A 72,089-nucleotide genomic window follows, 5' to 3' on the forward strand; every position below is an offset into this window, starting at 1 on the left:
AACCCAGCACCTGATGGCGCGAGTCAAGAAATCTGCAACCTACACCGTCACAGAACCTCCTGAGCCACTGATTCAGAGCCTCCACTCGGCTCTGCACCAAAGGACCACAGTCCATTCTATCGATGATGCTGCAGGTCACTATTGGAGAACAAATATTGTACCATGTAGTGGATCTGATCAGACAAAACTGACACACAATCCTTGGCAGCAATATGACCTTGTAGAGTAACCATGGTGTCCAAGGAATACCAGGGTATGGCTGACCAAATTAATATCGAACCCTCGCCATGTTTCGCTCTTTGCAGCAAGCAGTCTGTAACATAGGCCTGGAACATGCATATGCCAGACATTAACTCGTGCAGCAATTGGAAACAATGTAAAACAAGACTGACCCAACCAAATGACTTTCTTCCATTGCTCCGTATTTAAAGTTTTATGGCTTCAGCACCGCATTTTCGTTTTCCACCCATTGCAGTCACTAATGCTTGGTTTTGAAATTCCATATCGGCCTGCAGTTCTCTGCTTATGAAGACCCCCTTCCTGGCTTTTGGTGCTGACAGGATACTCGAGTGCGACATTGAGTTCTGCAGTGACTGTTATAGCTGTGGTCCACTTCTTTTCGTCACAGTCCTCTTCAGTGATCATTTGCGACAGTTACTCAACACACACTTTCGTTCGCATTGTGACTAAGAGGGCGCGTTTCCGCTCTCTTTGTATTCGGTATAAATCTTTGATACGGTGCCTCATGAAACACGAACCACTTCAGCTTCTTGGTAACAGAAGCAAATACCATAAAAACACCGTTCTTTACAAGCGACTTCTAATCAAGCTGCGGGCCTATGGGGTATCGTCTCAGTTGTGCGACTGGATTCGTGATTTACTGTCAGGAAGGTCGCAGTTCGTAGTAATAGATGGCAAATCATCGAGTAAAACTGAAGTGATATCAGGTGTTCCCCAGGGAAGCGTCCTGGGATCTCTGCTGTTTCTGATCTATATAAATGACCTGGGTGACAATCTGAGCAGTTGTCGTAGGTTTTTCGCAGATGATGCTGTAATTTACCGTGTAGTAAGGTCATCCGAAGACCAGTATCAGTTGCAAAGCGATTTAGAAAAGATTGCTGTATGGTGTGGCAGGTGGCAGTTGACGCTAAATAACGAAAAGTGTGAGGTGATCCACATGAGTTCCAAAAGAAATCCGTTGGAATTCGATTACTCGATAAATAGTACAATTCTCAAGGCTGTCAATTCAACTAAGTACCTGGGTGTAAAAATTACGAACAACTTCAGTTGGAAAGACCACATAGACAATATTGTGGGGAAGGCGAGCCAAAGGTTGCGTTTCATTGGCAGGACACTTAGAAGATGCAACAGGTCCACTAAAGAGACAGCTTACAGCACACTTGTTCGTCCACTCTTAGAATATTGCTGCGCGGTGTGGAATCTTTACCAGGTGGGATTGACGGAGGACATCGAAAGGGTGCAAAAAAGGGCGCGCGGTGTGGAATCCTTACCAGGTGGGATTGACGGAGGACATCGAAAGGGTGCAAAAAAGGGCAGCTCGTTTTGTATTATTACGTAATAGGGGAGAGAGTGTGGCAGATATGATACGCGAGTTGGGATGGAAGTCATTAAAGCAAAGACGTTTTTCGTCGCGGCGAGATCTATTTACGAAATTTCAGTCACAAACTTTCTCTTCCGAATGCGAAAACATTTTGTTGAGCCCAACCTACATAGGTAGGAATGATCATCAAAATAAAATAAGAGAAATCAGAGCTCGAACAGAAAGGTTTAGGTGTTCGTTTTTCCCGCACGCTGTTCGGGAGTGGAATGGTAGACAGATAGTATTATTGTGCTTCGATGAACTCTCTGCCAAGCACTTAAATGTGAATTGCAGAGTAATCATGTAGATGTAGATGTAGATGTAGATCGCCATTTATGAATTCACTTACCTCTCAAATAACACACTTACAGCTGCACAGAACACTCTCCTGACCACGACTGATACTTGCAACGTATTGAGGGCATTGCACAGGTGCCGTTCGTGATCAAATACAACAGCGCACCCAGCAGGTTTGATAGCATTCGCATTTATGTTCAAGCATGCTTTGTATTTCTCTCAGTGCTTCCAAGTTTTTGTCCAACACCTGTATATCTACATCCATTGTCGAACCCCTGTGTATCTACATACAGATTATGCAAACCACTATGAAATGTGTGGTAGAGGGTACATCCAACTGAACTAATTAGGGTTTCTTCTCCTTCCATTCACGTACGGGTTTCATGAAAAATTGCCATTTGTATGCCTTTATACTCGCTGGAGTTAACTTAATCCTGTCCTCTCGATTGCTGTAGAGGAGTTGTAGTATATTCTAAAATTCGTCTACTAAAACTGGTTCCTGACACTTTGTATGTAGATGTCTGCCAGTCCAGTTTCTCCAGAATTTCCGTGACACTGTCCTGTAGATCAGACAAACCTGTGATCGTTGCTGTGTCATTTCTCTGTATACGTTCAGTGCTCTTTTTCGTCCTATTTGGGACGGATCACACACACTAGTGCAATATTCTAGGAAGGGTCGTGTGAGTGTTTTGTAAGCAGTCTCCTTTGAAGACTGAGTACTTCCTAGTACCCCGACAATGAAATGTATTCTGCGATCTTCTTTCCATACTGATCAGCAAATGATATGGAATTATTCAGTTTACAGGGTACGTATATATGACGACTGTTTACATTAATGAACACATTTTTTTGTCCTATTCGCTCAACTACATTTAAAAATATTTTCTTTCTCAGGTTACCGGCATTTAAAGAGAAGTTCGTGCATGAAGTAGAACTGCGTTGTCCACGGAAAATGATTCTAATATATATATAAATCTTGCTGCGCTACCTGTCAGACATAGTACGTTATTGTGCAAATGATTGTTGTAACTGCGACGGGAAAGGTCGTGGGGTTGAAGTGACGGAAAGTGCGGCGGGACCCGTGGAGCAGTTCGCGAACAACAACACAACGGGAGAGGATGGACACGACCAACGAAGGACAGAACGAACAACAACAAGATCGAAACAACGGAGCCACAAGGAAACCTTACAACCACGTCCACTCGTACACGGAACAAGAAAGTAAGTAAGCTGTCTGACGTGAAGTGATGTGTCCACAGACGTACGAAAGATTAGACTCGTTGGCTGAGTGAGAGGCAGGCGCTTAAATACTCTATCAGGGCAACACCGACTCTAAAGGAAGGCCTCGGCGCTTGTTCGTGATGTGACGTCAGCTAGGCACGGCGAACGCCAGGTCTGTTGCAGGCATATTCATAATGGTGGTGTCTCCCTGTCTGACACAGGAAAATGTGAAACTATTGGCGGTGGTTGACCAACACACATTGTTCTGAGAGATTGCTGCAATCAATTAATTCCGCAATTCATTATACACTTCTTAACAAATAGTGAACTACTGAACTTAAATTTCCACCTGTTTTAAGGATTGACATACAAAAACAACTTCATGGTCTAGCAGCAACAGAAATGGTGCTTCTTTACCTTATTTGTAAATCTGAGGAAGTTACGTTTGTACTGGGTTGCTTTTACAACAAACTGTGAACATATTGGTGCTCTTCTTTAGGTATCTTGGTTGAATATGGGATGGGGAGCACTGAATGTTAATGAAATATCTTGCGATTGTACACGTTGGGAGAGGGGGTGGGGGACAGAAGAAGAGGCAAAAGAAAGATACTTGTTATATCAAATAATTCTTTTTATTTTATAAAGTTTCTCCTTTCAGATGCAGGAGGGGAATATTTATCTTTTCTAATGTGCATGTTTAAAAAAGTTTAAGCTCAGCAGTATTTTCGATGTATGAAGTTATTTTGTTTCCTGTTTAGAATCCCTTTCGTTGAAAACGACTGTAATCTAATGACTGGCAACAGTTGGACATTTACTCATGTAAATTATTTTACATTTCCAGTGACGATGTCAAACTAAAATAAATAAATAAAAGAAACGAGGTAATTGCAAGGGGTTTGGGGTACGTTTCGATAACAAAATGGATCAAGTAAATATAGTTACTTGAATGTAAAATTTCCGAAGCTTGCAGTGGGGCAAAGCATCTTCTCATATTGACCTACGTTTGTTTCGACAAGATTCAGTAACACAAAACTATGGTCTTCATTTGTAGCTTTGCGATAGTAAGAAAATATTTCATCTAAATAAAACTGCAGAATCCAAAACAATACCAAACATTTTGTCCAAAAATAAGAGATTTATTGAATTCGGTAGCAGGAAAAGGGAGACAAGGAAACGTAGTAGATGAATATGGATTGGGGGGAAGAAGTGAAACAGGAAGCCGCCTAGTACAATTTTGCACAGATCACAACTTAATCATAGCTAACACTAGGTTCAAGAATCATAACAGAAGGTTGTATACATGGAAGAAGCCTGGAGGTACTGACAGGTTTCAGATAGATTATATAATGGTAAGACAGAGATTTAGGAACAAGGTTTTAAATTGTAAGACATTTCCAGTGGCAGATGTGGACTCTGATCACAATCTATTGGTTATGAACTGTAGATTAAAACTGAAGAAACTGCAAAAAGCTGGGAATTTAAGGGGATGGAACCTGGATAAACTGAAAGAACCAGAAATTATACAGAGTTTCAACGAGAGCATAAGGGAACAATTGACAGGAATGGGGGAAAGAAATACAGTAGAAGAAGAATGGGTAGCTTTGAGGGATGAAGTAATGAAGGCAGCAGAGGATACAGTAGGTAAAAAGACAAGGGCTGCTAGAAATCCTTGGGTAACAGAAGAAATGTTTAACTTAATTGATTAACGGAGAAAATATAAAAATGCAGTAAATGAAGCTGGCAAAAAGGAAAACAAACGTCTCAAAAATGAGATCGACAGGAAGTGCAAAATGGTTAAGCAGGGATGGCTAGAGGACAAATTTAAGGATGTAGAGGCTTGTCTGACCAGGGGTAAGATAGATACAGCCTACAGAAAAATTAAAGAGACCTTTGGAGAAAAGAGAACCAATTGTATGAATATCAAGAGCTCAGATGGAAACCCAGTTCTAAGCAAAGAATGGTAAGCAGAAAGGTGGAAGGAGCATATAGAGGGTCTATACAAGAGCGATGTACTTGAGGACAATATTATGGAAATGGAAGAGGATGTAGATGAAGATGAAATGGGAGATATGATACTGCGTGAAGAGTTTGACAGAGCACTGAAAGACGTAAGTCGAAACAAGGCCCCGGGAGTCGACAACATTCCATTAGAACTACTGACAGCCTTGGGAGAGCCAGTCCTGACAGAACTCTACCATATGGTGAGCAAGATGTATGAGACAGGCAAAATACCCTCAGACTTAAAGAAGAATATAATAATTCCATTCCCAAAGAAAGCAGGTGTTAACAGATGTGTAAATTACCAAACTATCAGTTTAATTAGTCACAGTTGCAAAATACTAACGCGAATTCTTTACAGATGAATGGAAAAACTAGTAGAAGTCGACCTCGGGGAAGATCAGTTTGGATTCCGTAGAAATGTTGGAACATGTGAGGCAATACTGACCCTACGACTTATCTTAGAAGCTAGATTAAGGAAAGGCAAACCTACGTTTCTGACATTTGTAGACTTAGAGAAAGCTTTTGACAATGTTGACTGGAATACTCTCTTTCAAATTCTGAAGGTGGCAGGGGTAAAATACAGGGAGCGATGGCTATTTACAATTTGTACATAAACCAGTTATGGCACTTATAAGAGTCGAGGGACATGAAAGGGAATCAGTGTTGGGAAGGGAAAGATACAGGGCTGTAGCCTCTCCCCAATGTTATTCAATCTGTATATTGAGCAAGCAGTGAAGGAAACAAAAGAAAAATTCGGAGTAGGTATTAAAATCCATGGAGAAGAAATAAAAACGTTGAGGTTCGCCGATGACATTGTAATTCTGTCAGAGACAGCAAAGGACTTGGAAGAGCAGTTGAACGGAATGGATAGTGTCTTGAACGGAATGGATAGTGTCTTGAAAGGAGGATATAAGATGAACATCAACAAAAGCAAAACGAGGATAATGGAATGTAGTCGAATTATGTCGGGTGATGCGGAGGGAATTAGATTAGGAAATGAGACACTTAAAGTAGTAAAGGAGTTTTGATATTTGGGGAGCAAAATAACTGATGATGGTCAAAGTAGAGAGGATATCAAATGTAGACTGGCAATGGCAAGGAAAGCGTTTCTGAAGACGAGAAATTTGTTAACATCGATTATAGATTTAAGTGTCAGGAAGTCGTTTCTGAAAGTATTTGTATGGAGTGTAGCCATGTATGGAAGTGAAACATGGACGATAAATAGTTTGGACAAGAGGAGAATAGAAACTTTTGAAATGTGGTGCTATAGAAGAATGCTGAAGATTAGATGGGTAGATCACATAACTAATGAGGAGGTATTGAATAGGATTGGGGAGAAGAGAAATTTGTGGCACAACTTGACTAGAAGAAGGGATCGGTTGGTAGGACATGTTCTGAGGCATCAAGGGATCACCAATTTAGTATTGGAGGGCAGCGTGGAGGGTAAAAATCGTAGAGGGAGACCAAGAGATGAATACACTAAGCAGATTCAGAAGGATGTACGTTGCAGTAGGTACTGGGAGATGAAGAAGCTTGCACAGGATAGAGTAGCATGGAGAGCTGCATCAAACCAGTCTCAGGACTGAAGACCACTACAACAACAACAGTGATAAACACGCCCAGGCGTTTCTGCCTGCAGCAGACCTGGCGTTAATCGTGCCTAGTTGACGTGACGTCACCAACAATCGCCGAGGCCTTGCTTTGAGTCTGTGTTGATTAGGGCGCCGCTATTGGGCGCTGGAACCACGTGGCGCCCTCACTCTAAATGCAGGCCATGAGGCGCGCGCCACCACAACTTACAGCGCGATGGAGAACAAAAGTAGGTGAACTTAACTGTTTGAGAAACTCAGCAATTCGCTTCTTCCAGTTCAAGTTTTCATCAGTATGTAGACCCAAAAATTTGAAGCATTCTACCCTGTTTACTGACTCCTGTTCTTGTGCCACGTCTATTGTTGATATTATTCTGTTTATTGTACAGTACTAAATATAGTGTATTTCCCCAACAATTTAACGTGAGTCCAATTTCAGAGAACCAGTTAATAAGCCTTATAGAAACATCATTAACAATGTCTTCTACTGCTTTCCCTTTAATGGCATTTCTTAAAACACGAGCATCATCTGCAAAAACATACCAGTTTTGCGACCAACTTTGATTCCACAAGGAACTGATGTGCACAGGAACCGTAGACTAAAAGGCAGGAGAGAAACACAGCATTCAGTCGCATTTCCATTACTTTTATAACCCTTGCATATGTGGAGACGGCTACTTAGAGCCGAAATCCAGACAGGCAAGAGCAGTAAAACTAATGGGTTGCGAATGATTGCCGTGTGTCTCTCCTTCCTTAAATTCTGCGATCATCCCGTTTGATACCTACAAAAACTGTTACATCGAAGTATTTTTATGTGTTTACAGATTCCAATTAAGATGCGTTGATAGTGTAGTTATAAAATACTACATTGTTTTCTTTTTGCGAAGTGCGTAATTTTGCATTCTTACCATTTCAAGCAAGTGTACACAATCTACAAAACGTCTGAGGTTACCGTTAATATATTCTATACTGTCATTAATATTCAACATGAACAGCAAGGGCCCCAACACACTTCCATGGGGCACAGGGTGTCCCAGAAGGAATGGTCAACATTGATGAAGGTCACAGGAACGATCGTTTGAAGCAAAAAACTTCATACAGACATATGCTCTATTCCGAATGACTTTCGAGACAGAACACATTTAATGTACATCGTTATTTATTTTCTGTATTCTTCAATAAATTGCCAGTTTCACTCATTTACAACAGTTAGTAAATATAACATTATTAGTTTAACAAAATATCAGCTAAAATTTGTTTTTTAGCACATTCATCTCCAAGTATTATCGTACACGTCACATCACAGCTGATGTTCGGTGTACAATCAGTGTTCGAGTATCCCAGCGACAACTTCAGTGCATTTGGGCACTCTTGGAGAACATTTTGTGTTGCCTGTCTGAGTGCCCCAGCACTTTCCCTAATGAGGGCAGCGGTGTCCATGATGCGACCGTGCGGTTCATCTCTCGTACATATCTTTCGCTTGTAAACCACTGGCTGATTCTGATTTCTATTCCAAACCAATGTTTGCATATATCTCCACGGCTGTCCGGTGTTGCAAGTATGAAGCAAGTAATGGTTTCCCACGATATAGCATTACAGCACATAACGTGTCATCTAGCACTGGAACTGTTTCCAAGCTAGTGGATGTGGAGCGTACTGGTTTTGCACATATATTAATTATACAACGAAACTAACTTTTGTTGAGAGAAGAGCAGTAGAAAGTAAGAAGGAAAGTTCTGTTTTGAACAGCGTGCTCACCAAAGATATTAACTAAACAACGAAACTAGTCTTCCTACAACGAAGACGATGGAGACGAAATGCAACGTTGGGGCTCAAATACTCAACGACGACGGTATGATTATGTACAGAATACTTCCTCAGTGGGAGAAGGATGGGGAAGAAATTCGTCTGCATCTCATTCAAAGAATCGTCCTGGAAATTGCTTGAATCGAATCAAATGAACCATTGAAAACCTTAATCTGAGTGGCCAGATCATTTACTCGAACTCTATTTCTAATGGAAACAAGTCTACTTTCTAAGCAGAAATAAATTATTGTTCATTTAATGCATCAGACTGAGGAAGTCAAACCTATATTGGCGCCTTGCACACCTACTATCACCATTAATAACTGTTACGCCATTATAAGATACACAGGGAAACTAGCAAGGAAGTAATTACACAGGCCAAGAACAAACTGTTTTTTTTTTTTATATCTAGGATTTTGAATTGATTTTAGCCACGGTTGGGGCGTTGAATCAAAAAGTGAAATCAGTCTTCCTCTTTCCGCTCTTATTTTTTTGGTCATTGTTCTTTAACATGCACTTCTACATGAAATGTGCAGTTGTAACTCTGGTTTGTGCACTTCTAAATCACATGTACAAGGATTGGTTCCTGTTGGTTTGCCCTATTGCCGGTCTGCTTTCTAATTAGTTCCAGGAATATCCAACAGATGGTGTTGGAGGTTACTGTGTGAGCTCTGGCCGTACAGGGCTGAGCGAGAATGACGTCGCATGATAAATCAGTTAGGAAACATCTATGCTGTAGTATTTTGCACTTCTGTTGTTGAACAGAAATAATATAAGTTAAAGTAGGAGAAGTTGCGTAAATCACCTTGATGGTTTTTGCTACATATGCAAAGAATAAACGCTGAAAGGAAACCAAATACCTATTATTGACTTTGTAAAGACTTTCGCAATAAATTTGTAAAACGTGTACAAAACATTTACGATTGCGGACTATCGGGAAACGAAAACGTCTCAAACAAAAGCCACTCCTTTACCTGTTGTTTGTGAGGACTGGTGTTGTCCCTTTGATACTAATGATGATGACAGTGATTAAGCCGGTATGGCATTAATTCCTCAGGTTTTAAACTGGGATTAGTTAATAACCCACCAGGGATCTCAAGCTGTCAAAAGAAGCTTCTGTATTACTGGCTTCCAACAAAAATGTACTGGATCAATCAACCAAAGTTACCTTTCACCATAGAACAGAAAAAGTATGCTACCCTTCTTGCTCTTGAAATGGTTCATCTGAGGCAAAATATCCCAGATGAGCCATTCCAATTATAATAAATCTCTGCTGTAACTATGTAATAGGTTTAGTTCAACGGAACGTAATGAGGAAATGACTCTTTCAAGATATGATTAAACAATTTGTAGAATAAAAGTAAACACTTATTTTGTTTCAATGAGAAGCGGCAGCATTCACCTAATTTGGGTATGAATGGGTTCTCAGATTGTTTACTACCTAGTGAAGATACCATTTCTTAATATTTCGTCTTGATTTACTTCGCAATTAGTTTCTCACCCATAGTAAAACATAATACACAGTTTTTTCTTAGTGTCAAATTTTTACCCATCAATAAGACAAAAAAACGTAGTCTCATCACCAAAACCTCTTTTTACTCAGAAAGAGCTCATTTTCAATAGATTGGTGATAACAAAAACGTTACACAAGTGTCTCACATACAAAATCTTAAAAGTCAACTCAGGTAACAACTATGTCCAATCTGATTTGGGATGCATACAGTTCTATATAACACAAAATGTTTGTCCAAAATGTTCTACAATTTCCTTTGTCAAAATAATTATTAGTATGACATCTGTTTTTACAAACAGTGGCGATTTATGCAAAAATTATACCTTTTTATGGTTACAAAAATGCGATTTGTAAAAGAAATTTTATATATTCCTGTAGTAAAATTTAGAGATATAAAAATCCACCATGTCCCAAATTCGTTTACATATTGCAGTATTACATTATTTTGTCAAGCAGAAATTTTCTTGTAAAGTTAACTGTGGTTTTTTAATACACTGAAGTCTATTGTCTGATAAACAATCAATTACATTTTTCTACAGCTCATATGACATTTGGAATTTTGGTGAGTAACTGTTGTATACGGGAAAAATTGTATATATTTCGAATGAAATCCAATAAAAACCTTTAAGGTTAACAATACTTCTTAAATATAGACTTCTGTAAAATTAAATCTGTAGGATGACCAGTTTTCATAATTTTATGTATTCATGGTTTAACTCACACTAAAGAGGTAAATTTGGGAAAGAACACTATTTCGTAAATACTTCAAAGTATCGTGTACCTATATAAGAGTCGTAAATCTCATACTTTACGATCTAAATCGTAATAAATGTTAAACAAATGGATGTGGAATCGTATCTTTCGGTTTTGCCCAGGCTGGTGTCGTAACGACCTGCTGATCCAGGAAGCCCTTCATTTTTATTTTTTATACTCCCAAGAAGACAATCTCGTGATTTGCACGATATTAGTGGACCCCTGAGGAAATGGGTCTTCCTGATTGTTTTCTAGTTGATTTTCTTCTATTTGTGCACAGCTCAAGGCAAATTTGGAATTTGTACTAATACACAATGGTAACAAATTTAATTCAATGTCAGCTGCTCCCTCAAGGGAAATGAAAGGAGAACATAAACGCATAGTTTTGATCTTTGAGAAGATTAAAACTCGTAATCATCAATGGATGGTTTGTCTATACTTATGAATGGTAAATTTTCTCCTTGGTTTGCAAAGTGATTCTTGTGATTCTGGAATAGCAGAGACAAAACACACCACAGTGTTGGAAAAGAACGGCCAAAGAGAGAAAACATGTGCAGAGGGAGGAAGAATGTCATTAACGACCCCTTAGTTGAACGAGAGAAAATCATTTGTCGTCCACTGCATATAAAGTAGGGCCTTTTGAAGCAGTTTGTAAAGGTTTAGGTAAGAACGGGTCACGCTTTGCATATATAGGGAAAAATGCCTGAGCTAAAAACGGAAAAACTCAAGCAGGTATATTTGACTATCCACAAATAAGGCAACTCTGCATATGACAACTGTCGAGGAATGCTACCAAGGAAGATCGGATATGCATGTGCTGGCAGTTTACGGCCCGAATTTAAAAATGGACTGCTCCATAATACACTCAAGAATGTCATGGAAAAGAAGCTTCCTAAATGTTCAGGGACTGGATGTTATCATCAATGACCTTTTTATTTAGTATATAATAATATTTATATAATACAATAGTAAAATAATTGTTTCTTTTTTTGTCCATGGACTTATATTAAAACAGTATAACGTATTTTTCACTAAAATCTTGTATTTTAGAATTTAGAGCTCCTTGGCAAATATTAATGAATTGTTTGAATTCATCCATTGTCGAATTATATATCTACAAACCCTGTATATCTGCAAACCACTATGAAATGTATGGCAGGGGGTACTTCCAACTGAACTAAATACCGTTTCTTCTCCTTCCATTCACGTACGGATTTCGTGAAAAATGACTGTTTGTACGCCTTTATACGAGCTGCAGTCAACCTAATCCTGTCGTCTCGATCCCTGTAGGGGCGTTGTAGTCTATTCCAAAATTCGTCTACTAAAACTCTCCTGCAAATCAGACGAACCTGTGATCATTGCTGTGTCATTTCTCTCTATACATTCAGTACTCTTGTTCATCCTATTTGGAAAGGATCACACACACTAGAGCAATATTCTAGGAAGTGTCGTATGAGTGTTGTGTAAGCAGTCTCCTTTGAAGGCGGAGTACTTCCTAGTATTCTACCAATGAAACGAATTCTGAAATCTTCTTTGCCTATGGCTGAGCAAATGATATGGAATTATTCAGTTAACAGGGTACGTATATATGACGACTGTTTACATTAATAAACACATTATTTTTTGTCCTACTCACTCAACTACACTTAAAAATATTTTCTATCTGAGGCTACCGGCATTTAAAGAGAAGCTCGCCCTTGAAGCAGATGTGGGTTGTCCAGGGAAAATGATTCTAATTTATATTTAAATCTTGCTGTGCTACCTGTCAGACGCAGTACGTTATTGTGCAAATGATCAAAAAATTCTTTGCAGCGTATTGAACTCCTTTGTGAGTCACTGAAAGCTACAATAACGGGTAATAAAGTTCACTTTTTCCTCTAGTGTTACATGTGAGTAAATCACTTTTCTTCTCAAATTGTGGTGGATTATTTATGACGAATTTGTGACATCACAGTTAAAATCCACAGCTCCTTGAAGAACTACCTACATGACGACCGCGGGTGAACATGACTTATTATTACGTATTATTCTTACTGCTCGCCATTGGGCAATCAGTACCTTATTTCTTACTGGTAATGTCCAAAGAAAGTTACTACATGAGTCATTATTCAGAGTAAATACGCAAAATATGTTAGTATGTTGTTTCCAAGACTAGCAATTATAGGAAGAACAAAAGGAGCTGAACTTAACTGTTTGAAAATCTCAGCAACACGCTCCTTCCAGTTCAAGTTTTCATCAGTATGTAGACCCAAAAATCTGAAGCATTCTACCCTGTTAACTGACACCTGTTCTTGTGCCACGTCTATTGTTGATATTACTATGTTTATTGTACAGAACTCGATATAGTGTATTTTCCCAAAAATTTAGGGAGAGTCCAGTTTCAGAGAACCAGTTAAAACCCTTTGAAAAACATCATTAACAATGTCTTCTGTTGCTTTCCCTTTAATGGCATTACTTAAAACACAAGCATCATCTGCAAAAACGTACAAGTTTTGGGTTCAATTTTGATTCCACAAGGAACTGTTGTGCACAGGGACCGTAGAGGAAAAGGAAGGAGAGAAACACAGCATTCAGTCGCATTTCCATTTCTTTTCGTACTCTTGCATATACTAAGAGCCGGCCGTGGTGACCGAGCGGTTCTAGGCGCTTAAATCCGGAACCGCGTGACTGTTACGGTCGCTGGTTCGAATCCTACTTCGGGCATTGTTGTGTGTGATGTCCTTAGGTTAGTTAGGTTTAAGTCGTTCTACGTTGTAAAAGACTGATGATATCAGATGTTTAAGTCCCATAGCGCTCAGGGCCATTTGAACCATATGTGAAGACGGCTACTTAGAGCCGAAATCTAGATATGCATTTAGTAAAAGTAATTGGTCGCAAATGATTGCCGTGTGTCTCTTCTTCCTGAAATACTGCGATAATCCCGTTTGATACCTACAGAAACTGTTACATCGAAGTATTTTTATGTGTTTACAGATTCCAATTAAGACTCGCTGATATTGTAGTTACAAAATACTGTATTGTTTTCTTTTTGCTAAGTACGTAATTATACATGCTTAGGATTAGAAGCAAGTGTCCAGGTGTTGCATCACTCTGAAATTCTATCAAAATTAGACTAAATATCTGTGGACCGTGTTTCAGGCAGCTCTTAATTGTAAATAACTACACCATCTACAAAAAGTCTGTGGTTACCGTCTATATTTTCTGCTCTGTCATTAATTTTCAACATGAACAGCAAGGGCAGCATCACACTTTGCTGGGGAACAGGGTCTCCCAGGAGGAAAGGTCAATATTCAGGGATGTTACAGGAACGATCGTTTGAAGCAAATACTTCATACAGGCATATGCCCAATTCCGAATGACTTTCGAGACAGAACACATTTAATGTACATCGTAATTTATTTTCTGTGTTCTTCAATAAATTGCCAGCATCACCCATGTACAACAGTTAGTAAATATAACATTATCAGTTTAACAAAGTATCAGCTCAAAAATATGCTTTTTAGCACATTCATCCCCACACGTCACATCACAGCTGATGTACGGTCCACAATCAGTGTTCGAGTATCGCAGCGCCACCTTCAATGCATTTGTTCACTCTTGGAGAACATGACGTTTTGCCTGTCAGTGCCTCAGCACGTTCCCTAATGAGGGTAGCAGTGTCCATGATGCGACCATGCGGTTCATCTCTCGTACATATCTTTCGCTTGTACATCTGAGACTTCATCCAACCTCACAGTCAAAAATCTAATGACGTAATACCTGGCGATCTTAGTGGCCAGTTAATCGGAGTACTACGACCAAACCAGCGACTAGGGAAGTGCAGCTGAGAAGTCTTCTCATACGTCTGGTATAATGTACAGGGTCTCTATAACGCTGGAAGTACATTGCAGTTCCTGAGGCCAAGAGAACGTTCTCAAGCTTTCAAGATGCAAATCATTCTGTCTTGCTATTCGCTCTTCTACACTGATTGAACCTATCAGCATTTTACCGATCGTGTCACACCAGACAGTGATCGTAAAAAGAACTTGTAAATTGGTTTTCACTGTAGCGTGCAGATTTTCCAGTGGCCACCGATAATTATTGAGTGTGTTGTTCTTTAAGTTCCATATAAACGCGTCTACATGAGCAAAAAGTATTAGTGGAAGCAAATGACGATTGTCATGTAACCAGTGACATAATTTGATTACGATGCTATTGTCGCTATTATGAAGATTGTGAAAAGGTAGTATGTAGAATGGGTAAGAGTAGCCAGCGAGGGCGAGGCCACAGGCAGTTGCGACAGGAGATAGACGGGGACTGACGGTGTGACGTCGAGTCCCTGGGTCTCATCATTTGCGGCAGCAGACAGGAACAGCAAGCCAGCAGGGCTATGACGCCAAGTCTCACAGATGACCCAGTGTCGCGGCAGACACAGCATGGTCTCGAGCCATAGGCTGCTCCTGGCGCTGCCCAGCCGTCTGATTGGCCAGTGGTGCTCCAGCATTGTAGTGCGGCTACGCAGCAATTACCAAGTCCCTGACTCGAATAACGTCCTATCCTCAAATTTAGCCTCATTTATACACCGGTACTGCCCATTTGTTCCTCTAAAACCTGGTATCTAGTCACACTGCCCATAACAGGGAGAACTGCTTCAGTGCACTGGCGCCGATCCAACTGTTACATCATTATGAATTACCTCTAAGGAAACTGTCTATTGACACACAGTCAACATGGGTTTAGAAAAGGTCGTTCCTGTGAAACACAACTAGCTCTTTATTCACATGAAGTGCTTAGTACTATTGAGAAGGGATTTCAGATCGATTCCATATTTCTGGTTTTCCGGAAAGTTTTAGACACTGTACCGCACAAGCTACTTGTAGTGAAATTGCGTGTTTATGGAATATCGGCTCAGTTATGTGAATGGATTTGTGATTTCCTGTCAGAGAGGTCACAGTTCGTAGTAACTGACGGAAAGTCACCGAGTAAAACAAATGTGATTCCTCGCGTTCCCCAAGGTAGTGTTATAGGCCCATTGCTGTTCCTTATCTACATAAACGATTTGGGATCCAACCTGAGCACCCGTCTTAAGTTGTTTGCAGATGACGCTGTCGTTTATCGAATAATAAAGTCACCAGAAGATAAAAACAAATTGCAAAACGATTTAGAAAAAATATGTGAATGATGCGAAAATTGGCAGTTGACCCTAAATAACGAAAAGCGTGAGGTAAACCACATGAGTGCTAAAAGGAATTCGTTAAACTTCGGTTACACAATAAATCCGTCTAATCTAAAAGCCGTAAATTCAACTAAAAGTCTAGGTATCACAATTACGAACAATTTAAACTGGAAGGAACACATAGAAAATATTGTGGGGAAGGCTACCAAAAGACTGCGCCTTATTGGCAGGACACTTAGAAAACGTAACAGAACTACTAACGAGACTGCCTACACTACGCTTGTCCGTCCTCTCTTACAATACTGCTGCATGGTGTGGGATCCTTACCAGATAGGACTGACGGAGTACATCGAAAAAGTTCAAAGAAGGGCAGCACGTTTTGAACTATCGCAAAATGTGGGAGAGAGTGTCACAGAAATTATACAGAATTTTGGCTGGACAAAATTAAAAGAAAGGCGTTTTTCGTAGCGACGGAATCTTCTCACGAAATTCCAGTCACCAACTTTCTCCTCCGAATGTGAAAATATTTTGTTGACCCTGACCTACATAGGGAGAAACGATTACATCCATAAATTGGGGAAATCAGAGCTCGTACGGAAAGATATAGGTGTTTGTTCTTTCCACACGCTACATGAGATTGGAATAATAGAGTTGTGATGGTGGTTCGATTAACACTCTGCCAGGCACTAAAATGTGATCTGCAGAGTATCCTTGTAGATGTAGCTGTAGATGTAGATTCTTTGCTGCATGGGGCAATTTACCATTGCGTTAAGCTATACTTCCTTCACAAGTCACTTTCGCATCTGTTATTCTGCCGTACTTGTCGCTGTAGCATGGCTGATAGCCAGCGCTGTCACTGCAGTACTCCGTGGTGCCGTCCATGCTACTTCAAGCGCTTACAATAAAGATTTAATACTTTTACCAGAATTCTGGGTAGTGTCACTGCGCAGTGTAGTAGGAGTAATACCACCTACATTTTGTATATATGGGTTTCTCATTCAGAATGTTGTTAGCTTGTGAGATGATCGTGTTACGCCTCACATACGAGCAGAAACGTCTACCAGCACATGTCAGAATTCGACAGTGGCAGCACTGTGAACATTCGAAACAGTGGTTTATCGTTCCGCGATATCACTACATGCGTTGGTTTGCATCCCACGCTTGTCACACAGATATGGAATTAATGCATTCAGTAGATTCCTATTCAGCGACATGAGGGATCACATCAATCACATATGTCTGGAGCCCGAGGGACATGCATGTTCATTCAGCTGTGCAGGATCACAAAGTAAAGTTACATGCCAAGTACCAGGAAATGGGTTTGCTTACTACACGACAAGTATCCACGTGGAGAATGAGGTGACGTCTCAAGCACTACGGACTATCAGTGCAGAAACCATTGCTGCTGCAAACCTTGACACAGTAGCAGAGGGAGGTGTGGTGACAACGCTGGACACTGCAGTATACCATCATGGTTTTTCAGCTTTCCAATCATTGTCATACATGCCCCAATACCTGGCATCATGCTATTGAGGGCCAATGCGTACAGGAAATGTCTACTTCTTGTTCTCATAGCCGGTAATTTGGACAGCGGCCGTTACATTTCCGACTCCTTAAGGCCAGTGATACTGCCTTATATATGAGGTCTCCAAAAAAGTTATGTTTCACCAAGACGATGCAAGACCGCATGTAACCACACTGTCCAAACCTACCTCTATACAGAGGGTGTACAACTGTAGTCCTCGCCAACACGTTCTCCAGATCTCTCGCCCATTGAATACATTTGGTCACGGGTTGCCAAGAGACTGGGATGCTTGCACTTGACACTACGATTGGCATGTAACTGAAGAAGCATAGTGTGCTGCACCCATACCACTCATACAAACTCAGTTCAATCAATGCCCAGCCAAATTAGAGTCATCGTTGCTACCAGAACTGGCAATTCTGTGTACAGCTTTGGCCACTAATATTAGTGTGACCACCTGAAAAAAGCCTGAATGTCCACCTTTTGCAGCGAGAGATGTGTAGAAAGAGTCAGTGAGGTTCTAGGGCTACAGAGAGGGATGTGGAGTCATGCCGACTCCAGCACCATAGCCAGCTGAGCTACGTTTCTCGGTTGAGGCTCCATGGTGGGATCGAGCTGGTCCCACAGATTCTCAACTAGGTTCAATCCAGGGAGGTTGGAGGACAGGGGAGAACAGTATACTCATCCTGGTGCTCCTCGAAACATGCACATACACTGCAAGCTGCCGGTAGGTGGCATCGAGTCAAGGAAAAACTAAATTCATGTAGGGGACAGATGGATATAAGTATTTTGTTGAAATATTGTGCTTCCAGGATGATGAGATTACGCAAGAAATGCCGGTGAAAACATTTCCCAAATCATAACGCTCCCTCCTGGTTGCAGGGTGTTTCGTTTTATACATTCCTGTGGAACATAATACGTGATTCATCTGAAAAAGACAGCTATTGAGACACTCAGTGGCCGCCAGTTGAAGCATTGGCGTGCAAATCACAGCCTGGCCGCCGATTACTTGCAGTCAGCATGGGTTGCTTGAACCAGCAACCTGCTCCAGGGCTCATACACAACGAGGTTCGTTGAACGGTCGTTGAGGAGACACTGTTGCTACCTCCTTGGGTCATCTAGGTGGTCTATTGCTTAGCAGTTGAACGTCTATTCCCATGTGCACAACTCCATAGCCGTCGTTCACCTCTGTTATCTACGGCCCGTGGTGCACCACAGATGCGTCAATGCCAGGTTTGGATGCGCAGTATACTTTAACCACAGTGGCATGAAGAGTTTACAAAAATTGTCGTTTCTGAAATACTTCCTCCCTTGGCCCCAAAAGCCAATGATCATTCCCTTTTGGGCATCATATAAATCACTCCATTTCCACATTGCGATAACAACTGCACTGTTTTCCGCATCCCCCCGTCACTGGTGGTGGTGTCACCTGTCACTCCATATCTTTTAGTGGTTATTGCATGTTTACGTCGAAGATAGGCGGTGGTCACATTAATGTTGCTGGACCGTGTAAAATTCGAAACCTGTATGCTTCCAAATCACCTACAGATTTATTCACGTATTCTTTCCACTACACTGTATAAGCACGATGAGTAAAACGTCATTATTTTCTCTCCTTTCTTGTGAGCAGTTTCAATGGCCAGCAATGTATTTTCGATCGTTCTTACAATGTGCTACAAGGGTGTCATCAACTATTACCACTGGCGGATTCTGATTTCTATTCCAAAACAATGTTTGCATATATCTCCACAGCTGCAGGTGTTACAAGTATGAAGCTAGTAATGGTTTCCCACGAATTAGCATTTCAGTACATAACGTGTCATCTAGCACTGCAGCTGTTTCGTAGCTAGTGGAAGTGGAGTGTTCTGGTTTTGCAAAGATATTAATTATACAACGAAACTAATTTTCGTTGAGAGAAGAGCTGTAGAAAGAAAGAAGGAAAGTTCAATAGCCCATCATTAGGTACTGCACAGCGTGGTCGCCAAAGATATTAACTAAAGAAGGAAACGAAGACGATGGAGACAAAAAGGAACGCTGTGGCTGAAATCCTCAACGACGACGGTATAATTATGTACTGAATACTTCCTCAGTGGAAGAACGATGGGGAAGAAGTTCGTCTGCGTCTCATTCAAAGAATCGTTCTAGAAATTGCTTGAATCGATTCACGTGAACCACAGACAACCTTAATCTGAGTGGCCAGATCAATTACTTGAGCTCTATTTTTATTGGAAGCAAATCTACTATCTTAGCAGAAATAAATTATTGTTCATTTAATGCATCAGACTGAAGAAGGCAAGTCTATATTGGCACTTTGCACACCTATTATCAACGTTAATAAATGTTTCACCATTTTAAGATACTCAGGGAAACTAGTAATGAAGTAATTACACAAGCCAAGGACAAACAGTCTATTTATATCTATGATTTCAGAATTGATTTTAGTCGCAGTTGGAACGTTGAATCAAAAAGTGAAATCAGTCTTCCTCTATCTGCTCTTATTTTTTTGATCATTGTTGTTTAACATGCACTTCTACGTGGAATGTGCATTTATAACTCTGGTTTGTGCACTTCTAAATCACATGTACGAGGATTGGTTCCTGTAGGTTTGCACTATTGCCAGTCTGCTTAATAATTAGTTCCAGGAATATCCATCAGATGGAGTTGAAGGTTACTGTCTGAGCTAGGCCATGAAGGGCTGAGCGAGAATGACGTCGCTTGGTAGTTCAGTTAGGAAAGGTCTATGTTGTAGTTTTTTGCACTTGTGTTGTTGAACAGAAATAATATACATTTACGTAGAAGAAGTTGCGTAAATCACGTAGATGGCTTTTGCTTCATATGCAGAGAATAAACGCTGAAAGGAAACCAAAACTTGTTATTGACTTTGTAAAGACTTTTTGAAATAAATCTGTAAAACCTGTACAGAACATTTACGATTGTGAACTACGGGGAAACGAAAACATCTGAATCAAAAGCCACTCCGATACATCTTGTTTGTGAGGACTGGTGTTGTCCCTCTGATACTAATGACGATGACAGTGATTATGCCGGTACGGCATTAATACCTCAGGGTTTAAACTGGGATGAGTTAATAACCCACCAGAGATCTCAAGCCATCAAAAGAAGCTTCTGTATTACTGGCTTCCAACAAAAATGTACTAGATCAAGGAACCAAAGTTACATTTTACCATACAACAGAAAAAGTATGCTACCCTTCTTGCTCTTGAAATGGTTTATCCCTGATGAGTCATTCCAATTGAAATAAATCGCTACTGTAACCACGTAATAATTTTAGGTCAATGGAACATCATCAGAAAACGACTCTTTCAAGATATGATTAAACAATTTGTAGAATAAAAATAAATACTCATTTTGTTTCAATGAGAAGCAGCAGCATTCGTCTAATTAGATATGAATAGGTTCTCAGATTTTTACTAGCTTGTGAAGATACTATTTCTTAATATTTCGTCTTGATTTATTGCACAATTAGTTTGTCACCCGAAGTAAAACATAATACATAGTTTTTTCTTAGTGTCAACTTTTTTCCCACTCAACAAGGCAAAAAAACGTAGTCTCATCACCAAAACCTCTTTTTACACAGAAGGAGATCATTTTCACATGATTGCTGATAACAAAAACATTACGTACGATGTGTCACATACAAAAGCTTAAAAGTCAACTCAGCTAACAACTATGCCCAATCTGATTTGGGATGCATACAGTTCTATGTAACACAAAATTGTTGTCCAAAATAGTCTAGAATTTTCTTTGTCAAAATAATTATTAGAATGACATCTTTTTTTTACAAACAGTGGAGATTTATGCAAAAATTATTCCCTTTTTTGGTTACAAAAATGAGATTTGCAAAAGAAATTTTATATATTAATGTAATAAAATTTCAAAATATAAAAATTCATCATGCCCCAAGATTTGTTTACATATTGTAGTATTTAATGATTATGTCAAGCAGAAATTTTCTGGTGAAGTTAACTGCGGTTTTTGAATTCACTGAAGGCTATTGCCTGATAAACAATCAATTACGTTTTTCTACAGCTCATATGACACTTAGAATTTTGTTGAATATATGTCATATACGGGAAAAACTGTATATATGAAATGAAATCCAATAAAAACCTTTAAGGTTAACAATACCTTTTAAATATAGACTTCTGTAAAGTGAAATCTGTAGGATAACCAGTTTTCATAATTTTATGTCTTCATGGTTTAACTCACACTAAAGAGGTAAATTTGGAAAAGAATACTATTTCGTAAATACTTCAAAGTATCGTGTACCTATATAAGAGTCGTAAATCTCATACTATACGAACTAAATCGGAATAAATGTTAAACAAACGGATGTGGAATCGTATCCATTCGATTTTGTCCAGGCTGGTGTCGTAACGACCTGTTGATCCAGGAAGCCCTTCATTTTTATTTTTTATACTCAAAGAACACAATCTCGTGTTTTGCACGAAATTAGTGGACGTCTGAGGAAATATGTCTTCCTGAATGTTTTCTACTTGATTTTTTTGTATTTGGTCACAGCTCAAGGCAAATTTGAAATTTTTACTAATTCACAACGGTAACAAATTTAGTTCAATGTCAGCTGCTCCCTCAAGGGAAAGGAAAGAAGAACATAAAACCATAGTTTTGATGTTTGAGAAGATTAAGTCTCATATACTTCAATGGATGTTTTGTATTGACTTATGAATGTAAACTACCTGCTCGGTTTGCAAAGTGTTGGAAAAGGACGGCCGAAGAGAGACAAGATGTATGGAGGGAGGAAGAATGTCATTAATGACCCCTTAGCTGGACGAGAGATAATCATTTGTCGTCCACTTCATATCAAGTAGGGCCTTTTGAAGCAATTTGTAAAGGCTTTTGATAAGAATGGGTCACGCTTTGCATATATAGGAAAAATGTCTGAGCTGAGAACGGAAAAATTCAAGCAGGAATATTTGACGATTCACAAATAAGGCAACTCTGCATATGAAAACATGTGGACGAATGCTACCAAGGAAGATCAGATGTGCACGTGATGGCAGTTTACTGCTCGAATTTAAAAATGGACCACTCCATAATACATTCAGGAATTTCATGCACAAGAAGCTACCTAAATGTTCAGGGACTGGATGTTATCATCAAAGACTTTTTTATTTTGTATATAATAATATTTTTATAACATGTATAAATAATTTATAACAAAATTGTTGTTTCATTTTATATCCATGGACTTATATTAAAACAGTATAACATATATGTCTCTAAAATCTTGTATTTTGGAATTTTGAACTTCTTGGCAAATATTAATGAATTGTTTGAATTCAGAGCATCAAATTCTTAGAAAATCAGCTCAAAACACTCCGGTGTTATGCAGATAAATAGCACTTTACACGAATCTTAATGCTATCGTTTTCAGTCAACACTAGTTAATTCAATTATTGTAAGGAACATCAAAGTTGGAGCATCTTAAACATATCATAGGATTTTTAGCCACCTCATTGTTACACTGATAATAATCTATGGTCTTACTCTTGAGTATTATCTTTCGCTCTGTGCTCTGTGGTAATGAAGATTAGAGTTTAATGTACCTTGAAACAGAATTATTACAAAGGGGCACCATCTTACTTGAAAGGGCAGTTTAGAAAGTAATTGACCATAACCTTATTGAAGAAGCCATAACATCATTTGCATAAAACGAGTAAGAGAAACATGAGGAATTGTTAATCTTCCTGAACGAGAGTCCAGCGTTTCCATGGCTGCACCACATCGTACATAAAATACAATGCGGACCGCTGATGTGCTGCAGATATTGTTTATTATCTGTTGTTGTATTCTGCTGAAACAACAAGTTTTGGAAAGTACTTGAAAATGTTGCGTTCCCTACAGCAAAAATAGCTACAGCCAATGCGAAGGCTCTCGAGATAAAATAAAACCTTATAAATTACACAGAGGGCATCCACCGCATTCACAAAATTTCATCACTAAAACCCGGCGAGGTTACGAAGTGGGATGACCCAGTAGTCACAGTTAGGAGATCAGTGGTTTGTATCTCTATCAGTCCATCCACATTTAGGTTTGCTGCAGTCTTCCAAGCATAAGCTTAGACTGGAGAATGTTGAGAAAGAAACCTAAATGTAAATGCACTGACTGAGATATGAACGACTGCCATCCTGACTGTGAGTCCTAGATCTTCCCACTTCGCCATCTCGCTGGGTTTGTGCTTTTGTCTAAGGAAGGGAGTATTCTCGGTAGCGGAGGACACGCGAAGGCGTACCTCCAGGAACGTTACGACGCTTTCTCGTGTGTCGGATAGCCAGATGACGGATTTACTGCCGTTCCCGTTCGCTTGAACAATCTTATACTACACAGCCATCTCTTCAGAAGCAGAGAAAGAAGGAGGAACTTCGTAACTTGGTCATTTTCAACAGCAGTCTATTTCTCTGCCTCGTGATGACTGGGTGTTGTGTGATGTCCTTAGGTTAGTTAGGTTTAAGTAGTTCTAAGTTCTAGGGGACTGATGACCATAGATGCTAAGTCCCATGGTGCTCAGAGCCATTTTTGAACAGCAGTCTATATCTACATCTACAGGGCGTGGACACAAATATGGAAAAACGTGAAGTACAACATCTTACCACGCCTAACGCGGTGAAGGAAAATCGTTGCGATTCTAAACAGCTTCTAGTCATCATAGAATGGCGATGTACAGGTTCTGTGCGGTTTTCAGGGGAATCTTGTACCATTGTTCCTGAAAAATATTGGGAACTTCAGGTAGTGATGATGGAACTGAATAGTGATCACGTACACGCCATTCCCAATTTGACGGTGAAGGCTGAATAATGCTGAGATCTGTCACGGTGGTGGCCAGGGGAGATGCGACAACTCAATCTCTTGGTCACAAACCAGTCATGGACGATGTGATCTCTGCGAACAGGAACCATGTCTTCTTGGAAAACAGCATCTATATCTACATGATTACTCTGCTGTTCACAAGAAAGTGCCTGGCAGAGGGTTCAATGAACCACCTTCAAGCTGTCTCTGTAGCATTCCACTCTCGAACGGTGCGAGGGGAAAGCGAGTCCTTAAATTTTTCTGTACGACCCCTGATTTCTCTTATTTTATCGTGATGATCATTTCTTCCTATGTAGGTGGGTGTCAAGAGAATGTTTTCGCAATCGGTATAGAAAACTGGTATTGAAGTTTCGTAAGAACATCCCGTTGCAACGAAAAACGCCTTTATTTTAATGATAGCAACTTCAATTCACGTATCATGTCTGTGGCGCTATCTCCCCAACTTCGCGGTAATACATAATGAGCTGCCCTTCTTGGTACTTTTTCGATGTCATCGGCCAGTCCCATCTGATGCGAATCCCACACGGCACAGAAATACTCCAGAATAGGGCGCACAAGCGTTGTGTAAGCAGTCTCTTTAGTAGGCCTGTCACACCTTGTAAGTGGTCTGCCATTGAATCTCAGTCTTTGGTTGTCTGCATCCACAACATTATCTATGTGATCGTTCCAATTTAGGATATTTGTAATTGCAATCCTTTATTATTTAGTTGAATTTGCACCCTTCAGATTTGTGTGACTTACCGCGAATCGAAATTTAGCGGATGTCTTTTAATACTCATGTGAATAACTTCACACTATACTTTACTCAGGGTCAATTGCCTCTTTTCACACCATACAGATACCTTATCTAAATCATAATGTCGTTCGTTTTGGTCATCTGATGACTTTATAAGACAGTCAATCACAGCATCATTGCAAACAATCTAATACGGCTACTGAGATTGTCTCCCATGTCCTTAACATAGATCAGGAACAATAGAAGGTCTGTAACACTTCCTTGGGGAACGCCGGATATTATTTCTGTTTTACTAGATGACTTTCCGTCTATTACTACGAACTGTGACCTTTCTGACAGGGAATCATGAATCCAGCCGCATAACTGAGGCGATATTCCATAGGCATGCAGTTGGTTAGAAGATGCTTGTGAGGACCAGTATCGAAATACTTCTGGAAATTTAAAAATATGGAATCAGTTTGACATCCCCTGTCGATAGCACTCATTACTTCATGAATATAAAGAGCTAGTTGTGTTTCGAAAGAATGATATTTTCTGAACTCATGCTGACTACGTGTTAATAAAAAGTTTTCCTCGAGGTACTTCATAAAGTCCGAATACGGTATATGTTCGAAAATCCTATTGCAAATCGACGTTAGTGATATGGGCCTGTAATTCAATGGATTACTCCTACTTCCCGTTTTGGGTATTGGTGTCACTTGAGTAATTTTCCAGTCTTTAGGTATGGATCCTTCTGGGAACGACCGGTTGTATCTAATTGCTAAATATGGAGCTATTGTATCAGCATACTCTGAGAGGAACCTGACTAGTATACAATCTGGACCGGAAGCCTTGCTTTTATTAAGTGATTCTAGCTACTTTGCGACACCAAGGATATCTATTTCTATGTTTCTCATCTTGACAGTTGTTCTTGATAGGAATTCAGGAATACAGGGTTATTACAAATGATTAAAGCGATTTCACAGCTCTACAATAACTTTGTTATTTGAGATATTTTCACAATGCTTTGCACACACATACAAAAACTCAAAAAGTTTTTTTAGGCATTCACAAATGTTCGATATGTGCCCCTTTAGTGATTCGGCAGACATCAAGCCGATAATCAAGTTCCTCCCACACTCGGCGCAGCATGTCCCCATCAATGAGTTCGAAAGCATCGTTGATGCGAGCTCGCAGTTCTGGCACGCTTCTTGGTAGAGGAGGTTTAAACACTGAATCTTTCACATAACCCCACAGAAAGAAATCTCATGGGGTTAAGTCGGAGAGCGTGGAGGCCATGACATGAATTGCTGATCATGATCTCCACCACGACCGATCCATCGGTTTTCCAATCTCCAGTTTAAGAAATGCCGAACATCATGATGGAAGTGCGGTGGAGCACCATCCTGTTGAAAGATGAAGTCGGCGCTGTCGGTCTCCAGTTGTGGCATGAGGCAATTTTCCAGCATGTCCAGATACACGTGTCCTGTAACGTTTTTTTTGCAGAAGAAAAAGGGGCCGTAAACTTTAAACCGTGAGATTGCGCGAAACACGTTAACTTTTGGTGAATTGCGAATTTGCTGCACGAATACGTGAGGATTCTCTACCGCCCAGATTCGCACATTGTGTCTGTTCACTTCACCATTAAGAAAAAATGTTGCTTCATCACTGAAAACAAGTTTCGCACTGAACACATTCTCTTCCATGAGCTGTTGCAACCGCGCCGAAAATTCAAAGTGTTTGATTTTGTCATCGGGTGTCAGGGCTTGTAGCAATTGTAAACGGTAAGGCTTCTGCTTTAGCCTTTTCCGTAAGATTTTCCAAACCGTCGGCTGTGGTACATCTAGCTCCCTGATTACTTTATTCGTCGACTTCAGCGGGCTACGCGTGAAACATGCCCGCACGCGTTCAACCGTTTCTTCGCTCACTGCAGGCCGACCCGTTGATTTCCCCTTACAGAGGCATCCAGAAGCTTTAAACTGCGCATACCATCGCCGAATGGAGTTAGCAGTTGGTGGATCTTTGTTGAAGTTCGTCCTGAAGTGTCGTTGCACTGTTATGACTGGCTGATGTGAGTGCATTTCAAGCACGACATACACTTTCTGGGCTCCTGTCGCCATTTTGTCTTACTGCGCTCTCGAGCGCTCTGGCGGCAGAAACCTGAAGTGCGGCTTCAGCCGAACGAAACTTTATGAGTTTTTCTACGTATATGTAGTGTGACGTGACCATATGTCAATGAATGGAGCTACAGTGAATTTATGAAATCGCTTCAATCATTTGTAATAGGCCTGTATTAACTTCGTCTGTTTTGTTGAAGGAGTTTCTGAATATTATGTTGAATATCTGTTCTTTAGTGGCAATGTCATTAGTGACTTCAGCGTTGTTATCGCGCTGTGAAGGTAGGGGAACTCAGGGCAGAACGGGATAGCAGGGCACAATGGGAAATTGCATTTTTCTAGACTACACAGTATTGCAACCTGCTGTATGGCCATGCAACTATTTTTCCGAATGTAAGGGAAGTGAGGGCAGCCATTCTGATTTAGTTCGAAGTGCGAGATCTAAGTGAATTGTTGTCCATCACGTTACCGCTTGTGTTGTTCTAACGTTGGTGACTTTAAACGCCAGGTAAGTTGTTAATTGTATACCCTAAAATGACACATTCCCTTAAATTGCATGGTATTTGTTATACTTTAGTTATTTAATGCATTTAAATACGTTAGTTACTACACTCCATAAAAGTTGTTATCCTCAAAAGTGCTCTTGGGGCAGAACGGGACAGGGCAGAATGGGATAGTGTCCCGTTGTGCTCCGTCATATTTTGATGCAAGTAGAAAGCAAACCCAGCGTGGATGTTCATGGATGCCAGACTCTCCCAACCAGCTACGTTCGCCGAACAACACAGTTTTCCAGATATCGCCCGAGGCTGTCATTACAATCCCACTAATCTGTCAATATACTCGGCGGAGTACAAGACGAAAAGGAAAAACCGTCGTATTAACAGATTCTCCTTATAAGAAGGAACTGCAGAATGCTGTCGCATGTAAACTAGGCCTACAGAAAGCAGGAGGGTAATCAAATATAAGCAATGTCAGGACAGAGACGTCAGGTGCAGCTCAACTTAAGGCAAAATTATCAAACTGTACAACCAAAAAAACCGAAACAGAGGACATCAAAGACCTTAAGGAATATAAAAGGAAGAAGTGATGGAGAAGAGAGAATCAGAGAGACAGGATGCTGAGTGTCTCTTCTGTGGGGACTTCTACACCGGTTCTAATGTGGGCTGGGTCACATGCCAGAGTGGGCACACAATTCATGTGCTGGCATAGACAGTGAAGATGAAGAGGAAATACTGATTTGTGACTATTGTCGAAAGGGCTAGTGGTTTGGTGGTTATTAAGCATTGTACATTTTTCAGAATGACATTAAAATATTTTCTTAATTTGAAGAATGACCTTTTAATTATTTAAATTACACATTCCTTAGTCTGAATTGCCTGTTATACAACATTTTGTCATAGTTTAATACGATATTCGTAATTCAAATTCAACGTGTATGCAATAATGTAACAAAAAATACCCTTATCCCATTCTGCCCCGTGGGTGGGGCAGAACAGGAAATATGCAAGACTTTCTTCGAAAAATTGTAAAAAATGCAAAATGTATTGTTTTAAGTGATTTTAAAATAATGTACATTAGGTTACATTACAAGGTGTTTTTAATCACTTTAAAAAGTGTTTCCTTGTGTTCCCTTATTTTATAGAAATTCTTAAACTTTAAGTATCCCGTTCCGCCCCGAGTTCTCCTATTAATTGCGTCTTGCCACTAGTGTGCTTTATGTATCACCAGAATCTCGTTGGGTTTTCTGCCAGAGTTCGTGACAGAGTTTCGTTGTGGAAATTACTGAAAGCATCTCACATTGAAGTGCGCACTATGTTTCGAACTTCTGCAAAACTTTGCCAGTCTTGGTTATTTTGCGTTCTTTTAAATTTGGCATGCTTTTTTCGCTGTTTCTTCAACAGTGATCTGATCCGTTTTGTGTACCATGGGGGATCAGTACCATCACTTATTAATTTATGTGCTATGTATCTCTCAATTACTGTCGATATTATCTTTTGGAAATCATTCCACAACTTTTCTACACTTGCATGATCAAATCGGAAGAAGTGCAGACTGTCTCTTAAAAAGACGTTAAGAGCATTTTTATCAGTTTTTGAAATAGATATACGTTGCGTTTCTTTTTGATGGTTGTAGGAGTTATGGTATTCAGACTAGCAACTACTGCCTTGAGGTCGCTAATCCTTGTATTCGTCACGATACTCACTATTTGTCCAGGATTATTTGTTGCTAAGAGGTCAAGTATGGTTTCGCAACCATTTACGCACGAGTTGGCTTATGAACTAACTGTTCAAAATAATTTTCTGAGAAAGCATTCAGTACAATTTCGGATGACGTTCTATGTCAGCCACCTGCTTGAAACGCATAATTTTTCGAGCAAATCGAGGGTAGATCAAAGTCACCTCCGACTATAATTGTATGATTGGGGTACCTATTTGAAATGAGAATCAAGTTTCCTTTTAACTGTTCAGCAACTACATCTTCTGAGTCGGAGCGTCGGTAAAATGGCCTAGTTAATAGTTTAGTCCGATTGTCAAGTGTAACCTCTACCCATACTACTTCGCAGGAACTATCTATTTCAATTTCACTACAAGTCAACTACTTAAGACAGCTGTAAATACTCCACCACCAATTGTATTTAACCTATCGTATTTGAAAACTGTTAGACCGTTAGAAAAAATGTATACTGAACTTGTTTCCAGCTTTAGCCAGCTTTCTGTACCTGTAACTATTTCATCTTCAGTGCTTTCTATTAGGGCTCGTAGCTCTGGTTCTTTCCCAACACCGCTATGACAATTTACAACTATAATACCGATCCTTTCTACAACTAACTTACGGTGTTTTACCTGCCCCCTTCTAGACAGACGCCCTTTCTGTGGTTCCCTGAGGCCCATTAACCTAAAAAACCGCCCAGTCCCTTCCACACAGCCCCCGCTACCCGTATAGCCACTTCCTGTGTGTAGTGGACTCCTGACCAATTAAGCAAAACCCGTAAACCCACCACCCGATGCCGCAAGTCAAGGAATCTGCAGCCTACACCGTCACAGAACCGCCTGAGCCACTGATTCACAGTCTCCACTCGGCTCTGCATCAAACGACCGCAGTCCACTCTATTGACGATGCTGCAGATCACTATTGGAGAACAAATATTGTACCATGAAATGGATCTGATCAGACAAAATTGACACACAATCCTTGGCAGTAATATGACCTTACAGAGTAACCATGGTGTCCAAGGAATACTACAGTAAGGCTGAATAAATCATCACCGAACCCTCGCCATGTTTCGCTCTTGGCAGCAAGCTGTCTGTATCATAGGCATGGGACATGTATAAGCCAGACATTAACTCGGGCAGCAATTGGAAACAGTGTAAAACAAGACTCAGACAACCAAATTATTTTCTTCCATTGTTCCACATTTAAGTTTTTATGGCTTCAGTACCACGTTTTCCTGTTACACCCATTGCAGTCGCTAATACTTGGTTTGGAAATCCCACATCAGACAGCAGTTCTCTGCTTATGAAGATCCCTTCCTGTTGTTTTGGTGCTGACAGTGTACTCGAGAGCGAAATTGAGTTTGGCAGTGATTATTATAGCTGCTGTCCTCTTATTTTTCCTCACAGTCCTCATCAATGATCATCTGTGGTGGTTACTCAACACACACTTTGTTTCGCATTGTGACTCAGAGTACGCGTTTCCGCTCTCATTGTATTCGGTATAAATCTTTGATACGGTGCCTCATGAAACACGAACCACTTCAGCTACTTGGTATCACAAGCAAATACCATTAAATCACCAACAATCTGGCCACGTATGAATTCACTTATCTCTGACATAACACACTTACAGCTGCACAGAACACTCTTCCGATCACGACTGACACTTGCAACGTATTTAGGGCATTGCACAGGTGGCGTTCGTGATCAAATACAACAGCGCACCCAGCAGGTTTGGATAGCATCTGCATTTATGATTAAGCATGCTTTGTATTTCTCGCAGTGTTCCCATATTTTTGTCCAACACCTGTATACCTACATCCATTGTCGAACACCCTGTATATCCACGTCCATACTCTGCAAACTACTATGAAATGCATGGCAGAGGGTACTTCCAACTGAACTAATTACCGTTTCTTCTCCTTGTATTCACGTACGGGCAGTTAAGCTAATCCAATTCTCTTGATCCCTGAGGGGGCTTTGTAGGATATTCCAAATTTCTGCTACTAAAATTGGTTCCTTACACTTTGTATGTAGATGTCTGCCAGTCCTGTTTCTCCAGAATTTCCGTGACACAGTCCTGCAGATCAGACAAACCTGTGAACATAGCTGTGTCACTTCTCTGTATACGTTCAGTACTCTTGTTCGTCCTATTTGGAAAGGATCACACACACTAGTGCAATATTCTAGGAAGGGTCGTATGAGTGTTTTGTAAGCAGTCTCCATTGAAGACTGAGTACATCCTAGTATTCTACCTATGAAACGAATTCTACGATCTGCTTTGCCTGCGGCTGAGCAAATGATATGGAATTATTCAGTTTACAGGGTACGTATATATGACGTCTGTTTACATTAATGAACACATTATTTTTTGTCCCACTCACTCAACTATACTTAAAAACATTTTCTTTCTGAGGCTACCGGCTTCTAAAGAGAAGTTCGCCCATGTAGTAGAACTGGGTTGTGCAGGGAAAATAATTCTAATTTATATTTAAGTCTTGCTGCGCTACCTGTCAGATATAGTACGTTATTGTGCAAATGATCAAAAAATGCTTTGCAGCGCATTGAACTCCTTCGTGAGTCACTCAAAGCTTTAATAATGGGTAATAAAGTTCACTTTTTCCTCTAGTGTTGCAGGTGAGTAAATCACTACTCTTCTCAAATTGTGGTGGATTATTTATGACGAATTTGTGACATTGTGGTTAAAATGCACAGCTCCTTGAAGAAGTACCTACATGACGACCGCGTGTGAACATCTCTTATTATTACTTATTATTCTTACTGCTCACTTTTGGGCAATCAGTACCTTATTTCTAACTGGTAATGTCCCAAGAAAATGACTACATGAGTCATTATTCGGAGTAAAACGCAAAATATGTTAGTATGTTGTTTAGAAGACTATCTATTATACTAAGAACAAAAGTAGCTGAACTTCACTGTTTGAGAAACTCATCAATACGCTTCTTCTACTTCAAGTTTTCATAAGTATGTAGACCCAAAAATTTTGAGCATTCTACTCTGTTTACTGACTCCTGTTCTATTGCCGCGGCAATTGTTGATATTATTCTATTCATTGTACAGATCTGAATACGGTGCATTTTCCCAAAAATTTAGGGAAAGTCCAATTTCAGAGAACCAGTTAATAAACCTTATAAAAACATCATTAACAAAGTCTTCTATTGCTCTCCCTTTTATGCCATTTCTTAAAACACAAGTATCATCTGCAAAAACGTACCACTTTTGCGACCAACTTCGTTTCCACAGTATGTACAGGAAATGTAGACTACAAGGAAGGAGAGATACACAGCACTCAGTCACATTTGAATTGCTTCTATTACTCTTGCATATGTGGAAACGGCTACTTAGAGCCGAAATCTAGATAGGCAAGAGTAGTAGAACTAATGGGTCGCGAATGATTGCCTTCCTTACATTCTGCGACCATCCGTTTCATACCTTCAAAACCTGTTACATCCCAGTATATTTATGTGTTTACAGATTCCAATTACGTCTCGTTGATATTGCAGTTATAAAATACTGCAGTTTTTTCTTTTTGCGAAGTGCGTAATTTTGCATTTTTACCAGTTGAAGCAAGTGTCCAGGTGTTGCATCGATCCGAAATGCTATCAAGATTAGACTGAATATCTGTGGACCGTATTTCAGGCAGATCTTAATTGTAAATAAGTACAACATCTGCAAAAAGTATGAGGTTACCGTTAATATTTTCTGCACTGCCATTAATATTCAACATGAACAGCATGGGCCCCATCACACATTCCTGGGGAACAGGGTGTCCCAGGAGTAATGGTCAATATTCAGGGATGTTACAGGAACGATCGTTTGAAGCAAAAAACTTCATACAGACATATGTCCTATTCCGAATGATTATCGAGACACAAGACATTTAATGTACATCGTTATTTATTTTCTGTATCCTCTAATAAATTGCCAGCTTTACACATGTACGCATGTACAATAGTTAGTTAATACAACACTATTCGTTTAGCAAGGTATCAGTTTAAAAATCCATCTCTAAGTATTGTACACATCACATCACAGCTGATATACAGTGCACAATCAATGTTCGAGTATCCCAGAGCGAACTGCAATGCATTTGTGCACTCTTTTGGGGAACATGTATTGCCTGTCTGAATGCCTCAGCACGTTTCCTGATGAGGGCAGCAGTGTCCATGATGCGTCCACGCAGTTCATCTCGCGTATTCATCTTTTGCTTGTACATCTCAGACTTCAACCAACCTCAAAATCAAAATGGCGTAAGGTCTGGCTATCTTAGTGCCCAGTTAATTGCACTACCACGACCAAACCAGCGACTAGGGAAGAGCGGCTGAGTAGTTTTCTCATATGTCTGGTAAAATGTAGAGGGTCTCCATAATGCCGGAAGTACATTGCAGTCCGTGAGGCCAAGACAACCCTCTTAAGCTTTCAACATGCTAATCATTCTGTCTTGTTAGTCGCTCATCAAAACCTATCAGCATGTTACCGTTCGTGTCACACCAAACAGTGATCGTAAAACGAACTTGTAAATTGGTTTCCACTGTAGCGTGCAGATTTTCCTGCGGCCAACGATAATTATTGAGTGTGGTGTTGATTACGTTCCATATAAAAGTGTCTACATGAGCAAAAGGTATTAATAGAAGCAAATGACGATTATCATGTAACCAGTCACAAAATTCAATGACGATGCTATTGTCGCTATTATGAAGATTGTGAAAAGGTAGTATGTAAAATGGGTAAAAGTAGCAAGCGAGGGCGACGCCACAGGCAGTTGCGACAGTGGCGATTCCCAGGGGAGTGACACGCCAGAAGGCGACCTGGCTGCTCTTTGCTCAGAGGTTGTGCATGGGTCTGTACCCATGCCCCTCAGACAGGCGATAGACGGGGACTGACGGTGTGACGCCGAGTCCCTCCCTGGGTCTCGTCATTAGCGGCAGCAGACAGGAACAGCAAGCCAGCAGGGCTATGACGCCAAGTCTCACAGAGGACCGAGTGTGGCGGCAGACACAGCCTGGTCTCGAACCATAGGCTGCTGCTGGCTCTGCCCAGTCGTCTGCTTGGCCAGTGGTGCTCGAGTATTGTAGTGCGGCTACGCAGTAATTACCAAGTCCCTGACTCAAATGACGCAATCTCCACAAATTTAGCCTCATTTATACACCAGTACTGCACATTTGTTCCTCTAAAACCTCGTATCTAGTCACACTGCCCATAACAGAGAGACCTGCTTCACTGCAGTGGCGCCGATCCAATTGTTACATCATTATGAATTACCTCGAAGAAAACTGTCTATTGACACACACCCAACATGAGTTTAGACAAAATCATTCCTGTGAATGACAACTAGCTCTTTATTCAAATGAAGTGCTTAGTGCTATTGACAAGGGATTTCAGATCGATCCCATATTGCTGGTTTTCCGGAAAGTTTTAGACACTGTACCACACAGCGGCTTGTAGTGATATTGCGTGCTTGTGGAATATCGTCTCAGATATGTGACTGGATTTGTGATTTCCTGTCAGAGAGGACACAGTTCGTAGTAACTGACGGAAAGTCATCGAGTCAAACAGATATGATATCCCGCGTTCCGCAAGGTAGTGTTATAGGCCCTTTGCTTTCCTTATCTAAATAAACGATTTGGCAGGCAACCTGAACAGCCGTCTTAAGTTGTTTGCAGATGACGCTGTCGTTTATCGACTAATAAAGTCATCAGAAGATCAAAACAAATTGCAAAACGATATAGAAAAAATAGCTGAATGGTGCGAAAACAGGCAGTTAACCCTAAATAACGAAAATGTGAGGTCATCCACATGGGTGGTAAAAGGAATTCGTTAAACTTCGGTTTACAATAAATCTGTCTAATGTAAAAGCCGTAAATTCAACTAAAAGCCTAGGTATTACAATTACGAGCAACTTAAACTGGAAGGAACACATAGAAAATGTTGTGGGGAAGGGTACCCAAAGACGGCGTTTTATTGGCAGGACACTTACAAAATGTAACAGAACTACTAAGGAGACTGCCTATACTACGCTTGTCCGTCCTCTCTTACAATACTGCTGCGCGGTGTGGGATCCTTACCAGATAGGACTGACGGAGTGCATCGAAAAAGTTAAAACAAGGGCAGCACGTTTTGTATTATCGGAAAATATGGGAGAGAGTATCACAGAAATGATAAGAATTTTGACTCGACAAAATTAACAGAAAGGCGTTTTTCGTAACGGCGGAATCTTTTCACGAAATTCCAGTCTCCAACTTTCGCATCCGAATGCCAAAATATTTTGTTGACACCGACCTACATAGGGAGAAACGATCACCACGATAAAATAAGATATATCAGAGCTCGTACGGAATGATATAGGTTTTCGTTCTTTCCGCATGGTATACGAGATTGGAATAATAGAGAATTGTGATGTTGGTTCGATTAGCCCTCTGCCAGGCACTTAAATGTGATTTGCAGAGTATCCTTGTACATGTAGAGGTACAATCTTTGCTGCGTGGGGCAATTTACCATTGCGTAGGCTATACTTGCTTCACAACTCACTTTCGCATCTATTATTCTGCCTTATTTGTCGACGTAGCGTGGCTGGTGGCCAAAGGTGTCACTATAATACTCCGTGGTAGCCTCCACGCTACTTTCAGCGCTTACAATAAAGATTTATTACTTTTACCAGAATTGTGGGTAGTATCACTACGCAGTGTAGTAGGAGTAATACCACCTACATTCTGCATATATGGGTTCTCATTCAGAATGTTGTTTGCTTGTAGGATGATCGTGTTACGCCTCACAGTACGAACAGAAACGTCTACCAGAACGTTTCGGAATTCGACAGTGGCAGCATCGTGAACATTCGAAACAGTGGTTTATCGTTCCGCGATATCACTACTTGCGTTGGTTGGCATCTCACGATTGTCACGTGATATGGAATTAATGCGTATAGTAGATTCCTATTCAGTTACATGAGGGATCGCAACAATCACATATGTCTGGAGACGGTGGGACATGCATATTCATTCAGCTGTGCCGGATCACAAAGTAAAGTTACATACCAAGAGCCAGGAAATGGGTTTGCTTACCACACGACAAGTATCCATGTGGAGAGTGAGGTGACGTCTCGAGCACTACGGACGATCAGTGCAGAAACCATTGCTGTTGCAACCTTTGACACTGCAGCAGAGGGAGGTGTGGTGACAACCTTGGACACAGGAGTGGCGTCATGACTCGTTTTCTGCGTATACCATCATGGTTTTTCAGCTTTCCAATCATTGTCATAGATGCTCCAATACATGGCATCATGCTATTCAGGCCAATGTGTACAGGAAATGTCTACTTCCGGTTCTCACAGCCGGTAACTTGGTCAGCAGCCGTTACATTTAAGACTCCTTAGGCCCAAAGATGTATCCTTATATTTGAGGTCTCCAAAACGTTATGTTTCAGCAACACGCTGCAAGACCGCATGTAACTACACTGTGCAAACCAATCTCTATCAGAGGGTGTACAACTGTAGTCCTGGCCAAAACGTTCTTCAGATCTCTCGCCCATTGAATACATTTGGTCACGGGTTGCCAAGAGACTAGGCTTCTTGCACTTGACACTACTATTGGCATGTAACTGAAACAGCATAGCGTGCTGCACCAATACCTCTCATACAAGCTCAGTTCAACTCAATGCTCAGACAAATTGGAGCCATCGTTGCTGCCAGAACTGACCACCTAACAAAAGCCTGAATGACCACCTTTTGCAGGTGAGCAGTTTCAATGACGAGTAATGTATTTTCGATCGTTCTTACACTGAGCTACAAGGGTGTCATCAACTATTACCACTGGCGGATTCGGATTTCTATTCCAAAACGATGTTTGCATACATCTCCACAGCTGTCAGGTGTTGCAAGTATGAAGCAAGTAATGGTTTCCCATGAATTTCAGCACGTAACGTGTCATCTAGCACTGCAGCTATTTCCTCGCTAGTGGAAGTGGAGCGTTCTGGTTTTGCAAAGATATAAATTATAGAACGAAAACTAATTTTCGATGAGAGAAGAGCAGTAGGAAGAAAGAAGGGAAGTTCAATAGTCCATCATTCTGTTTTGCACAGCGTGGTCAACAAAGATATTAACTAAACAACGAAACTATCCTTGTACAACGAAGACGATGGAGACAAAACGGAACGTTGGGGCTCAATTCCTCAACGACGACGGTATGATTATCTACCGAATACTTCCTCAGTTGGAGAAGGATGGGGAAGATATTCGTGTGCGTCTCATTCAAAGAATCGACCTGGAAATTGCTTGAATCGATGCAAGTGAACCATAGACAACCTTAATCTGAGTGGCCAGATCTTTTACTCGAAATCTATTTCAACTGGAAGCAAATCTACTATCTTAGCAGAAATAAGTTATTATTCATTTAATGCATCAGACTGAAGAGGTCAAATCTATATTGGCGCTTTGCACACCTATTATCAACAATAATAACTGTTACAACATTTTAAGATACTCAGGGAAACTAGCAGTGAAGTAATTACACAGGCCAAGAACAAACTGTTTTTTTTATATCTAGGATTTTAGAATTGACTTTAGCCGCAGTTGGGGTTTTGAATCAAAAATTGAAATTAGTCTTCCTCTATCCGCTCTTATTTTTTTGATCATTGTTGTTTAACATGCACTTCTACATCAAATGTGCATTTTTAACTCTGGTTTGTGAACTTCTAAATCACATGTACGAGGATTGGTTCCTGTAGGTTTGCTCTATTGCTGGTCTGCTTTCTAATTAGTTCCAGAAATATCCACCAGATGGAGTTGCAGGTTACTGTGTGAACTAGGCCATACAGGGCTGAGAGAGAATGACATCGCTTGATAGTTCAAATAGGAAACATCTCTGTTGTGGTTTTTCGCACTTGTGTTGTTGAACAGTTAAAATAGAAGAAGCTGCGTAAATCACGCTGATGTCTTTTGCTTCATATGCGGAGAATAAACGCTAAATAGGAAACCGAAAACCTATTATTGTCTTTGTAAAGACTTTTGCAATAACTCTGTAACTCATAGAACTTTTACGATTGTGGACTACCGGGAAACGATAACTTGTGAAACAAAAGGCACTCCGATACCTCTTGGTTGTGAAGACTGGTGTGGTCCCTCTGATACTAATGATGATGACAGTGATGATGCGGTTATGGCATTAATTCGTCAAGGTTTAAACTGGGATGAATTAATAATTTACCAGATATCTCAAGCGAAACTAACGATGAAGTAATTACACAGGCTAAGAACAAACAGTTTTTTTTTGTATCTAGTTCTTAGAGTTGATTTTAGCTACAGTTGGGGCGTTGAATCAAAAAGTGAAACCAGTCTTCCTCTATCCGCTCTTATTTTTTTGATCATTGTTGTTTAACATGCACTTCTACATGAAATGTGCATTTGTAACTCTGGTTTTTGCGCTTCTTAATCACATGTATGAGGACTGGTTCCTGTAGGTTTGCCCTACTGCCAGTCTGCTTTCTAATTAGTTCCAGGAATATCCACCAGATGGAGTTGGAGGTTACTGTGTGAGCTCTGGCCGTACAGGGCTGATCAAGGAAGATGTTACATGACAGTTTTGTTAGGAAACACCTATGTAGTAGGTTTTTGCACATGTGTTGTTGGACAGAAATAATATACGTTAAAGTAGAAGAAATTGCGTAATTCACCTTTATGGTTTTTGCTTCATATTCAGAGAATAAACGCTGAAAGGAAACGGAATTCCTACTATTGACTTTCTAAAGACTTTTGCAATAAATCTGTAAAACTTGTAGAGAACATTTACGATTGTGGACTACCGGGAAACGAAAACGTCTGAAACAAAAGCCACTCCTATAGCTGTTGTTTGTGAGGACTGGTGTTGTCCAACTAATGGTAATGATGATGACAGTGATTATGAGGTTATGGCATTAATTCCTCAGGGATTAAACTCGGATGAGTTATTAACTCACCAGATATCTCAAGGGAAACTAGCAATGAATACATTACACAGGCGAAGGACAAACTGTTTTCTTTTGTATCTAGGATTTTAGAATTGATTTTAGCCACAGTTGGGGCGTTGAATCAAAAAGTGAAATCAGTCTTCCTCTATCCGCTCTAATTTTTTGATCAGTGTTATTTAACATGCACTTCTACATGAAATTTGCATTTGTAACTCCGGTTTGTGCGCTTCTAAATCACATGTACGAGGATTGGTTCCTGTAGGTTTGCCCTATTGCCGGTCTGCTTTCTAATTAGGTCCAGGAATATCCACCAGATGGAGTTGGAGGTTACTGTATGAGCTCTGGCCGTACAGGGCTGACCGAGGAATATGTCACATGACACTTCTGTTAGGAAACATCTATGTTGTGGTATTTTGCACTTGTGTTGTTGAACAGAAATAATATAAGTTAACGTAGAAGAAGTTGCGTAAATCACCTTGATGGTTTTTGCTACATATGCAGAGAATAACCGCTGAAAGGAATCTGAATGCCTATTATTGACTTTGTAAAGACTTTTGCAATAAATCTGTAAAACTTCTACAGAACATCTACGATTGTGGACTACCAGGAAACGAAAACGTCTGAAACAAAAGCCACTCCGATACCTGTTGTTTGTGAGGACTGGTGTTGTCCCTCTGATACTAATGATGATGACAGTGATTAAGCATGTATGGCGTTAATTCCTAAAGGTTTGAAGCGGGATTTGTTAATAACTCACCAGATATCTCAAGTTGTCAAAAGAAGCTTCTGAATTACTGGCTTCCAACAAAAATGTACTGGATCAAGGAACCAAGGTTATCTTTTACTATACAACAGAAAAAGTCTGCTGCCCTTCTTGCTATTGAAATGGTCCATCTGAGGCAAAATATCCCCGATTAGCAATTCCAATTGTAATAAATCTCTACTGTAACTACGTAATAGTTTTAGTTCAATGGAACGTCATGAGAATAAGACTCTTTCAAGACGTGATTAAACAATTTGTAGAATAAAGGTAAATACACATCTTGTTTCAATGAGAAGCGGCAGTATTCGCTTAATTTGGGTATGAATAGGTCCTCAGATTGTTTACTAGCTAGTGAAGATACTATTTCTTTACAATTCTTCTTCATTTACTTCACAATTAGTTTGTCCCTCATAGTAAAATACAATACTCAGTTTTTTCTTAGTGTCAACATTTTCCATAGTCAAGAAGACAACTAAAAGGTAGTCTCATCATCAAAACCTCTTTTTACACAGGAGCAGCTCATTTTCACATGACTGCTGATAACAAAAATATTACACACGATGTGTCACATACAAAAGCTAAAAGTCAACTCAGCTGACTACTATGTCCAAACTGATTTGGGATGCATACAGTTCCATATAACACAAAATTGTTGTCCAAAATGTTCTAGAATTTCCTTTGTCAAAATAAATATTTTAATGTCATCTGGTTTTACAAACAGTGGCGATTTATGCAAAAATTATACCTTTTTATGGTTAAAAAAGTGCTATTTAGAAATGAAATTTCATATATTGTTGAATTAAAATTTAGAAATTCCAAAATACACCACGTCCCAAGATTTGTTTACATATTGCAGGATTAAATTATTAAGTCAATCGGAAATTTTCCAGTAAAGTTAGTTACGGTTTTTGAATACACTGAAGATTATTGTCTGATAAACAGTCAATTACGTTTTTCTACAGCTCATATGACATTTGGAAGTTTGTTGCGTACATGTCATATACAAGAAAAACTGTATATATGAAATGAAATCCAATAAAAACCTTTAAGGTTAACAATACTTTTTAAATATAGACTTCTGTAAAGACAAATCAGTAAGATGAGCAGTTCTCATAATTTTATGTCTTCATAGTTTAACTCGCACTAAAGAGGTAAATTTGGAAAAGAACAGGCTACTTTTCGTAAATACTTCAAAGTATCACGTACCTATATAAGAGTCGTAAATATCATACTTTACGATCTAAATCGGAATAAATGTTAGACAAATGGATGTTGTATCGTATATTTTGGTTTTGCCTAGGCTGGTGTCGTAACGACTTGTTGTTCAAGGAAGCCCTTCATTTTTCTTTTTTATACTCTCAAGTAGACAATCTCGTGTTTTGCACGAAATTAGTGGACTCCTGAGGAAATGGGTCTTCCTTAATGTTTTCTAGTTGACTTTCTCGTTTCTGTGCACAGCTCAAGGCAAATTTGAAATTTGTACTAATACACAATGGTAACAAATTTAGTTCAATATCACCTGCTCCCTCAAGGGAAGTGAAAGAAGAACATGGATGGTTTGTCTAGACTTATGAATGGTAAACTTTCTCCTTGGTTAGCAAAGTGCTTCTTGTGACTCTGGAATAGCAGAGAGAAAACACATCCCAGTTGGGCCTTTTGAGGCAGTATGTAAAGGTTTTTGATAAGAACGGATCACGCTTTCCATATACAGGGAAAAATGTCTGAGCTGAAAGCGGAAAAATTAAAGCAGAAATATTTGACTATCCACAAATGCCAATGCAAAGGCCCTCGTGATAAAAGAAAACGTTATAAACTACACAGAGGGCATCCACCGCATTCACCAAACTTCATCACTAAAACCCAGCGAGGTGACAAAGTGGGAGGACACCAAAGTCACAGTTAGGAGCCCAGTGGTTTGTATCTCAATCAGGCCATCCACATTTAAGTTTCCTGCAGTCTTCCAAGCATAAGCTTAGACTGGAGAATGATGAGAAGGAAACCTAAATGTAAATGCCCTGACTGAGATTCGAACCACTGTCCTCCTGACTGTGAGTCCTGTGTCTTCCCACTTCGCCACCTCGCTGGGTTTGAGCTTTCGTCTACGGAGAGGAGTTTTCTCCTACACAGAAATATGGAAGTGATTGCGCATGCGCGCGTGTCTGTATGTGTGCGCACGCGCGCGCGTGTGTGTGTGTGTGTGTGTGTGTGCATGTGTGTGTGTGTGTGTGTGTGTGCTCGGCGCAAGGCGGGCTGGTGTGACGGTAGCGGACTACGCGAAGGCGTACCTCCAGGAATGTTAGGACGCTTTTCGTGTGTCGGATAGCCAGATGCCGGATTTACTACTGTTCCTGTTCCCTTGAACAATGTTATAGCACACAGCCATCTCTGCAGAAGCATAATACAACATGCGGCCTGTAGGACGAACCCCATGAACGAGGAACTTCGTAGCTTGGTCATTTCCAACAATAGTCTATAATGACATCTACTGGGCCTGGACACAAATATGGAAAAACCAAAAGTACAACATCTTACCACGCCTAAGGCGGTGTAGGAAAATCGTTGGCATTCTAAACAGGTTCTAGTAGTCACAAACTGGCGAAATACAGGTACTGTGCGGTTTTCAGGGGAATCTTATACCATTGTTCCTGAAAAATATTGGGAACTTCAGGTAGTGATAATGGAAGCGTGTAGTGATCACGTACACTTCATTCCCAATTTGACGATGAAGGCTGCATAATGCTGAGATCTGTCACTGTGGTGGCCAGGGGAGATGCGACAACTCAATCTCTTGGTCACAAACCAGTCTTGGACGATGTGAGCTGTGAACAGGAGCAATGTCTTCCTGGAACACAGCATCTATATCTTCATGATTACTTTGCTATTCACAATAAAGTGCGTGGCAGTGGGTTCAATGAACCACTTCCAAGCTGTCTCTCTAGCATTCCACTCACAAACGGCGCACAGATAAATGAGCACTTAATTTTTGTGTGCAAGCCCTAATATCTCTTATTTTATCGTGATGATCGTTTCTACCTATGTAGGTGGGTGTCAAGAGAATTTCTTCACAATTGAAGGAGAAAACTGGTATTAAGGTTTCATGAGAAGATCCCGTCGCAACGAAGAACGCCTTTGTTTTAATGATTGCCACTCCAATTCACGTATCATGTCTGTGGCACTATCCCACCTACTTGGCGATAATGCAAAACGATCTGCCCTCCTTTGTACTTTTTCGATCTCATCCGCCAGTCCCATCTGCTGCGCATCCCGCGCCGCACGGCAATACTCCAGAATAGGGCGGACAAGCGTGGTGTAAGCAGTCTCTTTAGTAGACCTGCCACACATTCTAAGTGTTCTGCCATCGAATCTCAGTCTTTGGTTATCTGTACAAACAACATTACCTATGTGATCATTCCAATTTAGGGTATTTATAATTATAATCCCTAAGCATTTAGTTGAATTTACAGCCTTCAGATTTGTGTGACTTACCGTGAATCGAAATTTTGCGGTTTTATTTAGTACTCATGTGAATAACTTCACACTTTACTTTATTCAGGGTCAATTGCCACTTTTTGCACCATACAGATACCTTATCTAAATTATTTTGCAGTTCGTTTTGTTCATATGATGACTTTACAAGACGGTAAATAACAGAATCTTCTGCAAGCAATCTAAGACGACTACTGAGAATGTCTCCTTTCTGCTGAAGTTGTTTCCGGCTTTACCCAGCTATTTGATATTCAGTGCTGGCTATTTGGGCTTGGAGATGTGGTTCTTTCCCAACACAGCTACAACAATTAACAAGTATAATACCCATCGTTTTTACAACTAACTGACTGTGTTTTACCTACCCCCTTTTAGACGGACGCTCTTTCTGTCGTTCCTTGAGGCCCACTAACCCAAAAAACCACCCAGTCCCTTCCACACACTCCCCACTACCTGTGTAGCAGCTTCCTGTGTGTAGTGGACTCCTGACCTATTAATCGGAACACGGAAACCCAGCACCTGATGGCGCGAGTCAAGAAATCTGCAACCTACACCGTCACAGAACCTCCTGAGCCACTGATTCAGACCCTCCACTCGGCTGTGCACCAAAGGACCACAGTCCATTCTATCGATGATGCTGCAGGTCACTATTGGAGAACAAATATTTTACCATGTAGTGGATCTGATCAGACAAAACTGACACACAATCCTTGGCAGCAATATGACCTTGTAGAGTAACCATGGTGTCCAAGGAATACCAGGGTATGGCTGACCAAATTATCACCGAACCCTCGCCATGTTTCGCTCTTTGCAGCAAGCAGTCTGTAGCATAGGCTTGCGACATGCATATGTCAGACATTAACTCGGGCAGCAGTTGGAAACAGTGTAAAACAGGACTCAGCCAACCAAAGGACTTTCATCCATTGCTCCATATTTAAAGTTTTATGGCTTCAGCACCACATTTTCCTTTTACACCCATTGCAGTCACTGATGCTTGGTTTTGAAATTCCACATCGGACTGCAGTTCTCTGCTTATGAAGACCCCTTCCTGCCTTTTGGTGCTGACAGTGTACTCGAGTGCGACATTGAGTTCTGCAGTGATTATTATAGCTGTGGTCCTCTTCCTTTTCGTCACACTCCTCTTCAGTGATCATTTGCGATAGTTACTCAACACACACTTTCGTACTCATTGTGACTAAGAGGGCGCGTTTCTGCTCTCTTTGTATTCGGTATAAATCTTTGATACGGTGCCTCATGAAACACGAACCACTTCAGCTACTTGGTAACTGAAGCAAATACCATAAAAACACCAACAATGTGGCCATTTATGAATTCACTTACCTCTGAAATAACACACTTACAGCTGCACAGAACGCTCTTCTGACCACGACTGACACTTGCAACGTATTGAGGGCATTGCGCAGGTGCCGTTCGTGATCAAATACAACAGCGCACCCAGCAAGTTTTATAGCATCTGCAGTTACGTTCAAGCATTCTTTGTATTTCTCTCAGTGCTTCCAAGTTTTTGTCCAACACCTGTATATCTACATCCATTGTCGAACCCCTGTGTATCTACATACAGATTATGCAAACCACTATGAAATGTGTGGTAGAGGGTACATCCAACTGAGCTAATTAGGGTTACTTCTCCTTCCATTCACGTACGGATCTCATGAAAAATTGCCATTTGTATGCCTTTATAGTCGCTGGAATTAACCTAATCTTGTCCTCTCGATTGCTGTAGAGGAGTTGTAGTATACTCTAAAATTCGTCTACTAAAACTGGTTCCTGACACTTTGTATGTAGATGTCTGCAAGTCCAGTTTCTCCAGAATTTCCGTGACACTGTCCTGTAGATCAGACAAACCTGTGATCGTTGCTGTGTCATTTCTCTGTATACGTTCAGTGCTCTTGTTCGTCCTATTTGGAAAGGATCACACACACTAGTGCAATATTCTAGGAAGGGTCGCATAAGTGTTTTGTAAGCAGTCTCCTTTGAAGACTCAGTACAGCCTAGTATTCTACTTATGAAACGAATTCTGCGACCTGCTTTGCCTACGGATGAGCAAATGATATGCAATTATTCAGTTTACAGGGTATGTATATATGACGACTGTTTACATTAATGAACACATTTTTTTGTCCTATTCGCTCAACTACATTTAAAAATATTTTCTTTCTCAGGCTACCGGCTTTTAAAGCGAAGTTCGTCCATGAAGTAGAACTGGGTTGTCCACGGAAAATGATTCTAATATATATATAAATCTTGCTACGCTACCTGTCAGACATAGTACGTTATGGTGCAAATAATCAAAACATTTTTGCAGCGTATTGAACTCATTTGTGAGTCACTGACAGCTTTAATAATGGGTAAGAAACTTCACTTTTTCCTCTAGTGTTGCAGGTGAGTAAATGACTACTCTTCTCAAATTGTTTTGATTATTTATGACGAATTCGTGACATCGTGGTTAAAATGCACAGCTCCTTCAAGAAGTATGAACATGACGACCGCGTGTGAGCGTCACTTATTATTGCTTATTATTCTTACTGCTCACTTTTGGGCAATCAGTACCTTATTTCTTACTGGTAATGTCCCAAGAAAATTACTACATGAGTCATTATTCAGAGTAAATACGCAAAATATGTTAGTATGTTGTTTCCAAGACTAGCTATTATACTAAGAACAAAAGTAGCTGAACTTCACTGTTTGAGAAACTCAGCAATACGCTTCTTCTACTTCAAGTTTTCATAAGTATGTAGACCCAAAAATTTGGAGTATTCTACCCTGTTTACTGACTCCTGTTCTTGTGCCGCGTCAATTATTGATACTAGTCTAGTCATTGAACAGAACTGAATATAGTGCATTTTCCCAAATATTTAGGGAAAGTCCATTTCAGAGAACCAGTTAATAAGCCTTTGAAAAACGACATTGACAAATGCATCTGCAAAAAGTACCAGTTCTGCGATCAACTTCGATTCCACAAGGAACTGTTGCGTGCAGCGGCCGTAGACTATAAGGAAGGAGAGAAGCACAACATTCAGTCGCATTTCCATTAGTTTTATTACTTTTGCATTTCTGAGGACGGCTATTTAGAGCCGAAATCTAGACAGGCAAGAGTAGTAAAACTAATGGGTCGCGAATGGTTACCTTCCTTAAATTCTGCGACCACCCCGTTTCATACCTTCAAACCTGTTACATCCAAGTATTTGTATGTGTTGACAGATTCCAATTAAGACTCGTTGATATTGTAGACATAAAATGCTACATTGCTTTCTTTTTGCGAAGTGCGTAATTTTGCATTCTTAGCACTTGAAGAAAGTGTCCAGGTGTCGCATCACTCTGAAATTCTATCAAGATTAGACTAAATATCTGTGGACCGTTTTTCAGGCAGCTCTTATTGTAAATAACTACAGCATCTACAAAAAACCTGAGGTTACCGTTAATATTTTCTGCGCTGTCATTAATATTCAACATGAACAGCAAGGGCCCCAACACACCTTCCTGGGGAACACTGTGTCCCAGGAGGAATGGTCAATATTAAGGGATATCACAGGAACGATCGTTTGAAGTAAAAAACTTCAGACAGGCATATGCCCTATTCCGAATGATTTTCGAGACAGAACACATTTAATAGACATCGTTATTTATTTTCTGTACCCTTGAATAAATTGCCAGCTTCGCACATGTACGCATGTACAATAGTTAGTTAATACAACACTATTCGTTTAGCAAGGTATAAGTTTAAAAAAAAACGTATTTTTAGCACATTCATCTCTAAGTATTGTACAGGTCACATCACAGCTGATGTACGGTGCACAATCATTGTTCGAGTATCCCAGAGTGAACTTCAATGCATTTGTGCACTCTTGGGGGAACATGTGTTGCCTGTCTGAGTGCCTCAGCACGTTTCCTAGAGCCAAAATCTAGATAGGCAGCAGTGTCCATGATGCGTCCACGCAGTTCATCTCGCGGATTCATCTTTTGCTTGTACATCTCAGACTACATCCAACCTTATAATGAAAATGGTGTAAGGTCTGGCTATCTTAATGGCCAATTACTTGCACTACCACGACCAAACCAGTGACAAGGGAAGTGCTGCTGAGAAGTTTTCTCATACGTCCGGTAAAATGTAGAGGGTCTCCATAATGCTGGACGTAAATTGCACTCCGAGTGTGAAAGAGAATGCTCTCAAGCTTTCAACATGCAAATCATTCTGTCTTGTTAGTCGCTCTTCTAAACCTATCAGCATGTTACCGTTCGTGTCACACCAAACAGTGATCGTAAAACGAACTTGTAAATTGGTTTCCACTGTAGCGTTCAGATTCTCCTGCGGCCATCGATAATTATTGAGTGTGTTGTTGATTACATTCCACATAAACGCGTCTACATGAGCAAAAAGTATTAATGGAAGCAAATGACGACTGTCATGTAACCAGTAACAATATTTAATTACGATGCTATTGTCGCTATTATGAAGATTGTGAAAAGGTAGTACGTAGAATGGGTAAAAGTAACCATCGAGGGCGAGGCCACAGGCAGCTGCGACAGCGGCACTTCCCAGGGGAGTGACACGCCAGAAGGCGACCTGGCTGCTACTTGCTCAGCGGTTGTGCGTGGGGCTGTACCCATGCCCCTCAGACAGGCGATAGACGGGGGCTGACGGTGTGACGTCGAGTCCCTCCCTGGGTCTCATCCTTTGCGGCAGCAGACCGGAACAGCAAGCCAACAGGGCTATGACGCCAAGTCTCACAGAGGACCGAGTGTGGCGGCAGACACAGCCTGGTCTCGAGCCATAGGCTGCTGCTGGCGCTGCCCAGTCGTCTGATTGGCCAGTGGTGCTCCAGTATTGTAGTGCGGCTACACAGCAATTAACAAGTCCCTGACTCGAATGACGTAATCTCCTCAAATTCAGCCTCATTTATACACCAGTACTGCCCATTTGTTCCTCTAAAAACTGGTATCTAGTTACACTGCCCATAACAGAGAGACCCCACTTCAGTGCAGTGGCAACGATCCAATTGCTACATCATTATGAATTACCTCGAAAAAAACAGTCTATTGACACACAGCCAACATGGGTTTAGACAAGATCGTTCCTGTGAAAGGCAACTACCTCTTTATTGAATTGAAGTGCTTAGTGCTATTGACAAGGGATTTCAGATCGATTCCATGTTTCTGGATTTCCGGAAAGTTTTAGAAACTGTAACGCACAAGCTGCTTGTAGTGAAATTGCGTGCTTATCGAATATCGTCTCAGATATGTGACTGAGTTTGTGATTTCCTGTTAGAGAAGTCACAGTTCGTAATAACTGATGGAAAGTCATCGAGTCCAACAGATGTGATTTCTCGCGTTCCCAAAGGTAGTGTTATGGGCCGTTTGCTTTCCTTGGCAGACAACCTGAGTAGCCGTCTTACATTGGTTGCAGATGACGCTATGGTTTATCGACTAATAAAGCCATCAGAAGATCAAAACAAATTGCAAAGCGATTTAGATAAAATATCTGAATGTTGCGAAAATTGGCAGTTGACCCTAAATAACGAAAAGTATGAGGTCATCCACATGAGTGGTAAAAGGAATTCGCTAAACTTCGGTTACACAATATTTCCGTCTAATCTAAAAGCCATAAATTCGACTAAAAGCCTAGGTATTACAATTACGAACAACTTAAACTGGAAGGAAAACCCAAATACTGCGTTTTATTGGCAGGACACTTACAAAATGTAACAGAACTACTAAGGAGACTGCCTACACTACGCTTGTCCGTCCTCTTTTAAAATACTGCTGCGTGGTGTGGGATCCTTACCAGATAGGACTGACGGAGTACATCGAAAAAGTTCAAAGAAGGGCAGCACGTTTTGTATTATCTCAAAATATGGGAGAGAGTGTAACAGAAATGATACAGAATTTTGTCTGGACAAAATTAAAAGAAAGGCGTTTTTCGTAGCGTCGGAATCTGCTCACGTAATTCCAAACACCAACTTTTTCCTCCGAATGCGAAAATATTTTGTTGACACCGACCTACATAGGGAGAAACGATCACCACGATAAAATAAGATATATCAGAGCTCGTACGGAAAGATATAGGTTTTCGTTCTTTCCGCACGGTATACGAGATTGGAATAATAGAGAATTGTGATGTTGGTTCGATTAGCCCTCTGCCAGGCACTTAAATGTGATTTGCAGAGTATCCTTGTAGATATAGATGTAGATTCTTTGCTGCGTGGAGCAATTTACCATTGCGCTAAGCTATACTTGCTTCACAACTCCTTTACGCATCTATTATATGCCCTGTTTGTCGATGTAGCATGGCTGACGGCCAGCGCTGTCACTGCAATACTCCGTGGTGGCCACCATGCTACTCTCAGCGCTTACAATAAAAATTTAATACTTTTACCAGAATTCTGGGTAGTGTCACTACGCAGTGTAGTAGGAGTAATACGACCTACATTTTGTATTTATGGGTTTCTCATTCAGAATAATGTTTGCTTGTGAGATGATCGTGTTACGCCTTACTTACGAACAGAAACGTCTACTAGCACGTGTCAGAATTCAACAGTGGCAGCATCGTGAACATTCGAAACAGTGGTTTATCGTTCCGCGAAATCCCTACTTACGTTGGTTGGCATCCCACGATTGTCACATGATATGGAATTAATGAGTGTAGTAGATTCCTATTCAGCGACTTGAAGGATCACAACAGTCACCTATGTCTGACGCCCGAGGGACATGCATATTCATTCAGCTGTGCAGGATCACAAAGTAAAGTTACATGCCAAGAACCAGGAAATGAGTTTGCTTACTACATGACAAGTATCCACGTGGAGAATGAGGTGACGTCTCGAGCACTACGTACTATGAGTGCAGAACCCATTGCTGCTGCAACCCTTGACACTGCAGCAGAGGAAAGTGTGGTGACAACCTTGGACACAGGAGAGGCGCCATGAAACGCTTTCTGCGTATATCATCATGGTTTTTCAGCTTTACAATCATTGTCATACATGCTCCAATATATGGCATCATGCTTATCAGGGACAATGCGTACAGGAAATGTCTACTTCTGGTTCTTACAGCCGGTAACTTGGTCAGCAGCCGTTACATTTCAGACTCCTTAAGCCCAAATATATTGCCTTATATTTGAGGTCTCCAAAACGTTATGTTTCTGCAACACGCTGCAAGACCGCATGTAACTACACTGTGCAAACCAATCTCTATACAGAGGGTGTACAACTGTAGTCCTGGCCAACACGTTCTCCAGATCGCCCATTAAATACATTTGGTCACGGGTTGCCAAGAGGCTAGGATGCTTGTACTTGACACCACGATTGTCATGTAACTGAAACAGCATAGCGTGCTGCACCCATACCTCCCATACAAGCTCAGTTCAACTCAATGCTCAGACAAATTGGAGGCATCGATGCTGCCAGAACTGACCACCTGACAAAAGCCTGAATGACCACCTTTTGCAGTGTGAGATGTGCAGAAGGCGTCAGTGAGGTTCTAGGGGTTGCCGACTCCATGGCAATTGCCAGCTGAGCTAAGTTTCTCAGTTGAGGCTCCCTGGTGGGATCGAGCTAGTCTCACAGATTCTGAACTAGGTTCAATACAGGGAGGTTGGCAGCCAGGGGAGAAAATTATACTCATCCTGGTGCTACTCGAAACAAGCACATACACTTCAAGCTATTTGACATGATGCTTTGTCCGCCTGGTAGGTGGCATCATGTCAGGAAAACAAAATTCGTGTAGGGGACAGATGGATATAAGTACTTTGTTGAAACATTCTGTCTCCAGAATGATGAGATTATCCATGGAATGTCACTAAAAACATTGCCTAGATTATAACGCTCCCTCCTGGTTGCAGGGTGTTTCTTTTCAGACGTTCCTATGGAACATAATACGTGATTCATCTGAAAAGGAAAGCTGTTGAGACACACAGTGGCCGCCAGTTGAGGTAAAGGCGTGCGAATTACAGCCTTTGTCGCTGATGAATAGCAGTCAGCATGGGTGCATGAACCATAGGCCTGCAGCATGGCTCATACACAGCGAAGTTCAATGAGCGATCGTAGAGGAGACACTGTTGATACCTCCTTGGGTCATCTAGGTGGTCAATTGCTTAACAGCTGCACGTCTATTCCCCCATACATATCTCCGCAGCCGTCGTTCACCTCTGTTATCTATGGCCCGAGGTGCACCACAGTTGCCTCAGTGCAGGTTTTGAGTGCACGGTATACTGCAACCACAGTGGCACACGAACAGTTTAGAAAAATAGCCATTTCGGAAATACTTCCACCCTTGGTCTGAAAGTCAATGATCATGTCCTTTTGGTCATAATATAAATCACTCCATTTCCGCATTACGATAACGACTGCATTGTTTTCCGCATCCCCCCGACACTGCTGGTGGTGTCACCTGTCACCTCAAATCTTTGAGTGGTTATTGCATGTTGACGTCGAACATATTCGGAGGCCACATTAATGTTACTGGACCGTGTAAAATTTCAGAACCTGTATGCTTTCAAATCACCTACAGATTTATTCACGTGTTCTTTCTACTACACTTTATAAGCACTATGAGTAAAATGTCATTATTTTCTATCCTTCCTGGTGAGCAGTTTCAACGGCCAGCAATGTATTTTCGATCGTTCTTACAATGTGTTACAAGGGTGTCATCAACTATTACCACTGGCGGATTCTGATTTCTATTCGAAAACAATGTTTGCATACATCTCCACAGCTGTCAGGTGTTGCAAGTACGAAGCACATAATGCTTTCCCATGAATTAGCATTTCAGCACGTAACGTGTCATCTAGCACTGCAGCTGTTTCCTAACTAGTGGAAGTGGAACATTCTGGTTTTGCACAGATATTAATTATACAACGAAACTAATTTTCGTTGAGAGAAGAGCAGTAGAAAGAAAGAAGGAAAGTTCAATAGTCCATCATTCTGTTTTGCACAGCGTGGTCACCAAAGATATTAACTAAACAACGAAACTAGTCTTTGTACAACGAAGACGATGGAGACAAAATGGAACGTTGGGGCTCAAATCCTCAACGACGACGGTATGATTACGTACCGAATACTTCCTCAGTGGGAGAAGGATGGGGAAGATATTCGTCTGCGTCTCATTCAAGGAATCGATCTGGAAATTCCTTGCATCGATTCAAGTGAACCATAGACAATCTTACCCTGAATGGCCAGATCATTTACTCGAACTCTATTTCTACTGGAAGCAAATGTACTATCTTATTAGAAATAAATTATTGTTCATTTAATGCATCAGAATGAAGAAGTCAAATCTATATTGCTGCTCTGCACACCTATTATCAACTATAATAACTGTTACGCCATGATAAGAGAATCAGGCAAACTAGCAATGAAATATTTTACACAGGCCAAAAAGAAACTGTTTCTTACATCTAGGATTTTAGAATTGATTCTAGCCACAGTTGGGGCGTTGAATCAAAAAGTGAAATCAGTCTTCCTCTATCCGCTCTAATATTTTTGATCATTGTTGTTTTACATGCACTTCTACATGAAATGTGCATTTGTAACTCTGGTTTGTGCACTTCTAAAACACATGTACGAGGATTGGTTCTTGTAGGTTTGCCTTATTGCCGGTCTCCTTTCTAATTACTTTCAGGAATATCCACCAGATGGAGTTGGAGGTTACTGTGTGAGCTCTGGCCATACAGGGCTGAGCGAGAATGACGTCGCTTGATCTATGCTGTAGTTTTTTGCACTAGTGCTGTTGAACAGAAATAATATAAGTTAAAGTCGAAGAAGTTGCGTAAATTACTTTAATGGTTTTTGCTACAGATGCAGAGAGTAAACGCTGAAAGGAAACCGAAAACCTGTTGTTGAGTTTGTAAATGCTTTTGCAATAAATCCGTAAAATTGGACAGAAAATTTACGATTGGGGAATACCGGGAAACGAAAACGTCTGAAACAATGGCGACGCCAATACCTGTTGTTTGTGAGGACTGGTGTTTTCCCTCTGATACTAATGACGATGACAGTGATTATGCGGGTATCGCAAGGTTAACCTGGGATGAGTTAATAACGCACCAGGGATCTCAAGCTGTCGAAAAAAGCTTCTGAATTACTGGCTTCCAACAAAAATGTACTGGATCAAGGAACCAAAGGTACCTTTTCCCATACAACAGAAAAGGTATGCTACCCTTCTTGGTCTTGGAATGGTTCATCTGAGGCAAAATATCCCAGATGAGTCATTCCAATTGAAATAAATCTCTACTGTAATTACATAATAGTTTTAGTTCAACAGAACGTCATGAGAAAATTACTCTTTCAAGATATATTCAAACAATTTGTAGAATAAAAGTAAATACTCATTTTGTTTCAAAGAGAAGCGGCAGCATTCACCTAATTTGGACATGAATAGGCTCTCAGATTGTTTACTAGCTTGTGAAGATACTATTTCTTAATATTTCTTCTTGATTTATTTCACAATTAGTTTGTTACCCATAGTAAAACATAATACACAATTTTTTCTTAGTCTCAACTTTTTTACCCATCAACAAGACAAGAAAAACGTAGTCATACCACCAAAACCTCTTCTTACACAGAAGGAGCTCATTTTCAATTGATTGCTGATAACAAAAACGTTACACACGATGTGTCACATACAAAAGCTTAAAAGTCAACTCAGCTAACAACTATGCCCCATCTGATTTGGGATGCATACAGTTCTATATTACACAAAATTGTTGTTCAAATTGTTCTAGAATTTCCTCTCTCAAAATAATTATTAGAACGACATCTGGTTTTACAAACAGTGGCGATTTATGCAATAATTATACCTTTTTATGGTTACAAAAACGCGATTTGCAAAAGAAATTTTATATATTAATGTAATAAAATTTAGAAATATAAAAATCCACAACGTTCCAAAATTTGTTTACATAATTCAGTATTAAATTATTATGTCAAGTAGAAATTTTCTGGTGAAGTTAACTGCGGTTTTTGAACACACTGAAGACTATTGTCTGATAAACAATCAATTACGTTTTTCTACAGCTCATGTGACACTGAAAAACTGTATATATGAAATGAAATCCAATAAAAACCTTTAATGTTAACAATACCTTTTAAATATAGATTACTGTAAAGCGAAATCTGTAGGATGACCAGTTTTCATGATGTTATGTCTTCATGGTGTAACCCACACTAAAGAGGTAAACTTGGAAAAAAACAGGCTACTATTTCGTAAATACTTCAAAGTATCGCGTACCTATATAAGTGTCGTAAGTCTCATACTTTACAATCTAAATCGGAATAAATGTTAAACAAATGGATGTGGAATCGTATCATTCGGTTTTGCCCAGGCTGGTGTTGTAACGACCTGTTGATCCAGGAAGCCCTTCATTTTTATTTTTTATACTGTCAAGAAGACAATCTCGTGGTTTGCACGAAATTAGTGGACTCCTAGGGAAATGGGTCTTCCTGATTGTTTTCTAGTTGATTTTCTTGTTTCTGTGCACAGCTCAAGGCAAGTTTGAAATTTGTACTAATACACAATGGTAACAAATTTAGTTCACAGCTGCTCCGTCAAGGGAAATGAAATAAGAAGATATAACCGTAGTTTTGATCTTTGAGAAGATTAAGTCTCATCAACATTAATGGATGGTTTGTCTAGAATTATGAACGGTAAACTCTCTCCTTGGTTTGCAATGTGATTCTTGTGACTCTGGAATAGCAGAGACAAAAAACATCACAGTGTTGAAAAAGAACGGCCAAAGAGAGAAAACATGTACGGAGGGAGGAAGAATGTCATTAACGACCCCTTAGCTGAATGAGAGAAAATCATTTGTCGTCCACTGCATATCAAGTTGGGCCTTTTGAAGCAGTTTGTAAAGGCTTTTGATAAGAATTGGTCACGCTTTGCATATATAGGGAAAAATGTCTGAGCTGAGAACGGAAAAATTCAAGCAGGAATATTTGACTATCCACAAATAAGGCAACTCTGCAATATGAAAACTGTCGAGGAACGCTATCAAAGAAGATCGGATATGCCCGTGATTGCAGTTTACTGCTCGAATTTATAAAATGGAACGCTCCATAATACATTCAAGAATGTTATGGAAAAGAAGCTTCCTAAATGTTCAGGGACTGGATGTTATCATCTATGACCTTTTTATTTAGTATAGAATAATATTTATATAATACAATAGTAATATTATTGTTTCATTTTTTATCCATGGACTTATATTAACACAGTATATTATATATTTCACTAAAAACGTGTATATTAGAATTTTTAGCTCCTTGGCAAATACTAATGAATTGTTTGAATTCATCCATTGTCGAAGCCCTGTATATCTACAAACCCTGTATATCTGCAAACCACTATGAAATGTTTGGCAGAGGGTACTTCCAACTGAACTAAATACCGTTTCTTCTCCTTCCATAAACGTACGGATTGCGTGAAATATAACTGTTTGTACGCCTTTATACGCGGTGCAGTTAACCTAATCCTGTCCTCTCGATTCTTGTAAGGGCTTTGTAGTATATTCCAAAATTCGTCTACTAAAACTGTCCTGCAGATCAAACGAGCCTGTGATCATTGCTGTGTCATTTCTCTCTATACGTTCAGTACTCTAGTTCATCCTATTTGGAAAGGATCACAAACACTATTGCAATATTCTAGGAAGTGTCGTATGAATGTTGTGTAAGCAGTCTCCTTTGAAGGAGGAGTATTCTACCAATGAAACGAATTGTGAAATCTTCTTTGCCTATGGCTCAGCAAATGATATGGAATTATTCAGTTTACAGGGTACGTATATATGATGACTGTTTACGTTAGTGAACCCATTATTTTTTGTCCTACTCACTCAACTACATTTAAAAATATTTTCTATCTGAGGCTACCGGGTTTTAAAGAGAAGCTCGCCAATGAAGCAGATGTGGGTTGCCCAGGGAAAATGATTCTAATTTATATTTAAATCTTGCTGCGCTACCTGTCAGACATAGTACGTTATTGTACATATGATCAAAATTTTTTTTTGCAGGGCATTGAACACCTTTGTTAGCCACTGACTGCTTTAATAATGGGTAACAAAGTACATTGTTTTCCTTTAGTTTTGTAGGTGTGTATTATTTATGACGAATTTTACTAGCGGATATATGTATTGAGACACTACAGTTAAAATGCACAGCTACCTTATTTCAAACTGGTAACTTTCCAATAAAATTATCTCATGAGTCATTATTCAGAGTAAATACGCAAAATATGTTAGTATGTTGTTTCCAAGACTAGCAATTATACGAAGTACAAAAGTAGCTGAACTTCACTGTTTGAGAAACTCAGCAATACGCTCCTTCCGGTTCAAGCTTTCATCAATATGTAGACCCAAAAATCTGAAGCATTTTACCCTGTTAACTGACACGTGTTCTTGTGCCACGTCTATTGTTGACATTACTCTGTTTATTGTACAGAACTGAATATAGTGCATTATCCCAAAAATTTAGGGAGGTCCAGTTACAGAGAACCAGTTAATAACCCTTTGAATGTCTTCTGATGTTTTCCCTTTAATGACATTTCTTAAAACACAAGCATCATCTGCAAATACGTACCAGTTTTGCGATCAACTTTGATTCCACAAGTAACTGTTGTGCACAGGGACCGAAGACGACAAGGACGGAGAGAAACACAGCATTCGGTCGCATTTCCATTACTTTTCTTACTCTTGCATATGCGAAGAACTGGCTGCGGTGACGGAGCGGTTCTAGGCGCTTCAATCAGGAACCGCGCGACTGCTACGGTCGCAGGTTCGAATCCTGCCTCGGGCATTGAAGTGTGTGATGTCCTTAGGTTAGTTAGGTTTAAGTAGTTCTAAGTTTTAGGGGACTGATGACCTCAGATGTTAAGTCCCATAGTACTTAGAGCCATTTGAACCATATGTGAAGACGGCTACTTAGAGCCGAATTCTAGATATGCAAATGTAGTAAAACTAATGGGTCGCGAATGATTGCCATGTGACATTTCTTCCTTAAATTCTGCGATCATCCCGTTTCATACCTTCAAAACCTGTTACATCCAAGTATTTTTATGTGTTGACAGATTCCAGTTAAGACTCATTGATATTGTAGTTATAAAATACTGCATTGTTTTCTTTTTGCGAAGTATGTAATTTTGCATTCTTAGTATTTGAAGCAAGTGTCCAGGTGTTGCATCACGCTGAAATTCTATCAAGATTAGACTGAATATCTGTGGACCGTATTTCGGGCAGCTCTTAACTGTAAATAACTATACCATCTACAATAAGTCTGAGGTTACCGTTAATATTTTCTGCACTGTAATTAATTTTCAACACGAACAGCAAGAGCCCCATCGCACTTCCGTGGGGCACAAGGTGTCCCAGGAGAAATGGTTAATATTCATGAATGTCACAGGAACGATCGTTTGAAGCAAAAAACTTCATACAGGCATATGCCCTATTCCGAATTATTTTCTGCACAGAACACATTTAATGTACATCGTTATTTATTTTCTGTGTTTTTCAATAAATTGCCAGCTTCACTCACGTGCAACAGTTAGTAAATATAACATTATTAGCGTAACAAAGTATCAGCTCAAAAATACGTTTTTAGCACATTCATCTCCAAGTATTATCATACACGTCACATCACAGCTGATGTACGGTGCACAATCAGTGTTCGAGTATCCCAGCGTCAACTTCAATGCATTTGTTCACTCTTGGAGTACATGTTGTGTTGCCTGTCAGTGCCTCAGCAAGTTCCCTAATGATGGTAGCAGCGTCCATGATGCGACCATGCGGTTCATCTCTCGTACATATCTTTCGCTAGTACATCTGAGACTTCATCAAACTCAAAGTCAAAAATCTAATGACGTAATACCTGGCGATTTTAGTGGCCAGTTAATTGGAGTACTACGACCAAACCAGCGACTAGGGAAGTGCGGCTGAAAAGTTTTCTCATACGTCTGGTAAAATGTAGAGGGTTTCCATAATGCTGGAAGTACATTGCAGTTCCTGAGGCCAAGAGAACGTTGTCAAGCTTTCAAGATGCAAACCATTCTGTCTTGTTATTCGCTCTTCTAAACTGATTGAACCTATCAGCATTTTACCGATCGTGTCACACCAGACAGTGATCGTAAAAAGAACTTGTAAATTGGTTTCCACTGTAGCGTGCAGATTTTCCAGCGGCAGCCGATAATTATTGAGTGTGTTGTTGATTAAGTTCCATATAAACGCGTCTACACGAGCAAAAAGTATTAATGGAAGCAAATGACGATTGACATGTAACCAGTTACAAAATTTAATTACGATGCTATTGTCGCTATTATGAAAATTGTGAAAAGGTAGTATGTAGAATGGAAAAGTAACCAGCGAGGGCGAGGCCACATGCAGCTGCGACAGCGGCGCTTCCCAGGGGAGTGTCACGCCAGAAGACGACTTGGCTGCTCTTTGCCTAGAGGTTGTGCGTGGGTCTGAACCTATGCCCCTCAGACAGACGACAGACGGCGGCTGACGGTGTGATGTCGAGTCCCTCCCTGGGTCTCATCATTTGCGGCAGCAGACAGGAACAGCAAGCCAACAGGGCTATGACGCCAAGTCTCACAAAGGACCCAGTGTGGCGGGAAACACAGCCTGGTCTCGAACCATAGGCTGTTGCTGGCGCTGCCCAGTCGTCTGATTGGCCAGTGGTGCTCCAGCACTGTAGTGCGGCTACGCAGCAATTACCAAGTCCCTGACTCGAATAACGTCCTATCCTCAAATTCAGCCCCATTTATACTCCATTACTGCCTATTTGTTCCTCTAAAACCTGGTGGTTAGTCACACTGCCCATAACGGAGAGACCTATATCAGTGCAGTGGAAACGACCCAATTGCTACTTCATTATGAATTACCTCGAAGAAAACTGTCTATTGACACACAGTCAACATGGTTTTAGAAAAGATCGTTCCTGTGAAACACAACTAGCTCTTCATTCACATGATGTGCTTAGTGCTATTGACAAGGGATTTCAGATCTATTCCATATTTCTGGATTTCCGGAAAATTTTAGACACTGTACCGCACAAGGGGTTTGTAGTGAAATTGCGTGCTGATGGAATATCGTCTCAGTTCGTAGTAATTGACGGAAAGTCATCGAGTAAAACAGATGTGATTTCTCGTGTTCCCCAAGGTAGTGTTATAGGCCCTTCGCTGTTCGTTATCTATATAAACGATTTGGGAGACAACCCGAGCAGTCGTCTTAGGTTGTGTGCAGATGACGCTGTCGTTTATCGGCTAATAAAGTCATCAGAAGTTCAAAACAAATTGCAAAACAATTTAGAAAATATATCTGAATGGTGGGAAAATTGGCAGTTAACCCTAAATAACTAAAAGTGTGAGATCATCCACATGAGTGCTAAAAGGAATTCGTTAAACTTCGGTTACACAATAAATCTGTATAATTTGAAAGCCATAAATTGAACTAAGAGCTTAGGTATTACAATTACGAACAACTTAAACTGGATGGAACACATAGAAAATGTTGTGGGAGAGGCTACCCAAAAACTGCGTTTTATTGGCAGGACACTTAGAAAACGTAACAGAACTACTAAGGAGACTGCCTATACTACGCTTGTCCGTCGTCTATTAGAAAACTGCTGCGCGGTGTGGGATCCTTACCGGATAGGACTGACAGAGTACATCGAAAAAGTTCAAAGAAGGGCAACACGTTTTGTATTACCGCAAAATATGGGAGAGAGTGTCACAGAAATGATACAGACTTTTGAAACAAATCTGTAAAACCTGTACAGACCACTTACGAGTGTTGACTACCGGGAAACGAAAACGTCTGAAACAAAAGCCACTCCGATACATGTTGTTTGTGAGGGCTGGTGTTTTCCCTCTGATACTAATGACGATGAGAGTGATTATGCGAGTATGGCATTCATTCCTCAGGGTTTAAACTGGGATGAGTTAATAACCCACCAGATATCTCAAGCCGTGAAAAGAAGCTTCAGAATTACTGGCTTCCAACAAAAATGTACTGAATCAAGGATCCAACGTTACCTTTTGCTATACAACAGTAAAAGTATGCCACCCTTGTTGCTCTTGAAATGGTACATCAGAGGCAAAATATCCCTGATGATCCATTCCAATTGAAATAAATCGCTACTGTAACTACGTAATAGTTTTAGTTAAACAGAACGTCATGAGAAAATGACTCTTTCAAGATATGATTAAACAATTTGTAGAATAAAGGTAAATACACATCTTGTTTCAATGAGAAGCGGCAGCATTCGCCTAATTTGGGTATGAATAGGTTCTCAGTTTGGTTACTAGATTGTGAAGATACTATTTCTTACTATTTCTTCTTGATTTATTTCACAATTGGTTTGTCACCCATAGTAAAATACAATACACAGTTTTTTATTAGTGTCAACTGTTTTACCAATCAACAAGACAAAAAAAAGCAGTCTCATCACCAAAACCTCTTTTTAGAAAGAAGCAGCTCATTTTCACATGATTGCTGATAACAACAACATTACACACGATGTGTCACATACAAAAGCTTAAAAGTCAACTCAGCTAACAACTATGTCCAATCTGATTTGGGATGCATACAGTTCCATATAACACAAAATTGTTGTCCAAAATGTTCCAGAATTTCCTTTGTCAAAATAATTATTATAACGACATCTGGTTTTACAAACAGTGGCGATTTATGCAATAATTATACCTTTTTATGGTTACAGAAATGCGATTTGCAAAAGAAATTTTATATATTCCTGAAATAAAATTTAGAAATATAAAAACACACCACGTCTCATGATTTGTTTACATATTGTAGTATTAAATTATTATGATAAGAGGAAATTTTCTGGTGAAGATAACTGTGGTTTTTGAATACATTGAAGACTCTTGTCTGATAAACAATCAATTACGTTTTTCTACAGCACATTTGACATTTGGAATTTTGGTGAGTACATGTCATATACGGGAAAAACTGTATATATGAAATGAAATCCAATAAAAACCTTCTTGGTTAACAATGCTTTTTAAATATAGACTTCCGTAATGTGAAATCTGTAGGATGACCAGTTTTCATAATATTATGTCTTCATGGTTTAACTCGCTCTAAAGAGGTAAATTTTTAAAGAATACTATTTTGTAAATATTTGAAAGTGTCGTGTACCTGTCGTAAATCTCATACTATACGAATTAAATCGGTGTAAATGTTAAACAAATGGATGTGGAATAGTATCTTTCGGTTTAGCCCAGGCTGGTGTCGTAACGACCTGTTGTTCACTCTTGGAGTACATGTTGTGTTGCCTGTCAGTGCCTCAGCAAGTTCCCTAATGAGGGTAACAGCGTCCATGATGCGACAATGCGGTTCATCTCTCGTACATATCTTCCGCTTGTACATCTGAAACTTCATCAAAACTCAAAGTCGAAAATTTAATGAGGTAATACCTGGCGATTTTAGTGGCCAGTTAATTGGAGTACTACGACCAAACCAGCGACTAGGGAAGTGCCGCTGAGAAGTTTTCTCATACGTCTGGTAAAATGTAGAGGGTCTCCATAATGCTGGAAGGAAATTGCACTCCGAGTGTGTAAGAGAATGCTCTCAAGCTTTCAACATGCAAATCATTCTGCCTTCTTATTTGCTCTTCTAAAATTAGTGAACCTATCAGCATATTACCGATCGTGTCAGACCAAACAGTGATCTTAAAAAGGACTTGTAAATTGGTTTACACTGTAGCGTGCAAATTTTTGTGCGGCCATCGATAATTATGTGTTGTTGATTACATTCCATATAAACGTGTCTACATGAGCAAAAAGTATTAATGGAAGCAAATGACGATTGTCATGTAACCAGTGACAAAATTTAATTACGATGCTATTGTCGCTATTATGAAGATTGTGAAAAGATAGTATGTAGAATGGGTAAAAGTAACCAGCGAGGGCGAGGCCACAGGCAGCTGCGACAGCGGCGCTTCCCAGGGGAGTGACACGCCAGAAGGCGACCTGGCTACTCTTTGCTCTGCGGTTGTGGAGGCGGTTGTGCGTGGGTCTGAACCTATGCCACTCAGACAGACGACAGACGGCGGCTGACGGTGTGATGTCGAGTACCTCCAGGGTCTCATCATTTGCGGCAGCAGACAGGAGCAGCAAGTCAGCAGGACTATGACGCCAAGTCTCACAAAGGACCGAGTGTTGCGGCAGACACAGCCTGGGCTCGAACCATAGGCTGCTCCTGGCGCTGCCCAGCCGTCTGATTGGCCAGTGGTGCTCCAGCATTGTAGTGCGGCTACTCAGCAATTACCAAGTCCCTGACTCGAATAACGTCCTATTCTCAAATTCAGCCTCATTTATAATCCATTACAGCCCATTTGTTCCTCTAAATCCTGGTGTTTAGTCACACTGCCCATAACTGCTTCAGTGCAGTGGCAACGACCAAATTGCTACATCATTATGAATTACCTCGAGGAAAACGTATTGACACACAGTCAATATGGGCTTAGAAAAGATCTTTCATGTGAAACGCAACTAGCTCATTATTGACATGAAGTGCTTAGTGCTATTGACAAGGGATTTCAGATCGATGCCACGTTTCTGGATTTCCGGAAAGTTTTAGACACTGTACCGCACAAGTGGCTTGTAGTGAAATTGCGTGCTTATGGAATATCGTCTCAGTTATGTGACTGGATTTATGATTTCCTGTCCGAGAGGCCACAGTTCGTAGTAATTGACCTAAAGTCGTCGAATAAAACAGATGTGATTTCTCGTGTTCCCCAAGGTAGTATTACAGGCCCTTTGCTGTTCGTTATCTATATGATAACGACAACCTGAGCAGCCGTCTTAAGTTTTTCGCAGATGATGCTGTCGTTTATCGACTAATAAAGTCATCATAAGATCAAAACAAATTGCAAAACGATTTAGAAAAAATATCTGAATTGTGCGAAAATTGACAGTTGACCCTAAATAACGAAAAGTGTGAGGTCATCCACATGAGTGCTAAAAGGAATTCTTTAAACTTCGGTTTACAATAAACCTGACTAATCTAAAAGCCATAAATTCAACTAAAAGCCTAGGTATTACAATTACGAACAACTTAAACTGGAAGGAACACTTAGAAAATGTTGTGGGGATGGCTACCCAAAGACTACGTTTTATTGGAAATACACTTCGAAAATGTAACAGAACTACTAAGGAGACTGCCTACACTACGCTTGTCCGTCGTCTTTTAAAATACTGCTGCACAGTGTGGGATCCTTACCAGATAGGACTGACGGAGTACATCGAAAAATTTCAAAGAAGGGCAGCACGTTTTGTATTATCGCAAAATTTGGGAGAGAGTGTCACAGAAATGATACAGAATTTTGGCTGGACAAAATTAAAAGACAGGGGTTTTTCGTAGCGACGGAATCTTCTCATGAAATTCCAATCACCAGCTTTCTCCACTGAATGCGAAAATATTTTGTTGACACCGATCTACATAGGTAGAAACGACCATCTCGGTAAAATAAGGGAAATCAGAGCTCGTACGGAAAGATATAGGTGTTTGTTCTTTCCACACTCTATACGAGATTGGAATAATTTGGAATATTTTGTTGAGACCGACCTACATAGAGAGAAACAATCACCTCGATAAAATAAGGGAAATCAGAGCTCGTACGGAGAGATATAGGTGTTTGTTCTTTCCCCACTCTATACGAGATTGGAATAATAGAGAATTGTGATGGTGGTTCGATTAGCCCTCTGCCAGGCACTTCAATGTGATATGCACAGTATCTTTGTAGATGTCGATATAGATGTAGATTCTTTGCTGCGTGGGGCAATTTACAATTGTGCTAAGCTAGACTTGCTTCACAACTCACTTACGCATCTATTATTCTGCCCTATCTGTCGACGTAGCATGGCTGATGGCCAGCGCTGTCACTATAATACTCCGTGGAGGCCTCCATGCTACTTTCAGCGCTTACAATGAAGATTTATTACTTTTACCAGATTTCTGGGTAGTGCCATTACGCAGTGTAGTAGGATAATACCACCTACATTCAGCATATATGGGTTTCTCATTCAGAATGTTGTTTGCTAGTGAGATGATCGTGTTACGCCTCATGTACGGACACAAACGTCTACCAGCACATGTCAGAATTCGACAGTGGCAGCATCGTGAACATTCGAAACAGTGGTTTATCGTTCCGCGATATCACTATTGCCTTGGTTGGCATCCCACGATTGTCACGTGATACGGAATTAATGCGTTCAGTAGACTCTTTCTCCGTATACCATCATGGTTTTTCAGCTTTCCCATCGCTGTCATACATGCTCCAATACCTGGTATCATGCTATTCAGGGCCAATGCGTACAGGAAATATCTACTTCTGGTTCTCATAGCCGGTAACTTGGACAACAGCCGTTACATTTCCGACTCCTTAAGGCCAGTGATATTGTCTTATATTTGAGGTCTCCAAAACGTTATGTTTCACCAAGTCCGCATGTTATCACACTGTCCAAACCTCCTGCTATACAGAGGGTGTACAACTGTAGTCCTCGCCAACACGTTCTCCAGATCTCTCGCCCATTGAATACGTTTGGTCACGGGTTGCCAAGAGACTACGATGCTTCCACTTGACACTTCGATTGGCATGTAACTGAAGCAGCATAGCGTGCTGCACCCATACCACAGTCTTTAGGTACGGATCTTTCTGTGAGCGAGCGGGTGTATATAATTGCTAAATATGGAGCTACTGTATCAGCATACTCTGAGACGAACCTGACTGGTATACAATCTGGACTGGAAGCCTTGCTTTTATTAAGTGATTCTAGTTGCTTTGCGACTGCGAGGATATCTGTTTCTATGTTACTCATCTTGGCAGTTGTTCTTGATTCCAGGAATATTTACTTTGTCTTCATTGTTGAAGGAGTTTCGGAAAATCGTGTTTAATAACAGTGCTTTAGTGGCACTGTCATCAGTGACTTCACCGTTGTTATCGCGCAGTGAAGGTATTGACTGTGTCTTGCCACTGGTGTGCTTTATGTATGTCCGAATTTCTTTGGGTTTTCTGCCTTATTATTTATCCCGGATTATTTAATCCTAAGAGGTCAAGCATACTTTCAGAAGCATTTACGCTTCGAATGGGCTTATGAACTAATTGTTCAAAATAATTTTCTGAGAATGACGCAGTACAATTTCGGATGACGTTTTATGCCTGACGCCAGTTTTAACGTATAATTTTTCCAGCATATCGAGGGTAGATTAAGGTCACCACCGACTATTACTGTATGAATGGGGTACCTATTTTAAATGAAGCTCAAGTTTTCTTTGAACTGTTCAGCAACTGTATGTTCTGAGTCGGTGGGTCGGCAAAACGATCAAATTAATAAATGGTTGTAATGGCTCTGAGCACTTTGGGACTTAACATCTATGGTCATCACTCCCTTAGACATGTCCCCTAAGGACATCACACAACACCCAGTCATCAGGAGGCAGAGAAAATCCCTGACCCCACCGGGAATCGAACCCGGGACCCGGGTGCGGGAAGCGAGAACGCTATCGCACGACCACGAGCTGCGCACTAGGGCTTGGAGCTCTGTTTCTTTCCCAACATAGCTACGAAAATTTACAACCACAATACCGATCGTTTCAACATCTAACTTACTGTGTTTTACCTGCCCCGTTTTAGACGGACGCCCTTTCTGTGGTTCCCTGAGTCCCACTAATCTAAAAAAACCGGCCAGTACCTTCCGCACAGTCCCCGCTACCCGTGTAGCAGATTGCTGCGTGTAGTGGACTGCTGACCTATTAAGCGGAACCCGAAAACCCACCACCCGATGGCGCAAGTCAAGGAATCTGCAGCCTACACCGTCACAGAACCGCCTGAGCCTCTGATTCAGTTCCTCCACTCGGCTCTGCACCAAAGGACCACAGTGAGGTACATCGACGATGCTGCAGATCACTATTTGAGAACAAATATTGTACCATTAAATGGATCTGGTCAGACAAAATTGACACACAATGCTTGGCAGTAATATGACCTTGCAGAGTAACCATGGGGTCCAAGGAATAGCAGGGTATGGCTGACCGAATTATCGCCGAACCCTCGCCATGTTCCGCTCTTGGCAGCAATCTGTCTGTATTGTAGGCTTGGGACATGCAAATCCAGATATTAACTCGGGCAGAAATTGAAAAAAGTGTAAAACAAGACTTAGCCAACCAAATGACTTTAAGGTTCTATGGCTTCAGTACCACATTTTCCTGTTACACCCACTGCAGTCGCTAATGCTTGGTTTTGAAATTCCACATCGGCCTGCAGTTCTCTGCTTATGAAGACCCATTCCTGGCTTTTGGTGCTGACAGGGTACTCGAGTGCGATATTGAGTTCTGCAGTGACTATTATAGCTTTTGTCCTCTTATTTTTCGTCACAGTCCTATTTAATGATGACCTGCGATGGTTACTCAACACACACTTTCCTTCGCATTGTGACTAAGAGGGCGCGTTTCCTCTCTGTCGGTATTCGGTATAAATCTTAGATAAGGTGCCTCATGAAACACGAACCACTTCTGCTACTTGAGGGCATTGCACAGGTGCCGTTCGTGATCAAATACAATAGCGCACCCTGCAGGTTTGGCCAGCATCTGCATTTATGTTGAAGAATCCTTTGTATTTCTCGCAGTGCTTCCATGTTTTTGTCCAACACCCGTATATCTACATCCATTGTCGAACCCCTGTATATCTACATCCATACTCTGCAAACCACTATGAAATGTATGGTAGAGTGTACTTCCACCCGGCCTGTGCGGCCGAGCGCTTTTAGGCGGTACAGTCTGGAACCGAGCGACCGCTATGGTCGCAGGTTCGAATCCTGCATCGGGCATGGATGTGTGTGTTGTCCTTAGGTTAGTTAGGTTTAAGTAGTTCTATGTTCTAGGGGACTGATGACCTCAGAAGTTGCCATTTGTATGCCTTTATACTCGCTGGAGTTAAGCCAATCCTGTCCTCTCGATTGTTGTAGGGGAGTTGTAGGATATTCCAGAATTCGTCTACTAAAACTGGTACCTGACACTTTGTATGTAGGTGTCTGCCAATCCAGTTTCTCCAGAATTTCCGTGACACTGTCCTGCAGATCACACAAACATGTGATCATTGCTGTTGTCTTTCTCTGTATATGTTCAGTACTCTTGTTCGTCCTATTTGGAAAGGATTTACATCACCATCTACATGGCTACTCTGCAATTCACACTTAAGTGCCTGGTACAGGTGTCATCGAACCATTTTCCTACTACTTCTCTACATTACACTCTCGAATGGCACGTGGGAAAAAGGAACAGCTAAATCTTTCCGATCGAGCTCTAATTTCTCTTATTTTATTATAATGATCAATTCTCCCTACGTAGGTGGGTGTCAAGAAAAGATTTTCGCGTTTGGAAGAGAAAGTTGGTGATTGAAATTTCGTAAATAGATTTCACCGCAAAGAAAACCGCCTTTGTTTCAGTGACTGCCACCCCAACTCGCGTATCGTATCAGTGACACTCTCACCCCTAATGCGCGATAACACGAAACGAGCTGCCCATCTTTGCACTTTTTCGATGTCCTCCGTCAATCCCACCTGGTAAGGATCTCACACCACGCAGCAATATTCCAGCAGAGGACGGACAAGTGTAATGTAGGCTGTCTCTTTAGTGGGTTTGTCACATCTTCTAAGTGTTCTGCCAACAAATCGCAGTCTTTGTTTCATCTTACCCACAATATTATCTATGTGGTCTTCCCAATTTAAGTTGCTCGTAGTATTTAGTCGATTCGACAGCCCTACGATTTGTGCGATTTATCGTATACCAAAAATTTATTGGATTTCTTTTAGTACCCATGTGGATGACCTAGCACTTTTCTTTGTTTAGTGCCTATTGCCACTTTTCGCGCCATACAGAAATTCTCTCTAGATCATTTTGTAATTAGAATTGATCGTCTGATGATTTTACTAGACGGCAAATTACAGCGTCATCTGTAAATAATCTAAGGGGGCTGCTCAGATTATCTCCCAGATAATTTATGTAAATCAGGAACAGCAGATGGCCTATGACACTGCGTTAGGGACCGCCAGATATCACTTCTGTTGTTCTCCATGATTTACCGTCTATCACTGCGAACTGTGACACTAGATCAATACTCGAGGAAGGGTCGTATGAGTGTTGTATAAGCAGTCTCATTGGAAGACTCAGTACTTCCTAGTATTCTACCAATGAAACGAATTCTGCGATCTGCTTTGCCTACAGCGCAGCAAATGATATGGAATTATTCAGTTTACAGGGTACGTATATATGACGACTGTTTACATTAATGAACACATTTATTTTGTCATACTCACTCAACTACATTTAAAAGTATTTCCTTTCTCAGGCTACCGGCTTTTAAAGAGAAGTTCGCCCATGTAGTACAACTGGGTTGTCCAGGGAAGATGATTATAATTTTTATTTAAATCTTGCTGCGCTACCTGTTAGATATATTACGTTATTGTGCAAATGATGAAAAATTTTTTTGCAGCGCATTGAACTCCTTTGTGAACCACTGACTGCTTTAATAATGGGTAATAAAGTACACATTTTCCTATAGTTTTGTAGGTGTGTAAATCACTATTCTTCTCAAATTGTGGTTGATTATATATGACGAATTTGTGACATCACAGTTAAAATGCACAGCTCCTTGAAGAAGTACCTACATGACGACCGTGTGTGAACATCACTTATTATTACTTATTATTCTTACTGCTCGCGTTTGGGCAATCAGTACCTTATTTCTAACTGGTAATGTCCCAAGAAAATTACTACATGAGTCATTATTCAGAGTAAATACGCAATATTTGTTAGTATATTGTTTCCAAGACTAGCAATTATACGAAGAACAAAAGTGGGTGAACTTAACTGTTTGAGAAACTCAGCAACACGCTTCTTCCAGTTCAAGTTTTCATCAGTATGTAGACCCAAAATTCAGAAGCATTCTACCCTGTTTACTGACTCCTGTTCTTGTGCCACGTCTATTGTTGATATTACTCTGTTTATTGTGCAGAACTGAATATACTGTATTTTCCCAAAAAATTTAGGAGAGTCCAGTTTCCGAGAATCAGTTAATAACCCTTTGAAGAACATCATTAACAATGTCTTCAGATGCTTTCCCTTTAATGGCATTTCTTAAAACGCAAACATCATCTGCAAAAACCTACCAGTTTTGCGATCAGCTTTGATTCCACAAGGAAGTGTTGTGCACAAGGACCGGAGACTACAAGGAGGGAGCCAACCACAGCATTCAGTCGCATTTCTTTTCTTACTCTTGCATATGCGAAGAGCCGGCCGCGGTTTTAGACGCTTCAATCCGGAATCGCGCGACTGCTACGTTCGCAGGTTCGAATCCTGCCTCGGGCATGGATGTGTGTGATGTCCTTAGGTTAGTTAGGTTTAAGTAGTTCTAAGTTCTAGGGGACTGATGACCACAGATGTTAAGTCCCATAGTGCTCAGAACCATTTGAACCATATGTGAAGAAGATTACTTAGAGCCGAAATCTAGATATGCAACAGTAGTAAAACTAATGGGTCGCGAATGATTGCCGTGTGTCTCTTCTTCCTTAAATTCTGCGATCATCCCGTTTCATTCTTTCAAAACCTGTTACATCCGAGTATTTGTATGTGTTGACAGATTCTGTTGTGGTTGGCAGGAGAGCCAACACCGTGTTACTAGAGGAGGCCGAAAGGCACGCGTTTTAGCTCACGCAGGCAGGCGTGAGGTCTGGAACAGGACAAGGAAATTAGACTTTAGAAAAACGGACGTAGCTGGTGGAATACTTAACTTTAATCCATTAATGATGAACATCGCTCTTGACGGTACATGATTCACAGTATCAATAGTAACTGAATATGGCGCCTTGCTAGGTCGTAGCAAATGACGTAGCTGAAGGCTATGCTAAACTATCGTCTCGGCAAATGAGAGCGTATTTTGTCAGTGAACCATCGCTAGCGAAGTCGGTTGTACAACTGGGCGAGTGCTAGGAAGTCTGTCTAGACCTGCCGTGTGGCGGCGCACGGTCTGCAATCTCTGATAGTGGCGACACTCGGGTCCGACGTATACTAACGGACCGTGGCCGATTTAAAGGCTACCACCTAGTAAGTGTGGTGTCTGGCGGTGACACCACAGACTCCAATTAAGGCTCGTTGATATTTTAGTTATAAAATACTACAATGTTTTCTTTTTGCGAAGTGCATAATTTTGCATTCTTAGCACTTGAAGAAAGTGTCCAGGTGTTGCATCACTCTGAAATTCTATCAAGATTAGACTAAATATCTGTGGACCGTATTTCAGGCAGCTCTTATTCTAAATAACTACACCATCTACAAAAAATCTGAGGTTACCGTTAATATTTTCTGCACTGTCATTAATATTAAACATGAACAGCAAGGGCTCCAACACACATTCCTGGGGAACATGGTGTCCCAGGAGGAATGGTCAATGTTAAGGACATCACAGGAACGATCATTTGAAGCAAAAAACTTCATACAGGCACATGCCCTATTCCGAATGATTTTCGAGACAGAACACATTTAATGTACATCGTTATTTCAAATGGTTCAAATGGCTTTGAGCACTATGCGACTTAACGTCTGAGGTCATCAGTCGCCTAGAACTTAGAACTAATTAAACCTAACTAACCTAAGGACATCACACACATCCATGTCCGAGGCAGGATTCGAACCTGCGACCGTAGCGGTTCAAATGGTTCAAATGGCTCTGAGCACTATGGGACTCAACTGCTGAGGTCATTAGTCCCCTAGAACTTAGAACTAGTGAAACCTAACTAACCTAAGGACATCACAAACATCCATGCCCGAGGCAGGATTCGAACCTGCGACCGTAGCGGTCTTGCAATTCCAGACTGCAGCGCCTTTAACCGCACGGCCACTTCGGCCAGCATCGTTATTTATTTTCTGTATTCTTCGATAAATTGCCAGCTTCACTCATTTACAACAGTTAGTAAATATATCATTATTATCAGCTCAAAAATATGATTTTTAGCACATTCATCTCAAAGTATTATCGTACACGTCACATCACAGCTGATGTACGGTGTACAATCAGTGTTGGAGTATCCCAGCGCCAATTTCAATGCGCCGGCCGTGGTGGCCAAGCGGTTCTAGGCGCTTCACTCCGGAACCGTACGACTGCTACGGTCGCAGGTTCGAATCCTGCCTCGGGCATGGATGTGTGTGATGTCCTTAGGTTAGTTAGGTTTAAGTAGTTCTAAGCTCTAGGGGACTGATGACCTCAGATGTTAAGTCCCATGTTCCCCAATGAGGGTAGCAGTATCCATGATGCGACCATGCGGTTCATCTCTCGTACATATCATTCGCTTGTACATCTGAGACTTCACCCAACTTAAAAGTCAAAAATCTAATGATGTAATACCTGGCGATCTTATTGGCCAGTTAATTGGGCTACTACGACCAAACCAGCGACTAGGGAAGAGCGGCTGAGAAGTTTTCTCGTACGTCTGGTAAAATGAAGAGGGTCTCC

Source organism: Schistocerca serialis, chromosome 3 (assembly GCF_023864345.2).
Source record: "Schistocerca serialis cubense isolate TAMUIC-IGC-003099 chromosome 3, iqSchSeri2.2, whole genome shotgun sequence".
Lineage (NCBI taxonomy): Eukaryota > Metazoa > Arthropoda > Insecta > Orthoptera > Acrididae > Schistocerca > Schistocerca serialis.